This window comes from Lathyrus oleraceus, chromosome 3, assembly GCF_024323335.1.
Source record: "Lathyrus oleraceus cultivar Zhongwan6 chromosome 3, CAAS_Psat_ZW6_1.0, whole genome shotgun sequence".
Classification (NCBI taxonomy): domain Eukaryota; kingdom Viridiplantae; phylum Streptophyta; class Magnoliopsida; order Fabales; family Fabaceae; genus Lathyrus; species Lathyrus oleraceus.
This window is the reverse complement of record NC_066581.1, coordinates 18,277,298-18,349,386: the sequence shown is the minus strand read 5'-3', so window position 1 is coordinate 18,349,386 and position 72,089 is coordinate 18,277,298. Positions and strand designations below refer to the sequence as shown.

The following is a 72,089-nucleotide window of genomic DNA, read 5'->3' as shown; positions in this document are numbered from 1 at the left end:
CTCCATAATTTCAGAACAAATACCACAGCTGCCAACTCTAAATCATGTGTCGGATAGTTCCTTTCATGAATCCTCAGTTGTCTCGAAGCATAAGCTATAACCTGCTTATTCTGCATCAACACACCACCCAAACCCAACAATGAAGCATCACAGTAAACCTCAAATGATTCCGACGAACTCGGTAATATCAGAATAGGAGCAGTAGTCAACCTTCTCTTTAACTCTTGGAAACCTTCTTCACATTTTGAGTCCCAAACAAATGCTTGCCCCTTTCTAGTCAACATCGTCAACGGTAACGCCAACTTAGAAAATCCCTCAATGAATTTCCTATAGTAACCAGCCAATCCAAGGAAATTTCGAATCTCAGCAACAGACTTCGGAGCTTCCCACTTAGACACCGCTTCTATCTTAGAAGGATCAACAGCAACACCACCTCTTGAAATCACATGACCAAGAAAACTAACCTCTTCTAACCAAAATTCACACTTTGACAGTTTAGCAAATAACTTCTTTTCTCGTAGAACTCTTAAAACCATTCTCAAATGCTCAGCATGCTCTTCTTCAGATTTCGAATACACCAAAATGTCATCAATAAACACCACAACAAACTTGTCTAGGTACGGATGGAAAATCCTATTCATATACTCCATAAATACTCCAGGCGCATTAGTCACACCAAAAGGCATTACAGAATACTCATAATGTCCATACCTCATTCTGAAAGCAGTCTTCTGAATATCCTCAGCTTTCACACGTATCTGATGATACCCAGATCTCAAATCTATCTTGCTGAACACACTCGCACCAACCAATTGATCCATCAAATCATCAATCCTCGGCAAAGGATACCGATTCTTGATCGTCACTTTATTCAGTTGCCTGTAGTCCACACACAACCTCATAGTACCTTCTTTCTTCTTAACCAATAACACTGGTGCACCCCACGGTGACACACTCAGACGAATAAACTTCTTATCCAACAGATCTTCCAGCTGACTCTTCAATTCAGCTAACTCAACAGCAGACATACGATACGGAGCCATCGATATCGGTCTAGTACCAGGTACCAAATCAATCGAGAACTCAACTTCACGCTCTGGTGGCAATTCATTCACTTCTTCAGGAAACACATTAGGAAAATCACACACCACGGCTAGATCACAAATTGCCAGTTTATCTTTAGCCTCTAAAGTCGCTAACAGCATAAACAACTCTGCCCCATCCGCTACTGCCTCATTCACCTGCCTCGCTGATAGAACCACACTCTCTCCTACCTCAACCTCAGGAAATATTACAGTCTTATCAAAACAGTTGATGGAAACCCGGTTAAACACCAACCAGTTCATACCCAAGATAACGTCAATCTGCACTAGTGGAAGACACACAAGGTCTATCCCAAAATCTCTACCAAAAATACTCAAAGGACAACTCAAGCAAACTGAAGTAGTAGTCACTGAACCCTTTGCAGGAGTATCAATCACCATACTACCATGCATCTCAGATATTTCTAACTTAAGTTTCACAGCACAATCCAAAGATATAAAGGAATGAGTAGCACCGGTGTCAATAATAGCTACAAGAGGAAAGCCATTAATATAACACGTACCTCGGATCAAACGATCATCTGCAAAAGTCTCAGAACCCGATAAGGCAAAGACCTTGCCTCCTGACTGATTCTCCTTCTTCGGCTTAGGACACTGTGGACTGATATGACCCACCTCTCCACAGTTGAAACAAGTTACAGTCTTCAACCGGCACTCTGCAGCCAAATGACCACCTTTGCCACACTTGAAACACTTCATCTCAGCACTGGTACACTCATGGACACGATGTCCAGCCCGACCACATCTATAACACTTAGCAGGGGCACTAGAGTCTCCCCCACTAGGCCTCTTCATCCCACTCTGTCTCTGAAAACCTTTGCCAGCTGCATACGGTTTTCCACGATCATTCTGATTCTTGCCTTTCCTATCAACCCTTTGCTGATAGCTCTCTGCTCTGGCTTTGGAATCCTGTTCAAAAATCCTGCAACAGTCAACCAAGTCAGAAAACACTCTGATCCGTTGGTATCCAATAGCCTGCTTGATCTCGGGACGTAACCCGTTCTCAAACTTCACACATTTTGAAAATTCTCCAGCAGCCTCACTATAGGGAGTGTAATACTTCGACAGCTCTGTGAACTTAGCAGCATACTCAGTAACCGACCGATTGCCCTGCTTCAATTCCAAGAACTCTATCTCTTTCTTTCCTCTTACATCCTCTGGAAAGTACTTCCTCAGGAATCTCTCTCTGAACACAGCCCAAGTGATCTCAGCATTTCCAGCAGATTCCAACTCAGTGCGGGTAGCAACCCACCAATCATCAGCTTCTTCTGATAGCATATGCGTACCGAACCTGACCTTCTGGTTATCGGCACACTCAGTCACTCGGAAGATTCTCTCGATCTCCTTCAACCACTTCTGAGCGCCATCTGGATCGTATGCTCCTTTGAACATTGGAGGATTGTTCTTCTGGAACTCACTCAGTTGACGAGCAGCTCCCATTCCCACCACATTCGGATTCCCTCCAAGTACTCCAGCTAGCATACCCAGAGCCTCAGCAATCGCAGCATCATCTCTACCTCTTCCAGCCATCTCTATTCTGAAAACCCAACAAGCTAAAACAATAAGTACTGATAGGGTTACACAACACCTATCCCGTACAGGGGAAACAGAATAATTACGACTCGACTCGACCGACTATGCTCTGATACCACTAATGTAACACCCTTCTAAAATACCCCAATATTTAATTAAAACAACATATAAAACTCAGAGTAATTATGCAGTTAAGGGTGTCACAAAAGTAAACACACCGAGTAAAGGGGGATTGACTACTAATCCCTTTTATCCGTCAATTGCCTCTTCATGGAGGTCTTTAGCACTGATGCCTCCTCTTGGAGATCTTTGGGCACAAAAGTAAACACACAAAAACATTGCCTCCTATCGAGGTCTTCCAGCTAAGAAAGCAGTAAAATGCTGGAAAGATGTAAAAGGGATCAAGAGATCTACCACACGGATAAAGATCCGAAGTAACAACAACTAAAGAAGAAAGAAACCCAGAGATCTCTCAAGCTAGCACCATCAAAGAAAGCAAGTCAGCAAAGCAATCAGAATAAATCTCCAAATGGTATCCCACAAATAAAGTGGAATACCAAGCAAGCTATCTTTTCAAGAGTCATGTGAGCCCTCACAAAAACTCAACAAACAAGTTAGAATAACAAGATGGGGTGCAATCAAGAGTTGCACCAAACAGAAGAATCATAGCAACAACAGTGTCAAGTAAACAGTGCACGGATGCAATAGAAAACATGTCACAAAAAAGAATGAATGATGAAAGGAGGATACAATAGCACCAAGTCAGAAGTGACATCAATTTAATAAGTGTCTCAAGAACTCAACCCAACAAGATCAAAGCAAAAGCATTAAACATCCAAAGATGCATCAAAGTCAAACAAGTCAACATACAAGTTCAAAGTGCTTCAACTTCAACAATGAGTCATAAAAGGTAAAGGCATGAGGCAAGGGTCAAGGATTAGACAATAAAGCACACAAACAGAACCAAATGACTCCTAAAATATCAATCAAAAGTCATTTAAATCCAACTTAGCAAAGTGGAAGTCAATCATGTCCAAAGCACCTCAAAATGCAACAAAAGCATTATAGACAAGTTCATGCAATTATGTGTCAAGATGAAATGATCATGGCAGCAAGGTATGCACATCATAAGCATGTCAAATGAGCTATGTAATCAATATGCAAACCTCCAAGTCCATATCATAAGCATAGAATCACTTTTGGATCAAAATCAAACAAAGTGTATCATGAAACTCTAATGCGTCTTTCATGCTCAAATGAATGCAAAAAGGAGCTCATTATGAATAAATGCACAAAGACTTGATAGAAGCATCATAGAACAGGGGAGAACATGTAACACCCTTCTAAAATACCCCAATATTTAATTAAAACAACATATAAAACTCAGAGTAATTATGCAGTTAAGGGTGTCACACACAAACACTGTACACCATTCACCAATATAACGGTCATGCTCTTTATTGATTCAAAACATAAGCATTTGCATAAACGCAGCGGATAGAAATCTCATCAATCATGTAAAACATTACATGTAAAATGGTTCATAACCAACAATAAAACATTTAAAACAAGTTAAAACATCCCATCCCGATGTTACATCTATCATAGCACGACCCACTAAGGAGACTACACTAGACTCCAAGCATTAGCTTCTACTCAACTCATTGCTCGTTACCTGAAAAATAGTTGTAAGGGTGAGTTCCTCAATCGATATAATAAGCATTATAAATTATCATGTCATGTTAAGTAAATAACACATTTCATCACCCACATCAGATTACACATTCAGCAACGGCAATATCAACTCAATCATACTCATACTCAATGTCAACACAACCACACGTATAATATTGGAATACATCCATTCATATTATACGCCATACATACGTTATGCAATGAGACTCCACACATGCGGTACCGACTATTCTTGAACATATAGTTCAAGCTCACCGATCAAATCCAGATGCGGCTACTAAGCTCACTAGTCCCACTCATTTGAGACCTAGTGACTCACTCACTAATTCCTCACCATGGGAATTAGCTACAGTCCCAAAGGCTATGCTATGCACACTAATCATCTAGCATGCAAACATCAACAACAAATCCACAATGATTCACTCACTAATTCCTCACCATGGGAATTAGCTACAGCCCCAAGGCTATGCTATGCACGCTAATCATCTAGCAATGCAACATCAACAACAATCCACAATGGACACATGCTCACACTCTAAGCCATATAACGGCCCATTTACAAATACATGCATAATATATATACATTCACAACATTATGCATATCATCATACATCATCAACACATTTGTCAAAACATCATATCATCTCAAATAATTGAACACAGTATTAGCACACTCTACAAATACCTATACTGCTCGAAATAGCGGGAAATAATCCCTACCATATCACACACTGATATAGGCAACCACCAATTAGGCACACAACATTTAAATTAACAATTTTTTTCCATACTGCAACAGTGTTAACCGGTTAACGCCCTGGGTTAACCGGTTAACGCAGGCAAAACACGCTTACTGCCCAAAACTTATCAGTGTTAACCGGTTAACGCCCTGGGTTAACCGGTTAACGCAGGCAAAACAGCACAAATTCTCAATTCGTAACAGTGTTAACCGGTTAACACCCTGGGTTAACCGGTTAACGCAGACAAAACAGCAGTTCCTGCGCTAACACAAAGCAGAATGCAGAATTCTCCGCATTTTCCGCCGTTGGAGGACTTCCGGACCTCCGATTCCAATTCCGTAAAAAGCTATACGTTAGGGAAATTACAACACACTCAATTACAGGTTCAATTCCAGTTTTTACACAACATATCCATCACAATTTTCAGCATTCAACAATCCCAATTAGGGTCAATTCAACGGTTTATCACTACCCATTACATGCTAACCCATAATACCCATTAACGACGATAAACCCCCCTTACCTGAGATAATCCGGCAATCTCTAAGCTTCAAGCTTTTCCGTTCTTCAACCTTTGCTCTCTAGCACTTCCTCTTTGCCCTTTCTCCACTTTCTCAATCGCTTCTCTGTTTCATGTGAAAACCTTTTCTTTACCAAATGGGCTCTGTTTCTTTATTTCACACTTATATTTTCCAATTTATTTTATTATCCCAATAAAATAATAATTCAATAATTCCAAAATAATAATAATAATAATCCAATTATCTAATTAAATTAATAAATATATTATTAACTTAATTTAAATAATTACCATATTATTATCGGGGTGTTACAGAACACATGTGCAAAGGCACCAAACCAGAATCAAAGTGTAACCACATGAATCATGCTATTAAAGTTCACAAAAGTTCGCAAAAACAACCAAGGATAGGAGGCCTAAACCTGTTGTCAAACAAATGCATCAAAAGGGTATCAAAACTCAAATTCATGGGGCAAGGCTCCATACATCAAGTCATGACATACATACTAAAACATGTGCAAAAGGATTGGTTTCAACACTCAAAGGAAGTGGCACAAGTGCCTCATGTTAAGCAAGCATCAAAATAGGGACTAAAATGCAAACATCAACTTCAAAAATCCAAATCAAACTGAAAATGCATCCTAAAATCATGGGAATTTAACACAAGGTTCCACTAAGCATATATAAACATCATGCAAAAAATCAGGAGCATCCAAATTCATTTGATATGAAAACAAAAATCGAGAAATTGAGAATGCAAAAACACGTCCAAAAATGCAACATTTAAATTCATGTGTCAAACCTTAGCAAAATGACATAGAAAATAATCAAACCAGTTACCACATATTAGTATCATGTATGAGGCTGGTGTGTGCAAAAGCTTGGGTCAGAATGGTTAAAATATGGGATTTCATGAAGGTTTGAATGCAAATGGTCAAAAATGCCCATAAATGGATCAGAAATTCATATTAAATTCCACGTGTCATGAAATAATTGGGCAATGGTACCAAAAAACAAGGACTCATCATAGATCATTCACAAAAAAAATCAGATTTTTTTAAGTAGTTTTGCTATTTTTAAAAAATAAAATAAAACAGGGTGAAATATGTACATGATATATGACACATATGCAACAATGTCAATTGGTCACATAAGTCACTTAAGTGACTAAATAAAATAAATAAAAAAAACGAAAATTAGAAAAAATATGGGTCTTTGGATCAAAAGAAAAGTCAAAGCAATCTAACGGCCATGGGATCGTCTTCTTCCTCAAGACACTCTGGCCGTGAATAGTAACGCCGGTAGGATTCCGACCACCTCCGGCGGCGGCCTCCTCCACGCGCGGCCCAGAACTGCACAAAAATGGGGCTACCCCCCCTAAACCATATGCTAGGAACTCAAAAATCACATTAGTTTTTCATGAATCCTCACCAATCTCTCAAATCACAACCAACAACTTTGAACATTAAAACTTTAAATCAAGATTTCTCACTCAATATTGCATCATTTTAAAAAGTAAACACTTCTACATCATCACCATAGCATGTAGTTTCATTTAGGCATAAGAAATGAGCAAAATAAGAGAGTCAAAATTTGAGTTACCGGAAATGGCGCCTTCCGAAACTTCAATATGGTTATGAGATAAGCTCCAGAATACCTCCCTTGAACTTCTATGAATGTTTTCTACCTTTGATTGTGCTTGAAACGGTCCAGATCTTGAGATTCAAGAAGCAAACTCCATTAAAGCTCTGTTTAGAAACTGCTTGGAATGGCTCAAATGAAGGGTGGTTTGTGATCCTTAGAGTGTGTAGATCAAGAATATGCTATTGGTTTTCATTTTCCATGGATGTATGGAGGGATTTGATGAGAATAAAGTATGATATGATTTTTGGAAAGTGAGTTTTTCAGTGTGTATGGAGGCTGCACGAATTAGGGTTTGCTTAATGATATTTTCAGAGTTTATACTCTGATTTTTGTGGCTTAGTGGGCTCAAATGAAAGAGTTTCAAGTCCATGATCATTTTTGTTATTTTTGTGCATGTATGGCTTTTTCACACATGTGGGAATGCATGGGCTCAAATTCCAAGGTGGATTTGGCCCAAAAAACAATGCTGAATAAATTCCCAATGATTGGCATGCGAGAATATTCCATGATGTCAACTTGTGTCCTTTTGACTTTTCATGCAAGAAAGCTTGAAAAATGACTTGCACCATTGATGAATCATGCAAAATTATAGGTCATTTTGCATGCCATTTTGAAGTACTTCTCAAAACAAAACCATAGCAAAAAGAGCCACACCAATTGGACTTGTCAACCTCAAGTTATGCCTTTTTAAAGCCTTCATGCACACTTCATCATTCAAGAACCATAACTCTTCAACCATTCATCATATGGCCTTGAAATAGGACTTTTTGGAAAGGGGAGACAAAGATCTACAACATTCATGTCTGAGAAAAAGTTCAAAACAGCCCTTGCTTTTGATAATTTGCTTGGTACATCAGCAAGATCGTCAGGCGAGTGAGGTACGAGGGGCTCGCTAGGCGAGCACTTAGCGAGGTTCCAGCGAACACTCCCAGACTTGGATAAAAGCATAGCTAGCAACTACTCGCTAGGCGAGCATCCAGCGAGCAGGTTAGCGAGCAATTGCAGTAGCAACATCATCAAGGTTTGCTGGAGCGAAGGAGGAAGCGTGGGCTTCGCCTAGCGAAGGATTGCTCGCCTAGCGAGCATGACAGTTCTGGAAGTTTCTTCTGGGCGCAGTGACTCTGGTGGCTTATTTTGGGGCTCGCTAGGCGAACCATTATGCTCGCCTAGCGAGCATGACAGCTCAGGAACATCTTTCTAAATTTGGTAACCTGTGCACTGGACCTTTGTTCCTTCAAGATTAATGTTTTGAATGATGAATAGACCCCACTTGAACATGTTGGAAGTATCTCAAGTCATTCCCTAGCCATTTGACCCTCAGTTGACCAACAGTTGACTTTTGACTTCATAGTTGAATTTTGAACTGTACTTAGCCCATTAAGCTTGATCCTTTAAAGAAAACCTCTGAAAATGAAACCCTAGCTCCCAAGAGCTCTACACAACATCCATAAGACCTTCAAACCAAGAATGCATCTCAATCCTTGAGGAACCCTACTTTGAGTGCCTTGATACCCAGATGAATACAAACTTCCTTGAGTGTTGAGAAAAACCCTAGTTGATGCACAATTTACTTGTGTTGACTGATCATTCAGATAGAACCCACAAAGTGACTTGGATGATATCCAAGCTTCTTGGAAGACAAACTCTTGGAGCTAATTCTGATTGACATGATTGTCGCATCCGCGAAAAAACAACCGGCGAGCTAAAAACAAAACACACACAGAGCCGCCACTGCGCGGTATTTATCCCAAGATAGGGAAAGGAAACGCTCAGAGAAACCTGGAAAGGAAATGGTCTCGCGACCAGAGAGAAAGGGTAAGGGAGTCGGTTACGCAAGGGGAAGGTATTAGCACCCCTCACGTCCGTCGTACTCGACGGGATCCACGTCCTAGAATAAAGAATAGGTTGCTAAAACATCACACACACACACGTCGCATCCTATGCCTACATATCTTGTCTGGAACAAGAATCAGAGCCACTGTAGTTCGGCTTACGCACGCCAAACAACACAAAACATACAAACAAGCAAGGGTGGCAAACATGGAGCCCGACAACCACTGGATGGAATTACGTCGGCATCCGAACCAAAACACACTCAAAAGGGCAAACGTGGAGCCCGACAACCAATCACTGGGCTTACGTCGGCATCCGAGCCAAACACAATCAGACAACAAGTAAACACACGCAAAAAAGAAAAAGGTTGCCCGGAGAGGTCTCGCACGACCCCCTGCCTACATACCTCGTCTGGAACGAGGATCAGGGCGATGTAGTTCCCCCGAAAGGGACTGAATTACTAGCCAGAAACCAGGGGAAGACACACTACTAGGGAGCTGGCCTCGAGCCTAGTGTTGTCATGCATCGTTACCCTAAGTTCAGTTTTCTATCCTACTTGCATAAGCAAACTACTCCTATCCAGGAAAGAAGGAAGCATACAAGCATACAAAATAATTCAAGCATACATCAAATGAGAACAAGCATCTCAAACAGATATCCACATAGCACGCGCTATAACCAAACAAGTGGCTCACTCAATAGGTTTGACTGCCTCAGCAAGTCATCTGTACGAGCTGTGTTTGCTCTTAACCTTGCCATTACGAGGCTAAGGTGAAGCAGATGAAAAGGTGAAGTGAGGATCAGACCTCACAGCTCTTATCCCTGACCAGGGAGAGCTTCTGACAAATGAGCATGGGTCCAGAATGGGGGAACCCTTCTATACTCAGAGACTCTGACACAATGTGCACTGCACAAGATCTTGGGCTTGTGATCTCAATGCTACAACCATGTAATGGGAGCAAGGAGAAGACTCAACTGAATAGTGGGGGATAGATTGCATATCCCTAACTTCCACCAATTGCCTTGATTAAGGACTTTACCTGCTTAGGCACAATATTAAACAATCACAAGCATCGCCTCTTAAGGAGGACTTCAGACAGTTTGCCCGGTCAAATAACAGACCGGGTCTCCAGACTACATGAAGTTAGGAAGTTATACCTCAATGCAAGTTGCTTAAGCAAAGCAAAGCAAAAGTTCACAAGGAACTGAGCAACTAAAAGTACCTGGAAACAGTCAAACACAGTTAGTACTCAGACATACCAAAATAAACAGCAAGTATTAATCAGTCAGACTATACAAACTAATGCACAACAAAGGCCAGCTATGAGCTCAAGCCCAAACTTCACAACCTACAAAACAAAGTTGTGTTAGTGTACAAACATCAAACAACATCAATTAAATTGACTTGGATCATTCTCCATACACATTGCACCTTTTCATCCTGAAAAATCAATCAAATGTTAGAAACTAGACCACTAGGCCAAGCCTAGGGTCCAAAGGTGACAAAAATTCCTAAACAGCAAGGTATCTCTAACCAAACTCAAATTAATGTCAAACAAAAGCCAACACAATTAGTCCCATATCCATATCATTCATCATGTTCATTTTATGCACAAAACAATCCAAACTAGTTCAAATGAAACACCAAACATGCAAACAGAACTATTGCATTCAATCCCACATCAAAACAGTTTCAAAAATTCTCAAATAATTTACACCTAAACAGGGGCTATTCAAGGTCTAGCATACCAAATTTTAGCCTAATTGGACCAAGGTAACTATGTCAATGAAAATCAACAAAAACAGACACAATTATATGCTCCAAATCACAACATCAACACATGCTTCCACTTCAAAAATTCATAACTCAATGAAAACAGTAAAGAAATGAGTGAGACCAAAACAGGGATGTCACATCATGTGTCTACAACTATCATACCAAATTTCATGATCATTCAATACCATATGAGCATTTCACATTAAATCTACCAACATGTATCACATGAGCTTGCACAATTGACCAATCAGAGATGAAAAATAGCAATCAAATTGAAAATGCAACATAAAATTCCACAAAAATTCACATAGCATCCTAACATGTTAATGAACATCCATGCAAAATTTCATATCATTCTAACAAGCCTAAGCCATTCAAATAAATCCAGCAAGTTGACACAATGAGGTGTGACACAAATTGTCACACCTAAGTTCCAAAATTCATATCTCAATGACCAGGAATCCAAAATTCATAAAATGCACATGTAAATCTCCATTGATGTGTCTAGAATCACCACAAAAATTTTCAGACATTTATATGTAAGCATGAGAATTTCACATTGGATTTGGCAAAGTGTATCAAAATATGAGTACATGTGAAACAATCCTAAGTCAATCACAATTTCTACCATGCACAACTTTGACCAATAGGTCAAAAAATATCTACAGTCAACAAGGAAGTCAAAGAAAAAATTCCTATATTTTTCTGAATTTTCTATGATTTTTGGTGAATTTTCTAAGGTCATGGTGATTTTTTTAACAATTAAATTAATTAAAATGAATTTACAATGGCAGAGTTGTAATTACATGGCGCGGGGGAGGGAAACACCTAGTTCAAAAATTCAAACCAGATTTTGGATCAAACATCACTTCATCATCGTTTTCATCCCAGTTTCCACAAGAACACGCATGAACATCAAAATCTCAAATCAACACCAAAATGCGCAAATGAATAGCCGTTCGAACCGTCTTAACATGTACAATCCAAATATCGACTTAATCTAACCTAAATGTTGCTATATCACACGAATCGATCAACTTAGGGTTTTGGTTCGAAACTTCAAATCCAGATTTCACACGCTACAGTCATCTATTCACAAAACTACAAGCATCACCAAACTCCACATGAAACGAACTTTAAAACGCACATAAGCATTTAACAAATGATGAGATTCGAAAAATGGCGAAACCTGGAATGGCAGTGTCGTGTTGATGTCCTTTGCGCCAATTTCCTTCAAACAGTTGAAGTAGAGAGATAAGGAAGATGATTAGAGGTGTTAGATTCAATTGATGTTGCTCCTAGTGCTCACAATCTCGATTTGCCATTGATGATGCATCCTTGTACAGTCACGATTTGCACTGCTTTTCACTCCAACTTCCACAAACAGATTGAGATGATGATGAGAGGAGATTGATGCAAAAAGAAATGCGAAGATTGATCAAGATTTGGAGAAGTTTGATGAATTTTTAGGTTTTGTGTTCTTGAAGGATTTTGAGAGAATGAAGAGTTTTCAGATCTGGTTTTGGAGTGTGTGTAATTCTGTTATGATTTGGAAGTGATTAGGAATTTATATGACACCTTAATCCAAGCTTAATCACACTCATTAGCCAAATTGAATTGATTAAGTGAAATGGCTAATTTTCAAGTAAGGGCAAAATGGTACTTTCCAAAGCCAGCTCATTGCCACCTCATGGACAGCTCATACACTCTCTAAATGACTGTCATGAGCTGTTGCAACATGTCTCACTCTCATTGGATGTGTATTCTTCATTTTCACCATGTGATAGCTTATTATCCAATTTTGCAATTTCATTTCACAAGCCAATTTTCAAACCATAAGGCCTAGGCATGGTATGATGATTCCAACAAGTTTCAAATACCATTTATGAGGTGTAGCAAAAATCCCCACTCAAAAATTCCAATTATTTCACAAGTTGGACAATTTTGCCCCTGGTCCATTTTAACTGTCCAGTTGAAATTTGACTTTTTGCATTGACCACTTTTGAGAAAATCCAATTATGCACCATGAAAGTACATGTCAAATGGAGTTTGTGCATATAAAGAACTTGCAATTTGGACAAACCATGTGGAAATTATGGCCTCCTGATTATGGGTCATTTTTGAATTTCACTGAGCCATAATTTTCCAACCATACATGAGATTTTCAAGTTCTTGGACTTTTTGGAAAGGTGAGAACAAGATCTACAACTTTCATGTTGAACAATTTTCCATTTGAAGTTTCCTTGGACACGTGGCTTTGAGGTCAAAAACTTTCCATTTTTGGAAACTTCAATTACAAGTCACTTTCTATTTTTGGCAGTTTTTGTCCTGACTCGATTTCCTTCATTTTTGAGCTTTGAGATGTCAAATAACACTTGTTCCAACATGAATGAAGTGTATCCAACTTATTTCCACCTCCAAATTCATCACATCATGTACAGTTGACCACAGTTGACTTTTCATCTAATAGATGAATCTGGCAATGCATAGATCAATCTGAGCTCCAATCTTCAACTGAAATGTCTCAAGAGTGAAACCCTAGCCTCAATAAGCACAATATAATCATAGAATGAACCCCATAACCATCATAAACCCCATCTCCTGACCATGCCCTGATTGGCCCAATGCAACTGATTAGGGTTGACCAGTGGTCAAAACCCTAATCTCAAGGAATCTGCTTCAACACTTGATTCTTCTGATGATAACCAACCATGATGATGATGATGTACCATTTCAATCAAGATGAAGACCAACATCCATTGAGAATCATGAAACCCTAATTCACAGTCCAATCCTCAGATGGCCCATGATCAGTCAATAAACCCTAGGCTTGCACTTTGACTTCCTCATCTTCTGATCAAGACTTGGAAGGATGACTTGCACAATGTAACCACATGTTATGCAATATGCAATGCCTAATGACCTAAAATGATATGCAATATGTTAAGCTAGTCCCAAGAGAGGAGGGCAAATTTTGAGGTGTTACAATGATGAAATGCAATATGAAATGTTAAATGACCTAAAATGAATGCATGAATGAGGAGGGCAAATTTGAGGTGCTACACAAAGTTGTAGATATTTTCAAGGCAATCAATTTGGACTTAAATTTTGCATCATTTGGATTTTTGATGAAGACGTTATGGACACTTGAAGTTGGACTTTTTCATATTTCAATGCATTTGGTCCAAAGTGACCTATAATGTTTTGCATTATCACATGTATTTCTTTTGAGATTTTGAAATTTTGTTCAACATAACATTTGAAGTAGACATCTTAAGCTTTCCAATGCATTTGATCCCACCTCAAAATCTTGAAAAAAGAAAGAGTTATGTTCTTGGGAAGTTGACCCAAAATTAGGGTTTCAGTCAAAATGACCTATAATGTCTTGGAATGGATGATAATCTTCCAAGCTTCAAATAACTTTTTGATGAACATGAAAGTTGTTCATATGGTCCTTAAGAAGATTTTGTATCTTGGGGTCATCTCCATTTGACCAACACATAAAAAGTTAGGTCTCCATGTAATTCAAAATGATTAGATGAATTGACTGATCAACTTCTCAAGTCCACGCCTCATATATTGATGAAATGATGATTGAGGACACTCAAATAAGTTCAAATATGCATGAAATGATGAATTACAGGACTTCCCTTGATTATGTTTGATCATGGGTTGAGGTTGCTTCATGAGCAAGGCATAGTTAATGAACATATGAATTAGGGTTTCCCTGGGAAACAAGCCTCAAGCCTTTGATTTGGTTTGATCAAAATGATGAATTGAGATACTTGGGAGGCATATTTGATGGATTAGAGCTTTGGGAACCATTGCCATGCTTGCTTTCATCTTCCTTTGATCATATCAATGCACATAGGATCTCCTAGAAGCCTTAGGCCTTGTGACTGCTCAAGCTATAAACAAAAGATGTTAGTGACATATTTTTGTGCTTTTGGTTAGTAAACAAAAATGAGAAAAGCAATAATATACAATTCAAGCATGCTTGGTGATCTCAAACCAACTCACAAGGGTTTCCACCCAAAGGCAAGGAGCCAAGGTGCTTATGATCCTTGAGAAAATGCAAATGCATATGTTATGATGCCATGAGGGATCTTAGGGTCAAAATTGGGGTCTTACACTCTGATAAAATGATGTTTTATTTCTATGTGCTTAGCTCTAGAATGCAAGATAGGATTCTTACTTAAACATATGGCAGCAGTATTATCACAGAAGATAGGAACGTTACTCTCAAAGATTAGAAGGTCTTCTAGTTGATTTTTCATCCAGAGCATCTGAGTAGTGCAGAGTGAAGCTGATATATATTTTGCTTCTGTAGTAGACAAGGCGATGGTTGATTGTCTTTTGCTGACCCACGATATGAGATTATTTCCCAAGAACTGACAGTTCCCATATGTACTTTTGTGTTTCATTATGTCCCCTGCATAATCTGTATCGCAATAACCAGAGAGCCTATACTCTGATGTTTTCTCATACATCAGGCCAAGGTTAGGGGTTCCTTTTAGATACCTTAGGATTCTTTTAACAGCTGTTAAGTGAGATTCCCTGGGATCTTATTTGAATCTGGCGCAAAGACATACACTAAAAAGAATATCAGAGCGTGTAGCAGTCAGATAGAGAAGAGAGCCTATCATACCACTATAGAGCTTATGGCGCAAAGACATACACTAAAAAGAAAATGCAGGTTAGATGCATGGGTGTCTTAGCGGGTTTGCATTCTGCTATTTCGAATTTCTTCAGAATGTCTTTTATGTACTTACTTTGATATACATAAGTAGCTTCTAAAGCTCGATTGATTTGAATTCCCAGAAAGAACTTTAGTGCATGCATTAAGCTTATTTCAAATTCTGCATGCATTAGCTCAGAAAATTCTTGACACACAGAGGGATTAGCTGAACCAAAAATAATGTCATCGACATATATCTGGCATATCATGAGATCATTTCTAATGTTTTTACAAAAAAGTTTAGAGTCAAGGAGAAAGTTACTCAATCTTTCATACCAAGCTCTAGGAGCTTGTTTTAGTCCATACAGTGATTTCTTTAGTTTAAAAATGTGTTCTGGACATTTAGAATTTTCAAAGCCTGGAGGTTGATTGACATACACTTCTTCTTATATATAGCCATTAAGGAAGGTACTCTTGACATCCATTTGATATAGTTTGATGGAATGATTTACAGCAAATGAAACAAGTAAGCGAATAGATTCTAACCTGGCGACTGGGGAAAAGGTTTCATTGTAGTCAATGCCTTCTTGTTGATTGTAACCCTGTGCCACCAGTCATGCTTTGTTTCTGACTACTTCTCCTTTTTCGGTCAGTTTGTTTCTAAATACCCATCTTGTTCGAATAATGTGAGTTCCATTAGGCTTTGGGGCAAGATCCCAGACATCATTCTTTGAGAATTGATCCAGTTCTTCTTTCATTGCCAGAACCCAGTCATTGTCTTGAAATGCCTCATCATAGGAAGTAGACTCGATTAGAGATAATAATCCTAGAGGAGTTTCTTCAGATACTTTAAATGTTGACCTAGTTCTAACAGGTTCATCCTTGTTTTCCAGAATCAAATCTTCAGAGATGTTAGGGCGATTTTTTGATCTTTTCTGGATAGTTGAAACTTCAGTTGCATCTGGACTTTGTTTCTCAAATTCTTCTGATGCTTTAGTCTTTTCCTCAGAGCCTGCAAGAGTTATCTCCAAATCTTCAAGTTTCTCAACTAGCTTTGACTTTTCAGGGTCAAGCTTATCATCAAATCTAACATGTATTGATTCTTCCGCAATTTTGGTTTTTGTGTTATATACTCTGTAGCCTTTAGAGCGTTATGAGTATCCTAACATAATACCTTTTTGTGCTTTTGAATCAAACTTGTTCAGATGTTCTTTAGTATTGAGAATAAAACAAGAGCATCCAAACGGATTGAAATAAGAAATGTTGGGTTTTCTTCCCTTACACAGTTCATAGGGAGTCTTTTCCAGAATAGGTCTTATAGAGATTCTATTCAGAATATAACACGTTGTATTTACTGCTTCAGCCAAAAAGTGCTTAGCCATGTTTGTTTCATTGATCATGGTTCTGGCCATTTCTTGGAGTGTCCTATTCTTCCTTTATACAACTCCATTTTGTTGTGGAGTTCTAGGGCAGGAGAAATCATGGGAGATTCCATTAGAGTCAAACAGTTCTTCAAAGAACTTATTTTCGAATTCGCCACCATGATCACTTCTGACTCTGATAATTTTAGAGTCAAATTCATTTTGCACTTTAGAACAGAAGCTAGTGAATATATAGAGAGACTCACTCTTGTGCTTTAGAAATTTTACCCATGTCCAGCGACTAGAATCATCAACAATGACTAGTCCATACTTCTTTCCATTGACTGACGTTGTCTTAACAGGCCCAAAAAGGTCAATGTCAAGAAGTTTCAGAGGCTTTGAGGTGGAAACAACATTTTTCTTTTTAAAAGATGTTTTAGAAGATTTTCCTTTCTGACATGCTTCACACAGAGCATCTGAAGAAAACTTCAGCTTAGGTAGACCTCGGGCTAACTCGAGTTTATTTAGCTGAGAAAGTTTTCTCATGCTAATATGGCCAAAGCGTTTATGCCATACCCATTGCTCTTCGTGAACAAACATCAAACATTTTACATTTTGATCTTTTAGATCTGAAAGATTTATTTTGTAAATGTTGGTTTTCCTTTTGCCAGTGAATAGAATTGTTCCATTGTTCTTATTAGTTGCTTTACATGTTTTTTGATTGAAGATTACATCATGACCGTTATCACTTAATTGGCTTATTGGTAACAGGTTATACATTAATCCTTCTACATAGATAACATCAGATATAGAGGGAAGAGTTCCATTACCAATAGTTCCGGAGCCTCTGATTCTTCCTTTCTGATTACCTCTGAAACCTACGAAACCAACATCTTTAAGTTTCAGGCTTTGGAACATATACTTTATTCCCGTCATGTGTCGCGAGAATCCAGAGTCCAGGTACCATGATTGGTGTCTTAACTCTGCTGCATAAGATATCTGCAACATAAACAATCTTATCCTTTGGTACCCATAATATTTTGGGTCCTTTGTGATTAGTTTTCCCAAAGTTTCTTAGAACTTTGGGTTTTCTAGCATTATCAAAATGTTGTGCTTGTTCATGTGTGTAGTGATAAGAAAAAGGAGATTTGGGTTTCTCATCTGTGAAAGTTTTATCTTCACTAGGATCATACCCTATTCCTCTTTTATTATTCTGACAGACTCCATAAATCATGGATGCCATTCTGCTTCTTTCTATCCCATTTTTCAGAAACTTTTGAAAAGATTTTTCATATTTATATATCATTGGGTTAGAAGTTTGTGGGGCTTGAGATAAAGTTTCTTCAAGTTTTAAACATTGTTTATTTGCGGGGTCTCTTTCTTTTGTCAAAGTTAGATTTTCATCTTTTAGTTCTGAAACTATCATCTCAAGCTTATCACATTCTTCGATGGTTCCTTCAAGAACCCTTTTTAGTACTTTAAATTTTTGTTTAAGTTTCTGATATGAGTTCAAAGATTCAGAAAGGCATGATTCAAAGTCAGAGCGAGAAAGATTAGAAAATACCTCTTCATGACCAGATTTTCCATCTGATATGTTTCCAGAGGTGGTAGCAATGAATACAACATTTGCCTGTTCTTCAGAGTCTGATTCAGAGGAATCAGATCCACTGTCGTCCCAGGTGGCCATCAGTCCCTTTTTGGTCTTGAAAGAGCTTTTCTTGAAACTTTCTCTTCTGGAGCATTCCTTCTTCAGCTTTGGACATTCGTTTCTGTAATGACCTATTTCCTTACATTCATAGCATGTTATTTCTTTGTTAGATTTACCTCTGGAAGTTGATTCTGAGCGATCTCCCTTGGGTCTTGGTCTTCTGAAGTTGTTGTTCCTTTTTCTCCAGAGTTGTTTTACTCTTCTGGTCAAAAGGGATAACTCTTCTTCATCGTCAGAGTGTTCCTTTTCAGAGTCGTCATTATCTTCCTCTTCAGCTTGAAAGGCTTTGTTCCTTTCTGTTTTGCGTCTTTCAGATCTGGACTTTAGTGCTACAAATTTGATCTTCTTTTGAGGCTCATCTTCCTCAAGTTTTATCTCGTGACTTCTGAGTGAACTAAAGAGTTCTTCAAGGCTGATATTGTTCAGATCCTTTGACATTTTTAATGTTGTGACCATGGGTCTCCACTTCTTTGGCAAGCTTCTGACTATCTTTTTGACATGATCTGCAGTTGTGTAGCCTTTTTCCAGAACCTTGAGTCATGCAATTAAAGTTTGAAATCTAGAGAACATTACCTCTATAGCTTCATCATCCTCCCTCTTGAAGGCTTCGTACTTTTGAATTAGAGCCAGAGCCTTTGTCTCTTTGACTTGAGAATTTCCTTCGTGAGTCATCCTCAGGGAGTCAAGTATTTCTTTAGTTGTTTCCCTGTTGGTGATCTTTTAATATTCATTGTAGGAAATGGCATTCAGCAATATTGTTCTGGCTTTGTGATGGTTTTTGAAGTTGCGCTTCTGATCATCTGTCATCTTGCTTCTGGTAATGGCAACGCCATCGTCAGATACAGAAGGTATGTAGCCAATAGTAAATATGTCCCACAGATCAGCATCGTAGCCCAGAAAGAAACTTTCAATTCTATCTTTCCAGTAATCAAATTTTTCTCCATCAAAGATTGGAGGTTTAGCATTGTAAATATCTCTTTCATTGGTGTTGGCCATAGTGTTTTTCTCATGCTGGATCTCTCTACACTATTAAGTGTTTGATTAGAAAATCAATAACAGAGCCGAAGCTCTGATACTAATTGAAGGTAGAGAAAAACAAGAAAGGGGGGTTTGATTTGTTTTTAGGAAAATAAAAACTTTTTAGAACTTAGACACATGCAGAAACAAATAGAGTTCAACACAATATTTTATACTGGTTCGCTTGAAATTCAAAGATACTCCAGTCCACCCGGCCAAGGTGATTTCGCCTTCAAAAAGGACTTAATCCACTAATCTTGAAAGATTACACAAACAACCGTCTAAGAGAAAAATGATCCCTTAGCCCTCTCAAGTTTTCAGACTTCACAAGTCTCTTGAGGAATTATCTTAGCAATAGTATGATTACAGTAATGAATAATGCTTCTAACAATAAGAAGATATTACACAAGCTAAGAGCAAGAAATATTCCCACGTTAGAGCAGTAACTCGTGAGAGAAGGAACAATGATTGGCGAAAGTATTGTATTCTCGTGTGTTTCAGACGTATTCTTTGGATGTCATTCCGTCCTTTATATAGGAGTAGAGAGTAGACCGTTGAGTGATATTAATGTCAGAATCTTGAGCATTAAAGGATGATTGAAGTCATTAATCTCCGTGTTATTTCCAAAGCAATATTTGGAGTGTCATAACATCCTTCTAAAAATAGTTTCTTTCCATAAGTGAGTTTCTTCGCGGTTAAGCTTTCTGAACCAGAGGATCCTAACGTCAGAGTCTTGATTGCCACTTCAGATGATGCTTGTTGCTGACTGTCTTCAGAGTTTCTTTTTTACTTTGACTATGTCAGAGCGTACGTCTTCAGATCTAGAGTCATTCTTTCACTTCAGAGTGTCTGACTTCTTAAGTTTAGCTTGCACTTGCGTTTGATCAGAGTCAGAGCTTCTGGTTGCGTATCTTCTGAGTAGCATCTTAGCGCTTAATTCTGTATCTGATAATTTTCTATCTGATTATTTTGATCAGAGTCCTGCACACTTAGAAAAAATTTTGTTAGGGTACCATTTTTGTTTCATCCTTTGTTATCATCAAAATCTTAGAGATACATTGTAGAACTAAATTTGTTCTTACATATAAGTGTTAGTGCGTGAGACACTTTTAGTGAGGAGAGAAAGAGAATAAGGAAATAAGGATTATATTATTGAACTCAATGATAATAAAACTGAATTACAAAGTGTCTATTTATTTACATCTAAGTGACTTGATTACTAAGTAAAATAACAAACTAAGTAACAAATCCTAAACTCTAATTAGCTTTGGGCTTTGGCCACACAACTCAACTTGAATTATATATAATATCTCAACATACCCCATTATAATCCAAGTTGTTGAAACATACTAATCATTGTCGATCTGAATTATTCTTAACTTATTTCTCAATGTTAGGAACCTGACGATCTTCAATCCTTTGGTGAAAATATCGGTCAAAAGGAATGCCTTACTTCAAGTTCACCTTGATTCACGTTCTTCCTTAAGAAGTGAAATATAACTTCTATTTCCTTACTTGTTCCATGCACTCACCTCATTGGCATAGTCAAAACGAAAGACTTCCTGAACTGCTTTCCGACTAGATAACCTTCATAGAGTTTGTCGGGCATCTCAAGACTTGGTATACCAGCTACCATATCTTGAGTGATCATTTGATTGAGAAACCTAAAATTCAGATGGTCAAACCTCAGATGCCACAACCAACTATTTTTGTGGTCGACAACTATTTTCAAACATTGCACTTCAGTAGAACTGATCATGGTATTAAATGTTCTATTCTTCGACATAAGAGATTTCAAGACCAGGTTATTCTGTATGTCAAAAAGTTATAAGGCTCCATCTTTCATAACCACTGAGAAACCCTTTTCGACCAGTTGTCCAACACTTAGCAGATTGCACTTCATTACACGGACATAAAGTACATATTTGATCAAGGATTTCTCTCCATTACTCCTTTGAATAACTATGTTGCCAGTACCTTTAGCTTGCAAGGAGCTATTATCAGCATGTTTGACCTTGCTCTTCTTCGACTCGTCAAAATATACTAACCATATTTTTTGCCCAGTAATATGATTCAAGCAACCTGAGTCAAGGAACCAGATATTGGATTCGACATGGTTATCTTTAACTGCAACCATAACCACCATATCATCATAATCATCTGAATCTTAATGTGCAAGATTCACTCCTTCGTTCTTGCCTTTTGTCGATCCCTTGTCTTTCCTGTACCAACAATGTTTGGCCAAGTGACCCCATTTTTCATAGTTGTAGCACTACACACATTTTTCTCTTCTTTGTCTTTATGATAGGAACTTCTTTCTCCTCTTTTTTAGGATTCAGAAGCTCTATCATCGACCTTATTCTTGTGAGGATTCAACCAAGACTTATTGCCATGAGTCTTGTCGATTTTGCCTTTGAACTTGTTGGAACCACCATTTTTCTTCCATTACTGAGCATGTAGTGTTTGTATCGAGTCTTGAACTCCTTTCCTTTCGAAAATTATAATCTCATGCGCCTCCAATGAACCAACCAAATCTTCCAGTTTTAGGGTTTTAATATTGTTGGATTCTTGAATAGTGACGATAACATGATCAAAGTGAGAGGTCAATATACACATTACCTTCTCAATTATCATCTTATCAGTTAGGGTTTCACCACAACCCTTCATGAGATAGATGAGTTTCTGCACCTTCGACATATAGCCTATAATCTTTTCGTCTTATTCCATCGGCAACAATTCATATTGTCGTCGCAAAATTTGCAACTTGACAACCTTGACTTTCTCGCCTCCTTCATAGTACTTGACAAGAATATCTCATGCCTTATTCGTCGATTCAGCATGAATGAATCTGTCCAAATTAGTCACATCAACCGCCGATTGAATGTAGAACACAGCTTTGCAATCCTTCTTCTTGGCATCTTTGTGAGCGGTTCTCTGTGTGTCGGCTGCATCTACATCAACCGTGGGAACACCATTAATAACCATTTCTAGGGTTTCATGAAAGCCAAATAGAGATTGCATTTGTTTTTCTCCATCGAAGTCAATTCTTGTCGTCAAGAGTTAGAAGGGAGTTTGATAAATTTTCATTACCATTCATCTTTGTAGCGATTGATCAATAATAACCCACGATCCCGGAAACACGATCTCTGATGTGTGATTCTTGAAAACACGATCAAGAATCTAACCAGAGCTCTATATACCAATTTGTTAGTGCGTGAGACACTTTTAGTGAAGGGAGAAAGAGAGATAATAAGGAAATATGGATTATATTATTGAATTGAATGATAATAAAACTGAATTACAAAGTATTTATTTATATACACCTAAGTGATTTGACTACTAAATAAAATAAGAAACTAAGTAACAAACCCTAAATCATAATTAACTTTGAGTTTGAAACACTAACTCAACTTAGATTATATCTAATATCCCAAAAATAAAAAGATCCATAATACAATTATTAATTAATAAAATAAAATAAACCGGATATAAGAAGTTATCGAAAGAAAATAAGAAATAAGAGTGATCAACATCTAAGATTAAGCATAGCTTTAAGATTCTCTTTTAGACTTTATACAATTTTAAAACAATTTAACCCTTTAGTAAAAACTATCAGGAAAAAAAATTAAATGAATAAATAGTAAATGAAATTATATAAAAATGAAAATTCTTAAATTGATCCCATGATCAAAATCGTAAGTTATTTTCAACTTCAAAATTATATAAATTAGAGTTTATTGGACGTGTGAACATGATGGTAGTGTAAGAGACTAATATATGGTTGAGCTTAAAGACATGATAATTAGGTTTTACTAAATACTTTTTCAGAAATAATGATAATAAAAAGTTAGTGGAAGAAAAATTACTATTTATTAAATTAAAATAAACAAAAAATAAAAGGGAAAAAAGAAGTTAGTGGGAGAATTAATTAAAAAAAAATTGGACTGTTATTGGGGATTTTTTTTAATTAATTAATAATAATAAATAAGTGAAGTTTCTAAGTTAACCCTCATTTTGACTCCAAAAATTTTCCACTGAGATATATAAAATAGTTATTTTGTATTTTATTGAGTAATTAAATACTAAAAATGGTTAATGAATTATAAGTAAAATGAATGGTTAACACAAGATATTTTTGTGATTAATGCAATGGTGAAATTGGTTAATGATATAACTTTATATTTGTGTTATAAAATAATTTTTTTTTAATTTAAAAATAAAATACTATTCAACATATATACAATGAACAATGCATGGCATCAATTTTTAATGCAAAAGATGGTGTCAACGTAGCATTCCTGTATACTAAATTATTATGTTTTCAAACAAACTTATTTTTTAGAACAAAGCACTCGTGCACTGCTTTGGACGTGTTTAAAATTTTAGAGAGCACGTTCATTGCTATGTAGGGTGTCTTAAAATTTGAGAATCGCTTAAGGTACCATAAAGATTGCTATCACACTCTCGTGAAAAATTAAAAATATCCCTAGTTTAGAATGCATCTTCGGACATATTCCAAACATATTCGTTCCCGACTCACACCTTAAGGCATTGATTTTTTTTAATGAAAATGTATCTCTATGTAACTTACATAGATGCATCTCTGGACGTTGACCATTTCTCGTTCCTCGCTTCTTAAAATACTCTCTCAAACTCTCGAGTCTGGAACTCTTTAAACTCACATTCTCTCATAATCATTCAACTCACTTCAAAGTTTCTTTCATCAACATCAAATCGATCAAAGAGCTGCCTCAACATCAAACTAAATTCACATTTGATAAGGTTTTTTTATTTTTCTAAACTTTTTAAATTTACATATACTTTGTAAAAAATGAGCATTAAGTTATGCAATAGGTAGTTTAGATATGTTATTCAAATAAGCAATGTGTTTGATAGGTAGTTTTGATGATTAATTCATTATTTTGGATGTTGGCATGAACTGCATTTCCGCCCACACATATTTATGAGTTGCAAAACATTAGGGAGACGCATCTCTGAAAATTTCCAATATTTTAATTTGCAGAATCGGAAGACGCATCTCTGAAATTTATCAGTATGCATTTTTTTGCTTGATCTCGTTGTGTTTTATATGTATAATAATTGTGTGATTTACTTATATGCATTATTCTTGATAACCAAGGTAGATTGACGCACAAAAGAGGTACACGACATGTAGGGGTGTTCAAAACCGACCCAATCCAATAGAAAATCGATAATCGAACGGAACAAAGTCGATAACCGCATTTAATTCGGATGTGTTTGGGTCATTTTCTAATAAAACTGCATGGTTTTTGTCGCATTACGCGAAAAACTGGCGGGAAAAACAAGAACAACAGAGCCGCCACCGTGCGTTATTTATCCCAAAAGAGGGAAAGGAAACGCTCAGAGTAAACCTGGAAAAGACATGGTTTCGCGACCAAAGAGAATGGGATCGGGAGTCGGTTATGCGAAGGGAAGGTATTAGCACCCCTACGCATCCGTCGTGCTCGACGGGATCCACGCACAATAGGAAGGAAAAATGGTTGCTAAAACACTGCTCAAACACACACACACACTGGCTGAAAGAGACACAGAAAACAGACAAGACTGACTCGGCAGGATATCGGATCCTGGGCCTACTTAGTCTATCAGGCATAGACATCAGAGTCGAAGTAGTTCGGACTGGGGAAACGACACATGCTCGCTAGGATATCGCATCCTATGCATACGTATCTCCTTGGACGAAGGAGAATCAGAGCATTCGTAGCTCGGCTGACACGCACACAAACAAACAGACAAAGGCAAACGTGGAGCCTGAATGCCAATCACTGGACTTACATTAGCATCCGAACCAACAAACACACACAGGAAACCAACTGCCAATCGCTGGACTTACGTCGGACTCCAACCAGAAAAAGGAGAAACAACTCACACAAACAAAACAAAAAGGGCGAACGTGGAGCCCGAATGCCAATCACTGGACTTACATCAGCATCCGAACCAAAACACACGCAAGGGTGGTTAAGACACAAAGGGTTGAAAAAGATAAAGGGCGGAAAAAGAAAAAAAGGCGCCCGGAGATATCAGCTCATCTCCTGCCTACGTACCTCATCTGGTATGAGGATCAGGGCGACGTAGTTCCCCTACGCAGGGAAAAAGGACTAGCCTAACCAGATAACAGAGGGAGACACAACACTAGGGAGACTACGACTCGAGCCTAGATGTTGTCATGCAAAGTCGTCCCTAAGTTAAGGTTTCTAGCTAACTGGCACAGGGAGCCAGCCTATCCTACTCATGACTTGCACAGGAAGCAAGCCACACCTAACCTAGCTTGCACAGGAAGCAAGGGTCTCGATTGCAACTAGGGCAAGAGAAAGGGGAGGTCTCAATCGCAATGAGGGCGAGAGAAAAGAATTAGTGTTAGTTGTTAGTCAAACTCGACAAGACATCGCATCTCGTGCCTACGTATCTCATCTGGACATGAGAATCAGAGTTGCCGTAGTTCGGCTAAACTATTCCCGTTGGTTTGTGTTTTTTAAGTGGACAACGTCACTGCGCAATCTACCTGATGCTCGGCCTTTGGAGACTTACTCACCTGTAGTAGAAGGAGTTAACGTATCCTTAAGAGGGGATAATGTTTGTTTGTGTTTTAGGAAAGCTCAAGCAAGAAAGGAAGTCATATACGAAGGAACCGTGCTACCTTAATTGACATGCAAACGAGACTACGCGGAGTCTAGCAAACCTAGGGGATACAATCACACCACACAAGCACATACAGCATGAAATAAACACACTAACAAGGGGCTCAAACATCAAGGCTAGGTTTTAGTCGAGGGGTCATATCAACCTCAACAAACAAACCACTGGAACTGGGTAATGTTAGCTCTTAACCTTGCCATTGAGAGGCTAAGGTGAAGCAGATGAAAGGTGAGTGAAGATAGGACTTCACAGCTCTTATCCCTGGCCTGGGAGAGCTTAAGACAAGAATGTGTGGGTTCAGAAAGTGGGAACCCTTCTACACATTTAATACTGACTCAACTGTACAATTGTACAAGATCTTGGGTTTGTATCTGCAATGCATCAACACAGTGGTGTGAGCAAAGCAGATGACACACAGAATAGCAGGGGATAGGTTGCATATCCCTTGGGTTCTGCCAATTGCCTCTTCACTTAGGAGGTCTTTGACTCTATACAAGGACAAATGTAAACAGTCACAAACATTGCCTCTTAAGGAGGACTTCAGACAGGTGCCTGGCCAAGTAGCAGGCCAGGTCTTCCAGACTACATGAAGATAGAAAGGTATACCTCAATGCAAATTGCTTATCAAGCAAAGCAAAGAAAAAGTTCACAAGGAACTGAGCAACTAAAAAGTACCTGAAACCAGTCAGACAACATTAGTACACAAGTCAAAGTTAAATCAAAATGAACAAAAGTCAACAGTCAACACGAGCAGGCTAAGTGTGCAATGCACAAGGCTCAAGGCATGTGATCCAAGCAACCTACAAAACAAAATAGATTAGTAATGATAAACAAGCACACTCAATCAATTTGTATTGGTCTCATTGGATAATTGTTGGTCAACCTGAAAACATGAACTCAAATGTGAGTAACAGGACCACTAGGACAAGCCTAGGGTCAAAAGGGGATGAGAAAGTCAAAACAGCAAATGAACTCCAATCAAAATCATATTCAAACAATCAAGGAACAGACTCAATTGGGTTCACATTCATATCCATCATTATCATCATTTCATAAGCAAAAGAAGTCAAAGCATGGCATATGGAAGCTCATAGAAGTCAACAGCAAGACTTAGCTCAAAACCAAACTCAAACATTTCTAAAAATCATCAAATAAATCATGATCAAACACAACCCATAGCATGGTAAGCATGTCAAATTTCAACTCATTTGGACAAGTAGAAGGTGGTCAATGAAAATCAGAAAGGCAAGGCAAGTTTAAGCATGCTCAAAGAAGTCAACCAAACATGCATCAACTTGAAAAAATCATAAATCAGTGATAGCATATGAGAAATGAATGGGATCAAAACCATGGCAAAGCTTAAGATGTCTACTAATCACATATCAAATTTCATGTCCATCCAATAAAGTATGAGAATTTCACAAATGAAATGGGAACATGTGTCACAAAAAGTCAACATAAGACCAAACAGGGGAGAAAAATCTCAAACAATTAGGAAATGCCACAAATAATTCCAAGAAAAATCACATGTAAACTAGACATACTCAAGCTCAGTCATGCAAAAATTAAATCCATTTTAAGGTCAAGAGGCATGGCTATGAAAATCATCAAGTTGCACATCAATGGTGTGACACAAATTGTCACACCCTACTTCAAAAAATCATAACTCAATGACCAGAGATGATAAATTCATGAACTCTATACCAAAATCACCATGGATGTGTCTAGTTTATGCACAAACAATTTCAAGGTCATGGGATAAAGCATCACTATTTCACAAATGATTTGGTAAAAGGTACAACAATTGAGCACATGAGCAAAACCCTAATACCAAATAAAATCCATCCATCCAAAAATTCTGGAAAAAATATGACAAATAAGTAGAGTTCATGATGAATCAAATGCAAAAAATCCCATTCAAATTGGATTAAAAATGATGATGTTATGAATTTTGCAAAATGATGTATCAAATTGAAATAAACATTGAAAAATAACATGAACTAATAGGTCACATGACACGGATGGTGGCATTTTTGTAATAACCAGGACAACTAAATCAAACGCCGCGTTTTGGGCCAGGGAACGAAATAAGCTGATTGGCTAGCATGAGCGTACAGTAGCATGCAACGTGAACAGGGGACAAATCTGGGCAAGGCAACGATGAACTAGGGTTTCATATGAACAGTGAGCTTCATCTTCATCACTTCAAATCGTGAAAAATTAAAATGCCCAGAAATACAAATTGACTACATCAATCGATTCAGCAAGCATCAAACAACATGAATCCATCACTCATTTTCATTAAAACAGGCCAAGCATCATGAATCGAGTAAAAATAAATATGAACAGCAAACTTTAAAACAGCATAACTCAATCATCATCCAACCATTTTCAAAACTAAGACTACCAATGAAATCAGCATGCAAAGGCCTTTCCAAAACATGTTAAGATTTAGCAAATGGTGAGGTTTGAAATCTTACTTGATTTTGAAGAAATTAGTGAAACAGTGTTGTTTTGGATGTGTCTTGCTGAAACAGTTGCTCCAACAGCTTCCAAAAGATGACTGGTGATGTATGCTTGGCTCAAGAAAGCTTGGTTTGGTCCAGCTCGAGATCTGCCATTAGTGAAGCTTGAAGAAAAAAAGCTTGCTCCTTGGTTCCAGTTGGTTTATGATGGTTGGAATCAGCTCAAAATGGATGTTGAATGATGAAGCAACAATAGCCAGGTCGTGCGGTTTGCAAGTTTTCAAGGAAAAGCTCAAAATGCAAAAATGTCAAATTGAGAGAGAGTGAGAAAATTCTGTGTAGAGTGTGGCTGCTAGGGTTTCTGTTTGGCAGAAAATGAACCTTATATCTGCTGTTTAAGGTTTGCTAAGTGAATGTTAATCACAATTTGGTTGAATGACAAGTTTTGCTAATTTGCATTTTACTTAAGTGGTGAGGTGTATGATGGCTGCAACTCGAATTGGGCCTTCCAACATGTTTCAAATGCAATTTCTGAGCTATTCCAAATGGCCAAAATGATTAAAAATGGTTATTTCAAAAAGTCAAATTTCAACCTCACTTGAAATTAATTCATGTAAGTTCAAAAATGCCATTTTGATTGGTGATGTTTTGATGAATGATGATGACATTTTTGGAAATAGGGTATCAAATGTGACTTGTTGCAAAAAACCCCACCCAATTTGGCCAAATGGTTTGAGAGATATGGCCTTTTGAAGTTCAAAAAATTCTGAAAATGACTTGATCATAACTTGCCAACCATACATGGGAATTGAGTGTTCTTGGACTTTTTGGAAATGGGAGAACAAGATCTTCAACTTTCATGTTGGGCAAAAATTCATTTGAAGCTTGTATCATGATGTAAGTTTAGGATCAAGAAGTTTCCATTTTTGGCAAATTCCAATTACAGGTCAACTTTCTATTTTTGGAAATTTCTTGTCTGGCTTCAAATTCTTCCATGATGATGTTTGACATGTTATATGAGGCCTATATGGACATGAAGGAACCCTCTCAAACCAATTCCCACCATCAAAACCATAAAATCAAGCCCAGTTGACCAAAGTTGACTTTTTAGGGTTTCTGGTAAACTGCGCATTGACTGATGACTTCTGAACATCCAATCCTTGACCAAAACACTTCCAAAGGATCCCTAGGTCATGTGAACATGTTGGACCAACCCTAGGGCCTTGGCTCAATGGAGATTGTACTTGCTTGATTGATTGACTGATCTCCTGATCAGTTTGACCTAATTCTTCTGATGATCTTGCACTTGAGGCAAAAGGGACAATGCAATGCTATGCAGTGGACCATGTTAATGCTATGACCTAATATGAGAATGTATGTACAATGATAGGTGCAAATTTGAGGTGCTACAGCTGCCCCTATTCAATCAGCTGGGAACCCGAACGGATGATAGCAACGGCTGTCAGACTTTCAGGGTAAACAGGGATTGAATACTAAGAACCGTAGAATTTGCACAATACAAGGATCCAATAATGGAAACGTCCACTGGGATTTGATATTTATTACTGGGTACATTATTATTTTTTGGTTTTTGTTTTCAAAGGGTACGGCCACATCCAGACATCACAACGATGATGAATGGGAATAAAAATCACAACTAGATGCCGACGGACAACTAGGAAAAACTCAACGTTTACCAAGACCAACGGAGAGGTAACCAGACATTAATGAATGACTGGAAGAGATACAACCATACGTCAACGGACGAAATGGGAAAAACTCAACGTTTACCAAGACCAACGGAGAGGTAACCAACTGGGGACGACCAGGAAAAACTCAACGTTTATCGACACCAACGGAGAGGAGGACTACTGCTGGGGAGACAGAACACAACCAAATCATCAACGGATGATTGGGAAAAACTCGACGTTTATCGACACCAACGGAAAGGAGGATTAACTGGGGACGACCCTGCGGGGAAAGATATCAACTATACGCCAACGGACGCATAGGAAAAACTCGACGTTTATCGACACCAACGGAGAGGAGGAATACTTCACTAGGGAAGAAGGACACAACCAAATCATCAACGGATGATCGGGAAAAACTCGACGTTTATCGAAACCAACGGAGAGGTAACTCTGCATGGAGAGGGGTACAACTAGACATCATCGGATGACTAGGAAAAACTCGACGTTTATCGACACCAACGGAGAGGAGGAAACTCTACTGGGAGAGTGAACACAACCAAATCATCAACGGATGATCGGGAAAAACTCGACGTTTATCGACACCAACGGAGAGGAGTAATCTTCATTAGGGAAGGGATAGCGACGTTATGAACATCGAAAGAGGATGTTTACCGACATCAAAAGAAGACCAGACACTTACGCATGACTGGAAATCACCGAAGGATGGTGTTTACCGACACCAAAGAAGACCAGACACTTACGCATGACTGGAAATCACCGAAAGATGGTGTTTACCGACACCAAAGAAGACCAGACACTTAGGCATGACTGGAAATCACCGAAGGATGGTGTTTACCGACACCAAAGAAGACCAGACACTTACGCATGACTGGAAATCACCGAAGGATGGTGTTTACCGACACCAAAGAAGACCAGACACTTACGCATGACTGGAAATCACCGAAGGATGGTGTTTACCGACACCAAAGAAGACCAGACACTTACGCATGACTGGAAATCACCGAAGGATGGTGTTTACCGACACCAAAGAAGACCAGACACTTAGGCATGACTGGAAATCACCGAAGGATGGTGTTTACCGACACCAAAGAAGACCAGACACTTACGCATGACTGGAAATCACCGAAGGATGGTGTTTACCGACACCAAAGAAGACCAGACACTTACGCATGACTGGAAATCACCGAAGGATGGTGTTTACCGACACCAAAGAAGACCAGACACTTACGCATGACTGGAAATCACCGAAGGATGGTGTTTACCGACACCAAAGAAGACCAGACACTTACGCATGACTGGAAATCACCGAAAGATGGTGTTTACCGACACCAAAGAAACAACACACGCGGGTGCTGACGGGATACTGACATCCACAAGATGACAGGGCAAGGCTGAACACTTGCAGGGGGTCTCACTGGGGAGAAGCAGGCTTTCCTTTCACCAACGGATGAGGAAATAAACCTCTGTGGGGATTATCAACACCAAATGTTGACTGGAGCAACTGTAGCAAATGTGTTGTACAGGTTGAACAAAAATCCGTCGCTGCAGGGGATACGGTTTGATGGGGTTTCGAACACATGAATGCATATGTTTGAATTTTTCTATGGCGTAATGCTCCATATGGAATGGACATGCTACGCGATTTGAGGATGCGATGATCACTACATGCAAAAATGCAAAATGATGAGAACTCCGCCGGGGAATACACAGGACGACTGTGCTGAGAAACCTTCAATACAACTCCGCTGGGGGAAGAACAAGGCAACTGTCGGGGAACCAATCAATACAACTCCGCTAGGGGAGGACAAGGCAACTCGCTGGGGAGTAATAAAGCAGCTTGCTACTGACAAAAGTGAAATTGCTGGGGATATCCCAATCAATTCACAAGTAGGATAAACTCCGCTTGGGGAAATAAGTGCTCCGCTGGGGAAGATAAACCAGGTAACTCTTTGGGGGATAAGGCTCATACAAACCTCAGATATGATAAACTCTGCTTTGGAAAATATCTGTTACTCCGCCGGGGACGACCCACGCAATCCACAGGTAGGATAGACTCAAGCTGGGGATGCAGATATCAGTCTGCTACGGGAATTCGTCCAATCCATTGGTAGGATGAACTCTACTGGAGAAAACAATCGAAAGATTGACCAAAGAGTGCATGAGATATATTATCTATAGCCGTCAAAACGTAGATAATACACTCGCATGGAAGATTATCCATAACCGGGTTGCAGGTTGTTAAATGGATAAACGACCGAAAAGAAAGGCATCGGTACCAGGACTAGGTATGCAAAATGACCAATCAAAAGAGGATGAAGTTGCTAACTCGGAGCAAATATCCAAAAAGAAGGGGAAGACCCAATGGGGACGATACTGCTTGATCAAGGCAAGTATCCAGAGGGAAAAAGAATATCAACACCGCAAACCGGATACTGATAACTGCAAGGAGGGGATTACATCTACCGGTTTGTAGGTAGAAAACCACGGAAAAGTAACCAGTCATCGATAGGATGAGCACACAGGGTTAACTCTGCTAGGGAAGGAAAGTGGGATTTTACAACTACCCATTTGTAGGTAGAAAACCACAAAGATAGGACTTACAACTACCGGTTTGTAGGTAGAAGCCACAAAGATAGGACTTACAGCTACCGGTTTGTAGGTAGAAGCCAACAAATTCCGCTGAGGATAAGATGAATGAGTGCCGGTTAGTGATCGACTATTCATTTATGCTCCAGGGAGGCACAGGAGACAGCCAACAGGAAGCCAATTTAGGATCGATCCAAAAAGGCAAACTGAATCAAGACTCATCCTAATGAGGAAAGAACTCAATAGGGAACACCCATCCCGTTATGTGTGGGGAGGGAACGGAAACAACCGTCATCCACGAGGATGTATCTCAGTGGGGAAATGGCAGGAAAGGATAGACACTTTCTGCTTAAGGGGTTGGCTCTACGTGGAGAGATCAGACACACCCATATCTGCTAGGGAGGATCTACTGGAGAGACCTGTATCAACAAATAGCAGGAGACAACCATCAACAGATACACGGCAGCAGCTGCATCATGAGTATCTGAATGCTGTGATTATGCATGTATGCATTATGCATGATGAATGTATGATGAATGCTGACAAATGGACATGTAAACACACAGGTCCAGGAATCAACCACCCGGTACTACTCTTTTTCCATAGGGAAGGCCCAAACACCAGAGATCCAAGAAAATCCACTGGAGACTGGGATATCAGGGAACAACACCATCCTGCGGGAAGATGAGAAGACTGCTCTGCTGGAGAGACGAACGCTAACGTCTTCAGTAAACACTCTGCTTGGGGAACTGCCCCACAAAAGTATTTCCACAGCAACCTTGCTGGGAATGCCCCACGGTAGGGCTCAAACAACCCTATACTGGAGATGCCCCACAATAGGGCTAACAGGGACTTGGAGGAAGAATGTTGTACTGCCGGGAACATGAAGATGAACAACTCCAACCGACACTGCACTGAGCAACCTTACTGAGGAGATACCAAAAGAGGTTCGACAGGAGAAAGATAAAGTTATGCTCGAGATACGAACAAATGTCTTACCTGTTGGTAATCATACCACCCTCGGGAGAGCACTGCGGATCTCCTAAGTATCTTTCCATCATCGTGAATGTTCACTTTGTTTAAGAACAATTTTTTTTTTGAAAAATTTTGTTTATTTTGAAACACAATGATACTTTATCAATTAAAAACATGCAAAAAATTTGTTGAGTTGAAACAAATAAGAGTGCAAATAATTGGATAAAAAGCTCAAATTGATGTGATGGAATGGTAGTCTGCAAAGGGCGAGACTCCATGGATCTGTACAAGTTTGAAATCGGTGATATATATTGGAGAGGGCTACATTGAACATAATGACCTTTCCTCTACCATTCCGAATTTTCGATGTGTTCGGAGCTTCAGTTGACGACGAATCGAGAATCCCTGACGGATGACAGATATAGAGCACAGTCTTGTCAAGATGCAGTTACTTGCCAAATCCCTAATTTTTGCCTAGATTGCCCCAGTGTGAGGTGATCAATCTAGCGGGATGCAAATTCTTTTTTTTTTTCAATGTCTCTAACTTTTGCCTGGATCGCCCTTTCGGGTTTTCAATCCACCGAGACGCTCCTTTTTTGCCTAAGTCGCCCTTTGGGGTGTTCGACTTAGCGAGCTATTCTGTTTTTTCTTTTAGGCGAAGTATTTCTTGACTGCATCGGAATTCACAGGACGAGTGAACTTCTCCATCCATTGTTGTAAGTGTCAGAGCACCGCCTGAAAAGGCTTTCTTGACCACATATGGACATTCATAGCTTGGGGGTTCACTTGCCCCTGGAATTGGGCACGAAAGACAAGACTTTCTTGAGCACAAGGTCCCTCGGAACACACGAGACTTGACCTTCTTGTCGAATGCTTTCATCACTCTCTGCTGATATAACTGACCATGACACATGGCAGTTGATCTCTTCTTTTTTGATTGAATTCAGCATCAGTCAACTTGGGACTTTGAGGGTGCTATGTCTCTTTTGTTTTCTTTTGATTTTGCTTTCTTTTGATTTGGATTTCTTTTGATTTTGCACCCTCCTCTTTCTCTTTTTTTCTCTTTTTTTCTTCTTTTTTTTTTTTTTTTTTTTTTTTGATAATGCCCCAGTTGGCCGTTCTGCTGATTCTCGAAATGCAGCTGAGTGTGATCTTCTTTTCTTGCTCAAGAAGTCGGGAAATACCGTCAGGAGTCCCTTCAAGCATCATCTTCTTCCGCTTCGAATACAGGGAATTCAAAATTGGGAGATGACGTCCGATCATTATGTTCAATGGGTTTGAGAAACAACCTGCATAAAGATTTTGATATGAAAAGCTCTTTGAAAATCAAACAAGACAATCGTTATGCAGATGAAAAGATTGCTTTTATTCTTTTTTTTAGGGTTTTTTGTGATCACCAATTTCATGCAAAAAGCGAAAAGGGAAAACAAATGGAAAAACAAATGTTTTAACATGAATTATTTGAATGAAAATATCATTGCACAAAATGTTGCCAACAATGTCATCACTTCTCCTTTTGGCATGGGAGAAGGGTTTTTAAACAAAGTGATTATTACTCTGACTTATGAACAACTGTAGGAAAGCCCATAGTGACCCAATTGTGATAGATCCCTCCAGGGATGACAACTGTCAGTATCCTTTGCATCAGCAGCAAACAACCCTCTTTGTTGAAGATCTCAGAAGACAAGTCGACGCCAGCCCGGGACTTGTTATCTTCAAGCTTGATTAACATGGGGACCCAAGTCCTCAAAGCTCAGAATACCTGATCTGACAAGGTCTTAAACTTTCATCTTCAACTGAAAACAACTGTCCACATCATGACCAGGAGCACCCGAGTGATACGCACAATGTTGCTCAGGCCTATACCACCACCGAGGGTTGTCGGGTATAGCCGGCGGGTCTCTGGGAGTAATCAAATTCCGCTCTATCAACGAGGGATACAGCTCTGTGTATGACATAGGGATCGGATCAAAAATGATCTTCTTCCTCTCATTACTCGTACTGGCTTGCTGGGAAGCCTGCTGCTGAGGACGATGTTGCTGATGTTGATACTGCTGAGTTGGTCTTCTCTGTTGTTGTTGAGTTTGAGTTGCTGGGATAGTCACAGCGGAAGCCTGACGGTTCTGTCCTCTGTTTGCACTCCTTCGATGGTGCACAGCATTTGTTTCACTTTCTCCCCTTTTGGGTGCCTCAGAGGATGGCTTCTTAGAACCGGAAGAACTTGAAGAGCCAGGATGGCGAACCGGAGCGCGGGTTGCTCTGATATTAACAGTCTCTGCAGCAAGAGGCTGTTCACTGATTCTGATCCTCCTCAATTCATCACTCACGGCATAATCATTGACGAGAATAGTGACAGCAGCATTCTCATGAACGGGTACACCCACTGGTGAAGCACGGTGGACTGGTGGAATCACGGCTTCCAGTCTCTGGGCTAAGGCACGCAGCTCCTCTTGCCCCTGAACAACTCCTTGCATAATTGTCGTGAACTGGGCCATGTTTGCCCTCATCTCAGCCAACTCTGTCTGAACCTGATCCATACTCCTCTGTTGATTCAATCTGGTTGAGTAACGATGCGGTCGGCAGTCAGCAATCCTGTCTCAGTCAGGAACCAAAGTGAGAAGTCTCTCCAAACATGTCTGCAATGCAAGGATCACATGTGCATGATATGCGTATGATGCGGATGCTATTTTATCATGAATGATCCTGAAAAGGATATGCATATGCGAGTTAACTTTTTTTTTCATGCACTATTATTATTTTTTTGGAAAATAAACATGCTATGATGCAAATGATGCAAACATGACTGGTCAGGCTGTGCATCTCAAGGCACAGGGTCGGAGCTTCGGCTTGAACCCGGGGTCACAATCATCTGAAATCCAAAGTCAATCTGATCAACTGGCATCTGAACCCATATCTGGAGAACTGAGTCACCATCTAGTCACCAACCGGTCACCATCACTACCTGTTAAAATGATCAATCCCCCCCCCACTCACGGGTGTCATCTAGGCCAGGGTAAGGTCGAGAGAAACGCAGCATAAATAACCTTTCGCAGAATATCATCCTGTGCACACCCGATGTATGCACCGATAATATCCCACCAGGGTCTGAACTGCTCGTGATATCAATGTTCCGCTAAGTGGCGTACACCACCCGCTTCCCATGAATCACTCTATTCCTAGGTTTCCTAGATTTCACTCGTAGCCTGGGTATTGGGCCTTTTACCTCGAGTAACTCCCACCCCAAACAGAGAAACACAGCACAACCAGCAGATGAATATGAATGAATGCAAACATTAATGCAAACAATAAATGCAAACAGTAAATGCAAATATATACAAATGAATGCAATAAATAACAGCAGAAAACAACCAAAACCCTAACCTAGAGAGCGCTAGGAGAGACTCGCTTAGGGAAGATGGACCAGCAAGAGGTCAACTTCTCTATTCCCCAGCAGAGTCGCCAGCTGTCGCATTACGCGAAAAACCGGCGGGAAAAACAAGAACAACAGAGCCGCCACCGTGCGTTATTTATCCCAAAAGAGGGAAAGGAAACGCTCAGAGTAAACCTAGAAAAGACATGGTCTCGCGACCAAAGAGAATGGGATCGGGAGTCGGTTATGCGAAGGGAAGGTATTAGCACCCCTACGCATCCGTCGTACTCGACGGGATCCACGCACAATAGGAAGGAAAAATCGTTGCTAAAACACTGCTCAAACACACACACACACTGGCTGAAAGAGACACAGAAAACAGACAAGACTGACTCGGCAGGATATCGGATCCTGGGCCTACTTAGTCTATCAGGCATAGACATCAGAGTCGAAGTAGTTCAGACTGGGGAAACGACACATGCTCGCTAGGATATCGCATCCTATGCATACGTATCTCCTTGGACGAAGGAGAATCAGAGCATTCGTAGCTCGGCTGACACGCACACAAACAAACAGACAAAGGCAAACGTGGAGCCTGAATGCCAATCACTAGACTTACATCAGCATCCGAACCAACAAACACACACGGGAAACCAACTGCCAATCGCTGGACTTACGTCGGACTCCAACCAGAAAAAGGAGAAACAACTCACACAAACAAAACAAAAAGGGCGAACATGGAGCCCGAATGCCAATCACTGGACTTACATCAGCATCCGAACCAAAACACACGCAAGGGTGGTTAAGACACAAAGGGTTGAAAAAGAAAAAGGGCGGAAAAAGAAAAAAAGGCGCCCGGAGAGATCAGCTCATCTCCTGCCTACGTACCTCATCTGGTATGAGGATCAGGGCGACGTAGTTCCCCTACGCAGGGAAAAAGGACTAGCCTAACCAGATAACAGAGGGAGACACAACACTAGGGAGACTACGACTCGAGCCTAGATGTTGTCATGCAAAGTCGTCCCTAAGTTAAGGTTTCTAGCTAACTGGCACAGGGAGCCAGCCTATCCTACTCATGACTTGCACAGGAAGCAAGCCACACCTAACCTAGCTTGCACAGGAAGCAAGGGTCTCGATTGCAACTAGGGCAAGAGAAAGGGGAGGTCTCAATCGCAATGAGGGCGAGAGAAAAGAATTAGTGTTAGTTGTTAGTCAAACTCGACAAGACATCGCATCTCGTGCCTACGTATCTCATCTGGACATGAGAATCAGAGTTGTCGTAGTTCGGCTAAACTATTCCCGTTGGTTTGTGTTTTTTAAGTGGACAACGTCACTGCGCAATCTACCTGATGCTCGACCTTTGGAGACTTACTCACCTGTAGTAGAAGGAGTTAACGTATCCTTAAGAGGGGATAATGTTTGTTTGTGTTTTAGGAAAGCTCAAGCAAGAAAGGAAGTCCTATACGAAGGAACCGTGCTACCTTAATTGACATGCAAACGAGACTACGCGGAGTCTAGCAAACCTAGGGGATACAATCACACCACACAAGCACATACAGCATGAAATAAACACACCAACAAGGGGCTCAAACATCAAGGCTAGGTTTTAGTCGAGGGGTCATATCAACCTCAACAAACAAACCACTGGAACTGGGTAATGTTAGCTCTTAACCTTGCCATTGAGAGGCTAAGGTGAAGCAGATGAAAGGTGAGTGAAGATAGGACTTCACAGCTCTTATCCCTGGCCTGGGAGAGCTTAAGACAAGAATGTGTGGGTTCAGAAAGTGGGAACCCTTCTACACATTTAATACTGACTCAACTGTACAATTGTACAAGATCTTGGGTTTGTATCTGCAATGCATCAACACAGTGGTGTGAGCAAAGCAGATGACACACAGAATAGCAGGGGATAGGTTGCATATCCCTTGGGTTCTGCCAATTGCCTCTTCACTTAGGAGGTCTTTGACTCTATACAAGGACAAATGTAAACAGTCACAAACATTGCCTCTTAAGGAGGACTTCAGACAGGTGCCTGGCCAAGTAGCAGGCCAGGTCTTCCAGACTACATGAAGATAGAAAGGTATACCTCAATGCAAATTGCTTATCAAGCAAAGCAAAGCAAAAGTTCATAAGGAACTGAGCAACTAAAAAGTACCTGAAACCAGTCAGACAACATTAGTACACAAGTCAAAGTTAAATCAAAATGAACAAAAGTCAACAGTCAACACGAGCAGGCTAAGTGTGCAATGCACAAGGCTCAAGGCATGTGAGCCAAGCAACCTACAAAACAAAATAGATTAGTAATGATAAACAAGCACACTCAATCAATTTGTATTGGTCTCATTGGATAATTGTTGGTCAACCTGAAAACATGAACTCAAATGTGAGTAACAGGACCACTAGGACAAGCCTAGGGTCAAAAGGGGATGAGAAAGTCAAAACAGCAAATGAACTCCAATCAAAATCATATTCAAACAATCAAGGAACAGACTCAATTGGGTTCACATTCATATCCATCATTATCATCATTTCATAAGCAAAAGAAGTCAAAGCATGGCATATGGAAGCTCATAGAAGTCAACAGCAAGACTTAGCTCAAAACCAAACTCAAACATTTCTAAAAATCATCAAATAAATCATGATCAAACACAACCCATAGCATGGTAAGCATGTCAAATTTCAACTCATTTGGACAAGTAGAAGGTGGTCAATGAAAATCAGAAAGGCAAGGCAAGTTTAAGCATGCTCAAAGAAGTCAACCAAACATGCATCAACTTGAAAAAATCATAAATCAGTGATAGCATATGAGAAATGAATGGGATCAAAACCATGGTAAAGCTTAAGATGTCTACTAATCACATATCAAATTTCATGTCCATCCAATAAAGTATGAGAATTTCACAAATGAAATGGGAACATGTGTCACAAAAAGTCAACATAAGACCAAACAGGGGAGAAAAATCTCAAACAATTAGGAAATGCCACAAATAATTCCAAGAAAAATCACATGTAAACTAGACATACTCAAGCTCAGTCATGCAAAAATTAAATCCATTTTGAGGTCAAGAAGCATGGCTATGAAAATCATCAAGTTGCACATCAATGGTGTGACACAAATTGTCACACCCTACTTCAAAAAATCATAACTCAATGACCAGAGATGATAAATTCATGAACTCTATACCAAAATCACCATGGATGTGTCTAGTTTATGCACAAAAAATTTCAAGGTCATGGGATAAAGCATCACTATTTCACAAATGATTTGGTAAAAGGTACAACAATTGAGCACATGAGCAAAACCCTAATACCAAATAAAATCCATCCATCCAAAAATTCTGGAAAAAATATGACAAATAAGTAGAGTTCATGATGAATCAAATGCAAAAAATCCCATTCAAATTGGATTAAAAATGATGATGTTATGAATTTTGCAAAATGATGTATCAAATTGAAATAAACATTGAAAAATAACATGAACTAATAGGTCACATGACACGGATGGTGGCATTTTTGTAATAACCAGGACAACTAAATCAAACGCCGCGTTTTGGGCCAGGGAACGAAATAAGCTGATTGGCTAGCATGAGCGTACAGTAGCATGCAACGTGAACAGGGGACAAATCTGGGCAAGGCAACGATGAACTAGGGTTTCATATGAACAGTGAGCTTCATCTTCATCACTTCAAATCGTGAAAAATTAAAATGCCCAGAAATACAAATTGACTACATCAATCGATTCAGCAAGCATCAAACAACATGAATCCATCACTCATTTTCATTAAAACAGGCCAAGCATCATGAATCGAGTAAAAATAAATATGAACAGCAAACTTTAAAACAGCATAACTCAATCATCATCCAACCATTTTCAAAACTAAGACTACCAATGAAATCAGCATGCAAAGGCCTTTCCAAAACATGTTAAGATTTAGCAAATGGTGAGGTTTGAAATCTTACTTGATTTTGAAGAAATTAGTGAAACAGTGTTGTTTTGGATGTGTCTTGCTGAAACAGTTGCTCCAACAGCTTCCAAAAGATGACTGGTGATGTATGCTTGGCTCAAGAAAGCTTGGTTTGGTCCAGCTCGAGATCTGCCATTAGTGAAGCTTGAAGAAAAAAAGCTTGCTCCTTGGTTCCAGTTGGTTTATGATGGTTGGAATCAGCTCAAAATGGATGTTGAATGATGAAGCAACAATAGCCAGGTCGTGCGGTTTGCAAGTTTTCAAGGAAAAGCTCAAAATGCAAAAATGTCAAATTGAGAGAGAGTGAGAAAATTCTGTGTAGAGTGTGGCTGCTAGGGTTTCTGTTTGGCAGAAAATGAACCTTATATCTGCTGTTTAAGGTTTGCTAAGTGAATGTTAATCACAATTTGGTTGAATGACAAGTTTTGCTAATTTGCATTTTACTTAAGTGGTGAGGTGTATGATGGCTGCAACTCGAATTGGGCCTTCCAACATGTTTCAAATGCAATTTCTGAGCTATTCCAAATGGCCAAAATGATTAAAAATGGTTATTTCAAAAAGTCAAATTTCAACCTCACTTGAAATTAATTCATGTAAGTTCAAAAATGCCATTTTGATTGGTGATGTTTTGATGAATGATGATGACATTTTTGGAAATAGGGTATCAAATGTGACTTGTTGCAAAAAACCCCACCCAATTTGGCCAAATGGTTTGAGAGATATGGCCTTTTGAAGTTCAAAAAATTCTGAAAATGACTTGATCATAACTTGCCAACCATACATGGGAATTGAGTGTTCTTGGACTTTTTGGAAATGGGAGAACAAGATCTTCAACTTTCATGTTGGGCAAAAATTCATTTGAAGCTTGTATCATGATGTAAGTTTAGGATCAAGAAGTTTCCATTTTTGGCAAATTCCAATTACAGGTCAACTTTCTATTTTTGGAAATTTCTTGTCTGGCTTCAAATTCTTCCATGATGATGTTTGACATGTTATATGAGGCCTATATGGACATGAAGGAACCCTCTCAAACCAATTCCCACCATCAAAACCATAAAATCAAGCCCAGTTGACCAAAGTTGACTTTTTAGGGTTTCTGGTAAACTGTGCATTGACTGATGACTTCTGAACATCCAATCCTTGACCAAAACACTTCCAAAGGATCCCTAGGTCATGTGAACATGTTGGACCAACCCTAGGGCCTTGGATCAATGGAGATTGTACTTGCTTGATTGATTGACTGATCTCCTGATCAGTTTGACCTAATTCTTCTGATGATCTTGCACTTGAGGCAAAAGGGACAATGCAATGCTATGCAGTGGACCATGTTAATGCTATGACCTAATATGAGAATGTATGTACAATGATAGGTGCAAATTTGAGGTGCTACAATTTTGTTCAATTTGCGATTTGTATTTTGCAAACCGAACAAAATCACATTATGTTACAAAACCTTACAAACTATTAGATTTTTTTATTCGTTACTGAACTCAACAAGTACTATGTGTATATTTTATCGTATTTTTTGTATGACATTTATTTTAATTTACATATCAATAAAAAATAAAATATTATTTATTTATAAAAATTATTATTTTAAATAAAATTGTTATATATTTATTTTTGTTTTCAATTTTAATTTGTTGACACTGATAAAAATAAGATTAAAAGAAAAAGTTTAATTTACCTTACTTTTGTATTCCTTTATATATAAAATATTAATAATATTTCAAATTTATTTAAGAATTCAATTTCATATATTTCCTTTAGACATAAGATAAAATTATAACACACAATTGATATTTATGCATCAAATTATAAATATATTTTGACAACTATAAACTTATTTTATGGTAAAGTATTTTATGTTGTCAATAAAAATATTTTAAAAAACAGAACCAACCAAACCAATCCAAACTACATTAGTTTGGTTTGATATGGTTCAATTTTATTTCTAAAAGCCAACTGAACCGCAAGTTTTTTTATCTTGCAGTTCAGATGACTCTTAGCATCAAAACTGTCGAAACCGTACCACGAACACCCCTAGCAGTAGACATCGGTTCAGAGGGAAATATCCCGACCATCTCAAGCACCTGTCGTTTCTAGCTTAGTTAATACGGAGACATCAACTTCTGGGGCTTATGCATCTCCTCCTTCGTCTTCCCGTAGGAGACAGGTGTCACCTACTCAGGCACCTGAAGCTTTGCATACACCAAGAGGTTTGGAGAGGCTCGTCGGACTTATCGTTGCTGCCTCTATCTCCAAACCATATAGCTAGACATGTCTGGGACAGAGAGTTAAAATTCAGTTGTATCCATTTTTTGAAAATCATGTTTGTTATAATAATGCATCAACCATGGTGGGAAGATTATGGGTCTGCCACAGCCTAATGAGAAGTGATTTCAGAATGTGATGAAACTACCTGGGTTTAGAGACTTGTGCATGATCAGTTATTTTATGATTAACCATGGTATGCTGTCCGTGTTTGTAGAGAGATGACACTCAAAGACGTCATTATATCATCTCCCACTCGATGAGATATCCATCACACTGGAAGATAACTCATGCCTTCTACATCTTTTGATCAGGGGGAGACTGTTAGACCACGTCAAGATTAACAGAGATCACACACTAGAGATGATGGTAGACTATTTAGGAGCTGACCTAGGGGATGCCTTGAAGGAGTTAGAAGTCACTCAAGGGGATCATGCTAGGTTTTGATTCCCAGAGAGGTTGTATACACAACAGCTACATGCAGTAGAGAAGGTCACCGATGATGACGAGCAGGTTACGCACCATAAAGCATACGCTCTGAGCGCATACATGTTGTATTTGGTTGGCACGTCCATTTTTGTGGACAAGAGTGTCACTTATGTGGATGTGGTCTACCTGCGATACTTTGATAACTTAGGGCGGGTCCATGAGTATAACTGGGGGGAGGGAACTTGTTTGGTTTACATATACTCTGAGTTAGCTTAAGGTTGTATGTGGAAGACCAAACAAATGACAGACAACATCACACTGTTGACGGTAATATTTTTGGATCTTTTTAGGTTTTTGTACCATTTTCATAACACTTTTTCTATGCCATTAATAATGATTTATATGTACCATTTTTTAGTTTTGATCTTCCAACACTTCCCACACAGATAGTTATGTGCTCTGACATACACTGAGGAAATGCCACGTGCTTCTGCATTCATCCTACTCATAGGGAATTGGAGACGAAGCCATACATAGTGTATCTTGATCGCTTGATAGCTGAGGATATATATTTCCCTACTTACGTAACTCACCGTGAGACGTGTTCTTATGACGACATAGCCTTCTAATCATAATGGTTGGCTTGCGGTTCACGTCTGACGTGTCCTCATTTTTCTAAGCACGTCATTTCGAAGTTCGACTACATGCAATTTATTCCCATAAACCCTTTTGATTATGCTCATCCCTCTATGACACGTAGAGATATAGATACCATGTTTGATGGTTGCCTTAATCATTTGGTACCGGAGGGGTCACATCATAGCTCTTAGCGACTGGTGTGTTGCACACGACTACATCCACTAGTATTTTAGGGTATTTTAGGGTGCAACATTCTTATATGACATCGGATGCTCTAGGAGATCCAACTAGGTCAGCTCATCAGGAGATACTAGAGGAGGAGTAAGTTATGCCATATCATGTTGTTGATGTATTACCTAGATGTCATTGTATCATGAAGATTGGGCAAACGGGTATAGACAGAGGACTCTTTCTGGATGGTTCTGAGGTTAGGGACGTTCTAGATGTCATTATGCACATGGCACGAGAGGCACTATAGTACATGAGGCATTGTAGGAACATGGGGCTCGAGTATTTCATACAGTAGTATTTAGTATTTGTATTCAAAACACTATTTTCGATTCTATTTTACTTTGACTTCATGGTGTACTTTGAATTTATTAATCTACATATGTGATTTTCATCATATCATTTTTATGTTTTTAATTTATATAAAATTGAATATGATAGTATATCTATAATATATCGTCAATTTCATCAAAGTGTCTCTAAAACAATGTCAAAGATTAATGTATGATGTGGTTCAAAAGATTCATCTCTAGATTATGTCCGATGTGAATATGGAGATGTATCTCTGAATCAATATATGTAATAAAAGGATGTTTCAGTGAGGAATGCATTGGATGTACATGGAACGGTTTCGGATATGCATCCTGGGAATAGATTTTGGAAAAAATATGGGGTTAGACTCAGTTGGTGCGTGTTTCAGTGAGACTCAGGGTGCGCTCGAAGATGCATTTTCAGAATTGGATGGGCATTTTTTGAATTTTCATAGGATGTTTTTCCAATATTTAGGATGAGATTAATAATTCCCTAAAATTTTATAAAGTACGCCCAATATAATGGAGGGTTTTTTAAAACGTATTTCCTTATATTTTTTAATCATAATATTTTTAGTAAATATTAATTTAATATTATTTTTTATTAAAAATTACAAAAGTATTTTTATAATTTATTAATAATTAAAGGAATATATATTAATAATAAAGCAATAATATATTAAATAATACAATCATTAAAGTAATATTTATATTACGTTAAAAAAATATCTAGTGTTGATTATGATCGGGTCATGAAAAGTAGTCGACGGTTTCACAAGGAGTAGATGCTTGTTGTCGTCAGGATCAACCCAATCAATCAAGATACCTCATTTTAATTTTAAAAATGGACCTAATTTAAAAAAAAATACAATTATAATAATTAAAAATTGGCTAATAGATTCACAAGACTAATGTCACATATCCACTCCATATTACCCTATCAATTTCCATTAGTTGAAATATAGGAGCAAGGAAAAGCTTCTTTAGGAATACCATTTCATGATCAATTCGTTACCGGCTAAAAATGTACAGAATAATCTAAGCCCTAAAAACAAAAGTTGTTACTGTCAACTTTAACCACTTAAGCCAAACCAGATGAAAATCGCTGCAGAATGTTATCCATATGAAAATAAAAAATTTATGCATATATGATACTTCTCCGAAATCCACAACATCCAAACTAGTTATGATAGATACTTGGATCAGCAAGTCACTCCAATACGAAATAGAATCAAAACAACAACAATAAAAATACAGATACATGCATGCAGAGATACTGCATAATTCTGACAAAACACTTCTCACAATCATTCCATCAAACACACGGCATGCATCATCCATTCTTCTAACTTTCCCATACATACCGACCAATTCATTCACCAGAATGATATCTCATTTCAACATTAGATAATTTCAATATTTTGATAAGGTAATGCATTCATCTACAGGGTTCTTCCATAAACGATTCAAATGGAGCAAAACTAGTAAGAAGCGAAAGAAGTCCGAAGAGTTCCAACCTAGATGAAGATTGCTTCATGGAAAGAATCTTCATCCAACAAAAAATAACACACGAATAACCAACAATTGTCACTCTCTACAATGTCCCAAACATAGTTTATCATGGAGGTTATTAAGGTTATGTATGAGTGAATTCCATAGAGGAAGAAGAAGGAAAGAGGTGTGCGGAATGTTACGATTGTGGGTGGAAATTCGTCACTCACAAAATATAACGGAAAAAAAAATTATAAAAAAAATATAATAAAATCCACGTGAATTTAAAAAAAAATAAAAAAAATTAAATAACACATAGACAAGTTACATCATCAAATAGTGCACCTAGGGGTCATAGACAGAGAATCTTCACATTACAAGAGGGCATAAAAAACTTTACAGGGGTGTAAATCTAATATCGCTTACATTGCAGGGGATGTCGTATATTTAACCCATTTTTTATGTATTGGCTTTTTATCATGTAATTTTTTTAATTTATTGGGTTTTTATTATAACACTTTTTTATTTCAATTAATATTGATGAAAAAAATTGGACCTTCTAAAGTTTGGGGCCTCCCAAAATTTGGGGCCCTATGTGGTAGAGATTGTTGCTCCTGAATAGGGTCATGTCTGGTTGTCGCATGGCCTTTCTAAGACCTCCTTGGTTCCCACCATAATTAGTTGGCCGAGTAGAAGTCTTTGTATCACCTCTATGATCCACGAAGGTTGAGACGTGGTCATCGGTAAATAAGACACATCGCTCAGAAATTCATGCGAGAGATTAACGACAAAAGTCTCCATAAAAAAGTAGTTAACATGGATAAGTAAATAGAAGTTTTTACACAACTTGCTATAAACTAGCCTACTTTTCAACACTACTAAAAATAAATTGGGATAGCAGCCTCGACAAGTCGATGGGGGAGCTATTATGAAGCAAATGGTAGTCATGAGGAAAATCCAAGTATTCGTTTATCCCTCCGCCGTTCCCTTGATCCAAAGTGATCAGAGTGCGAGAGCACATGAACTTAAGGTTACTTAATACTTGAACCACCTCTTTCTCGACATGAGAGAAGTTGTTGAAGTCGAATCCCGTAATGATTTTTCTGATCATTTGTCTATGATGTGACCATGGAAGTATGATCTCGCTCCCTATCCCGAGCGAGAGTGTGTGGGGTGCCCGTCGTCTAACATACCCCCGTGGAAGTATGACTCTTGAATCAAAGTGTGTGGGGCGCCCCTCACCTCAGATGTGACCATGGAAATATGATCTCGCCCCCTAACCCGGGGGAATCTGTCAAATTTTTGAATTTAATTTTAAAGAGAGTAGATTGGAGTTGAGTTGTCCTATTGTGGTGGTTGTATTTGTGCGAGGCTATGAACATGAACAAATGTGAAGTTAGGATTTTTTTAATTTTTTTTATTTTTTTAAATTGTCAAATTTTGTTGTTTTTTAATTTTAATTTAATTGTTTAATTGTAGGTTATTTTCCAATTTAAATAGAATAAAAAGGCCTATCTATTAATGTCATATCATCTATTTTGTTCGCTAGTTTAAGTGAAGCATAAAAAATGAGAGAATATGATTTTAGAAGAATGAAATTCTCATTTTGTAGATGAGTAAAAAATGAGAGAATATGATTTTAGGATGATTTTTTTTTTTATTAAATCCATTTTCAAACTAAGACCAAATGAGAGACGGGACAATAAATATCAGCTCTTTAAAATAAGTAGCGTTGAAAATTACAGTGCAGATAACTAAAAAGAATCAATATTTTATTCTTGAAAATATAAAGATGTCTAAAGGGCCTATAAAATATACAAATTAAAGATGTATGTTATACGTCTTTGATTGATTAACCGTATAAACTATTTTACATAGTCGGTGCATATTTTTTTTCTTTAAAATATATTTAAATTTTTAAAAGTTCATTCAAAGAAAAGGATTATAAATAAGTGCCACCGTGACATGACACAAAAGTAAGAATTAATTAGCAAAATTAAAAGATATTTGATTGTATATTGATTGAAATACAATTTAATTGAAATATACTGAAAGAGTAATACATAATTGGTTAATTAGAGACGTTAGATATTGATAGAATTTTATTTTTTATTTTAATCACCTATAAAATAATTCAAATCAACGAGCACGTTGAATTAACGGTTTCATTGAAATGTAAGATACATGTTAGAATGAACTATCATTTCCCCTTTATTTTTATGAAAAACTCACAAACCATTACTACCTAATTAGTTTATAAAGAATATTTTGTCCAATTGTGCCATCTTATAATACAAACGAATTACTTTTATTTTCTAGTTGTAAATGAAAATATGTTTTAAAATGTCTATTTTTATATACAATAATCTTAACTTTTGATATAAGATTTTTGGAATATGAATGTAGTATTAAGAATAATAAGATTTTTTAATGGCGATTATATATATATATATATATATATATATATATATATATATATATATATATATATATATATATATATATATTTAAAATGCCTATTTATATATAATATTCTTAACTTTTATATACTACATTCATATTCCAAAAATATTTTTATATTTATCTCTTAAGCACAAGTTTGCATTACTCTAATAATAATAATAATAATAATAATAATAATAATAATAATAATAATAATAATAATAATAATAATATTAATAATAATACTAATACCAATAATAATAATTGTTGGATGTTATATAAGTCAAATGCAATGTAACTATGATCAGAAGCATGTTTGGAGAATAGCTTATTTGAGAAGCTATTTGGAAAAGCTGCTAGAATGCTGCAGGAAAACCAAGGCTGTTTTTGTTTAACTTTTGTTTGTTACTTTGTTTAGTGTTAGTAGGCACTATATATACATTTTGTAACATGTTGAATGAATTAATGCCATATGATTTTTACCCTCTCAATTAATCTCTATTCTCTCTAAACTTCATCTTCCCTAATCCTCCAATTTCACCAAAATTATCCATCACCTCCATTGATTCACATACAAGTTTTTGTGCTTGTTCCAACATTTGGCATCAGGAGCTTTGGTTCTGATCCTATTCCGCTGCAATCATGCCCGTTTCAAACGATAAAATACCCACCAACCTTCCAATTCTTGATTCGAAGAACTACGACAAATGGTGCAAGAAAATGAAAGTCTTGTTCGGTTATCAAGATGTGCTTGATGTGATTACCACCAGTGTTACTCCTCTTGTTGAAGAGGCTACTGCAGCCCAGCAAGCTACTCACAAAGAAGAGAAGAAGAAAGACTACAAAGCTCTCTTCTTGATACATTCTTGCGTTGATAGTGACAATCTTGAGAAAGTTGGCGATTGTGACTCGGCAAAGCAAGCTTGGGGGGATTCTTGAGAAGGCTTATGCAGGGGAAGACAAAGCAAAGGTTGTGAGGTTACAAACTCACCAACGTCAATTTGAGTTATGTCGCATCACGCGAAAAACCGGCGGGAAAAGAAAGAACAACAGAGCCGCCACCGTGCGTTATTTATCCCAAAAGAGGGAAAGGAAACGCTCAGAGTAAACCTAGGAAAGAACATGGTCTCGCGACCAAAAAGAATGGGTTCGGGAGTCGGTTATGCGAAGGGAAGGTATTAGCACCCCTACGCATCCGTAGTACTCTACGGGATCCACGCACAAAAGGAAAGAATATGGTTGCTAAAACGCTGCTCAAACACACACACACTGGCTGAAAGAGACAAAAGAAAACTGACTGAAACTGACTCGGCAGGATGTCGCATCCTGGGCCTACTTAGTCTATCAGGCATAGACATTAGAGACCAAGTAGTTCGGACTGGGGAAACGACACATGCTCGCTAGGATATCGCATCCTATGCATACGTATCTTCTCGGACGAGAGAAGAATCAGAGCATTCGTAGCTCGGCTTACACGCACACAAACAAACACAGGCAAAGGCAAACATGGAGCCTGAATGCCAATCACTGGGCTTACATCAGCATCCGAACCAAAACACACACAAAAAGGCAAACGTGGAGCCTGAATGCCAATCACTGGGCTTACATCAGCATCCGAACCAACAGACCCACACTGGAACCCGAACGCCACTCGATGGACTTACATCAGCTTCCAAACACACAACAACACAACAAGTTAATAGGGAGTCGGGGACTCGAGCCTATAACTGTCAAGCACACACTCAAACAAACAGACAACAAATTGCTAAGGAGTCAGGCACTCGAGCCTAGCAACTGTCAAACAACACACACAAAAAGAAAAAAGGGGCGCCCGGAGAGATCAGCTCAATCTCCTGCCTACATACTTCATCTGGTATGAAGATCAGAGCGATGTAGTTCCCCTACGGAGGGATAAAGGACTAGCCTAACCAGATAACAGAGGGAGACACAACACTAGGGAGACTACGACTCGAGCCTAGATGTTATCATGCAAATCATCCCTAAGTTAATGTTTCTAGCTAACTGGCACAGGGAGCCAGCCTATCCTAGGCATGACTTGCATAGGAAGCAAGCCACACACACATTTAACTTGCACAGGAAGCAAGCCAAGCAAAACCTAACTTGCACAGGAAGCAAGTCTAAACTAACCCTAACTTGCACAGGAAGCAAGTCAAACATACAAGCACAGATAGCACACACTATATACACACAAGAGGCTCACACAAGGGTTAGGTTTTAGTCGAGGGGTCATATCAACCTCAACAAACAAACCTCTGGAACTGGGTGAATGTGCTCTTAACCTTGCCATTGAGAGACTAAGGTGAAGCAGATGAAAGGTGAGTGAAGATAAGACTTCACAGCTCTTATCCCTGGCCGGGGAGAGCTTAAGACAAGAATGTGTGGGTTCAGAAAGTGGGAACCCTTCTACACATTTAAAACTGACTCAACTGTACAATTGTATAAGATCTTGGGTTTGTATCCGCAATGCATCAACACAGTGGTGTGAGCAAAGCAGATGACACACTGAATAGTGGGGGATAGATTGCATATCCCTACCTTCCACCAATTGCCTCTTCACTTAGGAGGACTTTGACTCTATGCAAGGACAAAATTAAACATCCACAAACATTGCCTCTTAAGGAGGACTTCAGACAGTTGCCTGGCCAAGTAACAGGCCAGGTCTTCCAGACTACATGAAGTAAAAGAGACATACCTCAATGCAAATTGCTTATACAAGCAAAGCAAAGCAAAAAGTTCACAAGGAACTAAGCAACTAAAAGCACCTGAAACAGTCAAGCAGATGTTAGTATGCAACTTCAAACAAAGTAAAAGAAACAGACATCAACCAGTCAACACAAGCAAGTGAATGTGCAAGGCACAAGGCTTAAGGCATGTGAGCCAAGCTCCCTACAAAACACACATGTTAGTCAATGATATTCAAGCAAGCTCAATCAAAATAATTGGTCTCAATGGCCATTTGGTGTTCCACCTGAAAACACAAGCTCAAAGGTGAGTAACGGGACCACTAGGGCAAGCCTAGGGTCAAAAGAGCATGAAAAAGTCAAAACAGCAAAGGATATCCAATCAAAGTCAAGTTTAAACATTCAAGAAACAAACTCAATTGGGTTCACATGCATATTAATCATCATCATCATTTCATGAACAATTTAGGTCAAGACATGGCAAACAGAAGCTCATAGAAGTCAACAGCAAGACTTAACTCAAAAGCAATCTCAAACATTTCCAAAAATCACCAAATAAATCATGATCAATCACAACCCACAGCATGGTAAGCATGTCAAATTTCATCTCATTTGGACAAGTGGAAGGCAGTCAATAAAAATCATAAAGTCAAAGCAATTTTGAACATGCTCAAAGAAGTCAACCAAACATGTATCAACTTAGAAAATTCATAAATCAGAGATGGAATATGATAAATGAATGGGATCAAAACCATGGCAAAGATGGGGATGTGTAGTTATCTCATGTAAAATTTCATGTCCATCCAATAAAGTATGAGAATTTCACAAATGAAATGGGAACAAGTGTCACACAAGGTCAACATATGACTAACCAGGGGAGAAAATCTCAAACAATTAGGAAATGCCACAAATAAATCCACAAAAAATCACATGTAAACTAGACATACAAGAGTAGGTTCATGCAAAAAATCAGATCAATTGGAGGTCAAGAAGCATGGTAATGAAATTCATGAAGTTGGGCATCAATGGTGTGACACAAATTGTCACACCCTAATTCAAAAATTCATAACTCACAAACCAGCAATGATAAATTCACAAACTCTACACCAAAATCACCATGAGTGTGTCTAGTTTAAGCACAAAAAATTTGGGAGCCATTGGATACATTCTCATCATTTCACAAATGTTTTGGCAAAGTGTATAATATTTGGTCACATGTCACAAACCCTAGCACCATTTAAAAACCATTGATCAAAAAAATCTGGAAAAAATATGATAAAATACTAGAGGTCATGAGGAAGACAATGCAAAAATTCCCATGATTTTTGGACTAAAATTGGAGGCGCAATGATTTTTGTAAGTTGGTGTCACAAAGTGAAATAAACGTTGAGATGAATTGATTTTAATTGGAATAAATATGTAATGAAATGCCAAAAGACCAAAACGCCCCTTGCTGAGTGTTGAAACTCAGCGTTTCATTTAAATGGGGAGGTCAGCGCTCCTTTTTAATATATATTTCATAGAAGACGTTAAATAAATGAATTGGCATTGCGCCCCAGTGGTAAAACACTTGGTATCTGAGGCTTTGAGGCAAAGGTCTGGGGTTCGAATCCCCCTCGCCCCAGGCCTTTTGGCATTTATTTGGAAACAAGGCAAGGCACATACAAACGCTACAGTAAACATATTGAAACTTTGAGATAACATAACTCCACAAATACTCAACCGTTTTCAGTGACTCAAAGCTCATAATGATCAGGATAAAGAGATCTACGCATTACACACCATGATTTTGGAAAAAAGAGGATTCGAAATCTTACTTATTTTTGAAGCAGAAGGAAAAACAGTGTTGTTTTGGTCTTCTTGGCCCGAAACAGATGATGCAAAAGCCTTCCAATGATGATTGGTGAAGGTGGTTTGGTTCAGAAACCCTTGCGGTGGCTTAAAACTTGGACTGTCATGGGTGATGTGTGAGGAAAAACAGCCATGGGAAATGGCTTTCCAGCTGGAGAATGTTGATGGAAACCAGTTCAAAATGTTGTGTAGATGTAGTATTAAGCAAGGCCAGGCTCAGTTCTTTGAGAGTTTTTGACTGCTCTTTGAGAAATGGCCAAAATGAGATTTTTTAGAGAATGAGTTTTCTGTGGTTTTTGGCTGCTACTGCTGATTTCATTTGACAGAAAATGAGGCTTTTATTTGCTGTTTGATGTTGCTTGGATGAAGAAAACCAACAAAGCTTGCTTAGGTTACTTGAGGTTTTTTGGAAGATTTTTAGAAAATGGCCAAGAATGAGTTTTAGCATGAATGAGTTCTGTTTGATGGCTGCAGCTAGTAGTGCTAAGTGACAGAAAATCATCTCCTAAAATTCTGTTTGATAGTACAAGGCATGGTATGGTGGATAGTATGGATAGATATGGTTGAATTTGTACTTTCCTTCCAATTTCAAGCAAGCAAGGAATGGCTTTTTTTTTTTGCTGTTAGTTTTAGGCTGCAATTTGTGTTCATCATGACAGAAAAATGATGTTAAAAAATCTGCTATGAGAGGTACCAAGCATGGCCCATGGAATGGTGGGATAGATTTGGTGAAAAAAAGTGTACTTGTGGCCAATTTTCAAGCAAGTTAGGCATGGCTATGTGTACTGCATGAAATGAGCTTGCAAACATGTCCAAAACCATATTTCTGAACTATTTTAATTGGCCAAATGGTTTAAAGATGATTAAATCAAAAAGTCAACTCTTGGTCAAACTTGAATTTTACATATGCTAGGTTCAAAAATGCCATTTTGATTGGCAATGTTTTGGCTCATGAAATTTATATTTTTGGAAAGAGGGGATCAAATGTGACTTGTAGGAAAAAACCCCACCAAAATTGGCCAAATGGTTTGAGAGATATGGCCTTTTGAAGTTCAAGATTTTCTGAAATCGATTCGATCATAACTTGCCAACCATACATGGGAATTAAGAGTACTTGGACTTTTTGGAAATGGGAGAACAAGATCTTCAACTTTCATGTTGGGCAAAAATTCATTTGAAGCTTGTATCATGATGTAATTTTGAGGATCAAGACTTTCCATTTTTGGTAAGTTTCAGTTACAGGTCCAGTTTCCATTTTTGGAAATTTCTGATTTGGCTTCAAATTCTTCCATGATGGTGTTTGACATGATATATGAGGACTATTTGGCCATGAATGAGCTCTCACAAACCAATTTCCATCATCAAATCACTGATTAAATGGACAGTTGACCAACAGTTGACTTTTAGGGTTTCTGACTGACTGTGCATTGACTGATGACTTCCAAACCCTAATTCCTTAAGACCTTGACTTCAAATGATGTCCCAAGTTGTATGGACTCTTGATTATTGATCATGGTGCCCAAATTCCACAAGAATGGCCACCATCCACTGCTTTGACTGACTGTTGACTGTCTTTGACTTTCTAGGGTTTTTGACTGTCTGTGTATGAACTGATGACTTCTGAACATCCAATCCTTGACCAAAACACTTCAAATGGACCCCCAAGTCATGTGAACTTGATGGACAAACCCTAGGGCCTTGGCTCCTTGAGAAACACCCTTGCTTGCTTGGTTGACTGATCTCCTGATCAGTTTGACCTAATTCCTTGATTGGCTTGCACTTGAGGCAAAAAAGGCAATGCAATGCTATGCAATGGACCATGATATGCTATGACCTAATATGAAAATGTTTGTACAATGATAGGTGCAAATTTGAGGTGCTACAGCTGCCCCTATTCAATCAGCTGGGAACCCGAATGGATGAGAGCAACGGCTGTCAGACTTTCAGGGTAAACAGGGATTGAATACCAAGAACCGTAGAATTTGCACAATACAGGGATCCACCAATGGAAACGTCCACTGGGATTTGATATTTATTGCTGGGTATATATCTTTTGGTTTTATTTTCAAAGGGTGCGGCCACATCCAGACATCACAACGATGGTGAATGGGAACAACAATCACAACTAGATGCCAACGGACAACTAGGAAAAACTCAACGTTTATCGGGACCAATGGAGAGGTAACCAGACGTTATTGAATGACTGGAAGGGATACAACCATACGTCAACGGACGAAATGGGAAAAACTCAACGTTTACCAAGACCAACGGAGAGGTAACCAAACATTAATGAATGAATGGAAGGGATACAACCATACGTCAACGGACGAAATGGGAAAAACTCAACGTTTACCAAGACCAACGGAGAGGTAAATCCACGCGGGGACAGGTATAACTAGACGTCACAGGACGAATAGGAAAAACTCGACGTTTATCGACACCAACGGAGAGGAGGAAGCTCTACTGGAGAGAGTGAACACAACCAAATCATCAACGGATGATCGGGAAAAACTCGACGTTTACCAAGACCAACGGAGAGGTAAATCCACGTGGGGACAGGTACAACTAGACGTCATCGGATGACTAGGAGAAACTCGACGTTTATCGACACCAACGGAGAGGAGGAATACTTCTTTGATTTGAAAATCGGAAATTGGCCTGAACGCCACTTCGGTCTGAATACCGGAAAATTGGCCTGAATGCCATGAGTACATCGACCTGATCGTCGGAAACTCCTTCGGTCTGAATACCGGAAAATACATAAGTACATCGACCTGATCGTCGGAAACTTCTTCGGTCTGAATACCGGGAAAACATAAGTACATCGACCTGATCGTCGGAAACTTCTTCGGTCTGAATACCGGGAAAACATAAGTACATCGACCTGATCGTCGGAAACTTCTTCGGTCTGAATACCGGGAAAACATAAGTACATCGACCTGATCGTCGGAAACTTCTTCGGTCTGAATACCGGGAAAACATAAGTACATCGACCTGATCGTCGGAAACTTCTTCGGTCTGAATACCGGGAAATTGGCCTGAGTGCCATGAGTACATCGACCTGATCGTCGGAAACTCCTTCGGTCTGAATACCGGGAAATTGGCCTGAGTGCCATGAGTACATCGACCTGATCGTCGGAAACTCCTTCGGTCTGAATACCGGAAAAATATAAGTACATCGACCTGATCGTCGGAAACTTCTTCGGTCTGAATACCGGAAAATTATGAGACATATTGTCTATAGCCGTCAAAACGTAGATAATACACTCGCATGGAAGATTATCCATAACCGGGTTGTAGGTTGTTAAATGGATAAACGACCGAAAAGAAAGGCACCAGGGTACCAGGACTAGGTATGCAGAGATGACCAATCAAAAGAGGATAAAGTTGCTGACTCGGAGCAAATATCCAAAAGGAAGGGGAAGACCCCACTGGGGACAATACTGCTTGATCAAGGCAAGTATCCAGAGGGGAAAAGAGTATCAATACCACAAAGAGGATACTGATAACTGCAAAGAAGGGATTACATCTACCGGTTTGTAGGCAGAAAACCACGGAAAAGTAACCAGTCATCATCGGGATGAGCACAAAGGGTTAACTCCAACAAGGGGAGGAAAGTGGGATTTTACAACTACCAACTAGTAGGTAGAAAACCACAAAGATAGGACTTACAGCTACCGGTTCGTAGGTAGAGGCCAACAAATTCCGCCGAGGATGAAATGAATGAGTGCCGGTTAGTGAGCGACTATTCATTTATGCCCCAGGGCAGCACGAGAGATAGTCAACAAGAAGCCAATTTAGGATCGATCCAAAAAGGTAGACTGAATCAAGACTCATCCTAATGAGGAAAGAACTCAATAGGGAAAACCCCTCCCATTAGGGAGGGAACGGAAGCAACCGTCATCCACGAGGATGTATCTCAGTGGGGAAATGGCAGGAAAAGATTGACACCTTCTGCTTAAGGGGTAGACTCTACATGGAGAGATCAGACACACCCATACCTGCTTAAGGAAAAAGACCCAAGCTGGCAAGACGCTAACAATTGGGAGTAACACTGATGGGGATACCCACTCGACCGAGGAATCACATGTTCGGAAAACACCAACCTCTCGACCATGCTGATGAACCCAATTCTGAAGCCGATCCAATGGCGCGATGCTAAGCTCTTTCCAACAACCCAATCTCGGCTGGTCACCACGGCCTAGGGCTAATGGATATGCTTGCTATGTTGATGCATGAGTTTTTTCTTGTTTTACACAATGCCCCATGATCATGGAAATGCTATGCACTAATGATGCAATATGCTATGCTTATCTAAATGATGAATGCATAAACACACGTCTCCTTCAGAGACAACACCGGGGAACTCCAGGAACTGTGCTAGGGATCCTATAACCAGGTCAACTTCCATTCTGCTGGGGAAAGACAAACCTTGCTGGGAAAAAACCATCAACACCGCCTCTGCTGGGAAGACAGCTTCAGACTTGGAAAACAGTCACAACTCCGCTGGGGATACGGCCACCTTTAGGTTTGCTGAGGAGACACTGATCTCGAATCTGTTATGGAGGTAACGCTCTCACACCTACTGGGGAAATACAGCTTATTAGACACGGAACACCTGTCGAGTCGCCGAACAGCGGCATCCATCGTCCACCCATAGTGTCAGCTTTCCTCTTTTATGAACTCCCAGATGCTTCTGGACTTTTCTGCTCCATCATCTTGTATTCCCAATCTCGTCCGTACTCCACGGGGATCGAACTCCTGGTATTCAGACAAACTTTCCAATCATCAGACTTTGAAGAGTCTTCTTGATTAACTTTCCAGGACCGTCGTCGTAATCCTTCACTGTCTTTTCACCGTTCAACTATCCCTTGCCCCTGATTTGGCTCTGCAGGGATCTCTTGTCATAAAGGCTTCACATCACCACCGACAAGTGAATGAATATCCAACAGTACTTGCACAAGAGGTCGTTAGATAAAAACGTGCCCCAGGTATGCCTCAGGTGTTCTGATGTTTCAACACTTAGGTCACTCAGACTTCCAAGTAAGATTTCCAGATTTCAATCACACAAGCATGCATTGGAAGAGACCTCTATGTTTCAAAATGCAAATATTCTTATCAGAATAAACAGATGTTTTTGTAATCAAAACGGTAATGACAACAAAACAAAATTATTTGACCGAACACAAGCTTTATTTTACTGGAATAAAAGATGGCTCACAATCGAGCAACACACAGGAAGCAAACCCTGGAAAGAGGTGATTGCACATAAAAGGAAAAAATCTATCCTAATGGCAACGTGAAACTGCGATCTCATCGGGTTCCAACTCAGTTACACCTCATATGTCCTTAGGACTTTCCGCACCTTCTGTCTTCTGAACAAGACGCTTCCGATTGGTCTCTGTCGGGGATTATCCAAGTCATCATGAGCACAAATGATCATGCTAGACGCAGTTGTTCGTTTCATTCCCTCTTTTTCCTGGACCGCCCTTTCGGGTTTCAGTCCACCGGGATACCCTTTTTTGCCCAAGTCGCCCTTGCGGGTTTTCAACTTGCCGGGTGTACATTTCTTTTCTTTTATTATCCCTAACTTTTGCCCGAACCTTTCTCTTTTTCTTGGTTCGCCGGGATGCCCATTTTTTGCCTGGACTCTTTATTCTTTTTTTTTGTCCAGCGGGTTTCTTTTACGAAGTATTTTCTAACTGCGTCCGCATTCACAGGGAATGGAAAATCGTCGTCATCCGTGGTCGTCAACTACAAGGTTCTGTCAGGGGGAACTTTCTTGACCACGAATGGACATTCATAACTGTTTGTCCATTTGCCCCACAATCGTCTTGAGGAGGAAGGATCTCCTTCAACCAACTCTTCCACGTGGTACACGCGAGGTCACACTTCTTGGTTAACAACATGCTTCGTTCACTGGGTACAATTGCCCCATGCCAAGTAACTGTCAGCCCTTTCCCTCAGTTGGGCTCAACGTGTCATTCCGAGTCCTTATCCATTCAGTCTTCTCTGATTTCTCATATTTCTGTGAGGAAAACACTGCCCCAGGTAGATACACATCCCTAGGTTCAACATCCAGGATACAGATTTTATGTTCAGCCACCATTGTTGGTGCAACCAACTGTGATCCGGGAAGCACTAACTTATTCACCTCATCTCCTTCCCCCTCAGACATCGGAATCCGTTCGGATTCGGGGTCAGACCCCTCCTCCGGGATCAGTCACTCTCAATCTTTCGATTTGAGTACCTCGAGATGTCCTCATCAGGGACCTCAAACTTCCTTGGTTGATAACCTTTCCATGGGTTGCTACTAGCTTCTCAAACACCTATCTGATCAAATCCATTTTGGACATCCACAAAGTGGTATGGATCAGTATACACTGTCTCAGTCGGCGAGCAGCCTATGCCAAAGTACATCAAGTTTTTCGAACAGCGAGTGTATTGTTTCACAGTCGATAAACTTTTTGCTTAGGTAAATTGCATACTCTTTTCGACAAGACTAGTCATGCTGACTCAATACGCGCCTCGTAGACCCCTCGAGGGTTATCAAGTACCGGATTAACAGTTGTTTCTTTCACTGAGGTATCGGAATCGGAGGTTCCTGCAACTTATCTCTCTCTATTTTTTTTTTTTTTTAGCAGGATCGACCTCGATTCCTCTGATTCGCTCACAACAGGCCTCGGTAGCTTGATGGACAACACTCCATAAGTGCACTGATTTAGACTCAAAAGTATGAGTTATCTCAACCGGTCAAACAACTTGCCCCAAGTCTACCGGATGCCCCTGTTCTGCTTGGGACTTTGCCATCATGTCATCAACATGGCATTTGCTTTCACGATGAATCATATCATGAAACAAAGTCACCGTAGACCTCTGATACGTGGCACCGGCCTCATGTGACGGAACGACATCAACTTAGAACACGAAGGTGCCCCTTGTGTGGTGGACCTGGTTTACTCCATATCATCTGGCAACAATTCAATCTGGTCTTGGCCAAGAAGCCATCCCTAAAGATAAACACTGAGACCTGAGCCATATAATCAACCAATACCTCATTGTGATGTACCGGGAATGCATCTTTCTGATTAGCTCTGCTCGCATCTTGATAGTCTATTCACACCTTCTCTCTTTCTCATCCTTTGTCGGCCTCAGCTTTTGCTTTCTAACCTCGGCGGAGCTTGGAGTAACAATCTTGAATCGCTCCTCGTGCGGTTGAATCACCTTCTCCTCTTGTTTCAATGACCTGGCTAATTCCAGCAAATCACAATCTTCTTCGCCTTTTTCCTCCGGCATGATAGGTCGAATTGTCGAAGTCATATAGAGGTGCAACCAAATTGTTATTGATGAGATCAGGAGAGTCACTTTTAAGGTCGGAACCAAATGAATCAAAAGGAAAGAGAATAAAACATTGCCATTTTTATTTGTATTTTTATTTTTAAAACTGCAAAATAAGTGAAAGACAGGGAACACTGCTTTTAATTACAAAAACATCCATTTATTACTGATGCAAAATGTTGCAAAATGAAACACATGAGGTGGCCCTTACAATGGACCAGTACGCTTCGGGCAAAACGTATGGCTTTCATGCAAACAAGATTAAAACACAGAAATACTACACTCCTGGATGAGTGGCAATGATGCTTTTGGAGGCCTTCCAATTGCCTGGTACGCACGACTTTATCCACGCCTCAAGCTCGCGGTTGCTGTCAACATCTTCAACCACTGAACGGGCATGACCAGGATCCAACATCCCTGCACTGACGAAGGTGTACGGCGGACGACATCCTCTGTTTGGTCTAGACGACTCTAAATCCGGCTGATATCCGACCCCAAACATGTCTGCTTTTATCACGATGTCAATGATCCTTCCCCAGCCTTGCGCCTCTTTGTTTCTCACCACTTCCAGAGCTTGTTTATAAGAAGAAATGGACAACTTCTTCTCTTTCTCAGCAACAAGGGCCTTCTCTACCTGGACGGTTTCAACTGCCAGACGGGGTGCTCCACACCTTACATCGTCCATTTCTACTTCCTTCATCTTTTGGGTCGTGTCTTTCATCAGTGCACTTCCCTCTATGGTGACGATCGCACAAGAATTATCACTAACAGGGAAAACTCCATCCTGCTCCAGAGGTTTTGGGACCATAGCCATTGGAACCTTTAGCTGATCCTCCTCAGTCATCTCCAATCCTTTCTTGGCCTTCTTCACCATCTTGGCTTTTACAGGACCCTTTCTGGGCGCAGGGTTGACATCCCCCTTCATAATCTGGGCCAAGTTAATGGTCTCGGAGTCCACCATGTCCTGGACGACATGCTTAAAAGCTCTACAGCCCTCAATGTTGTGTCCGGGCGCCCCAGAGTGAAACTCGCACTTGGCATTCTCATCATAGTTTGGTGGCCTCTTCTGCCGTTCTATGGGAATCAATATCCTTGGCCGTACTAAAGCAAGATCCATCAACCTTTGGAACAGAAGGGCGTAAGTCACGGGTGGTTCCTCAAACTGACGATCCTCTTTCTTCTTCTTCACCTGGCTTTCAGCTCTCGGTGTCTTCTGTTGAGGTGGCAGTTGTTGCTGTTGAGCAGGTGGATTACTGACAGGAGTGGTTACAGTGGCAGCATAAGGATGATAACGATCTTTGCTACGTTCTTTCTTTGCGGGCACACCAACTGGCTCAAACTTCTTCTTGAATGGACCACTGTCGGAGGATTTCCTTGCTACAGTACCGGAAGGTTTGTTCACTTCGGAGGACGGAGCCTTCTCCTGAACTTTCTCCACTATCAGCCATTTCTCAATCCTTTCCAATCTTTCAGACATGGCTTTCTGTCCCAAGGCAAGCCCTTGCACAACACTAAACAACTCCCTCATCATCTCTTTCAGTTCAAGGGTATCGGCGTTGAGAAGATCCATCAGCTTGGATTTGTTGACCCCCGGCAGGTTATCTGAACAGACGAGCTATGCGTACCGGTTGAATACTGAAACCTACAAAACAGCAAATGGGTTAGTATGACTCACACATGCAATGTTTGTCCGTACCAGGAATATTCAGTCCTCTTTTTTTTCTGGTTTCATCGAGACAGATAAAATTTCATCAACAACATTTTGACATCTGGATGTCTCTCAACCGGGGTTTTTAATTTAAAAATAATGGACCCTGAGTACGGACAGACATGAGTTGAATGCAGATGAATGCGAGATGATATGATGCAAATGCATGAATGCAGGCCTTTGTGCCACCAAGTTAACTGTAGACCCTCTGCTTTTCTGAATCAGTCAATCTGTGGGATCAAGTCACCATAAATCCAACTTGGGGGGTTCCGAAATAAACGGAACCGGAGATTATATCACTTATCTTTACAGGAACAACCACTAAACGGGTGACAAACGGATCCTCTGAACAAGTACTCTCAACTCAGCCCGGGGATCCGAAATAAACGGAACCCGCTGATAAACCATGGACAGAACTCTGGCGTCCCAGAAATAAATGCCCCATAATTCACAGTCACCATCAGTACCAAGAGTCACCAACAAATCACCAATCAATCAGCAACTGTACCTGTAATGATCAAACCCTCCCCACTCACGGGTGTTATCTAGGCCAGGGTAAAGTCGAGAGAAACGCAGCATAAATAACCTTTCGCAGAATATCATCCTGTACACACTCGATGTATGCACCAATAATATCCCACCAGGGTCTGAACTGCTCGTGATATCAATGTTCCGCTAAGTAGCGCCATACCACCCGCTTCCCATGAATCACTCTATTCCTAGGTTTCCTAGATTTCACTCATAGCCTGGGTATTGGGCCTTTTACCTCGAGTAACTCCCACCCCAAACAGAGAAACACAGCCAGATGAACAGATGAATATGAATGAATGCAAACATTAATGCAAATAATAAATGCAAATAGTAAATGCAAATATATACAAAGAATGCAATAAAATAGTGCAAAGCAACCAAAGCCCTAACCTAGAGAGCGCTAGGAGAGACTCGCTCAGGGAAGATGGACCAGCAGAGGTCAACTTCTCTATGATCCCCAGCAGAGTCGCCAGCTGTCGCATCACGCGAAAAACCGGCGGGAAAAGAAAGAACAACAGAGCCGCCACCGTGCGTTATTTATCCCAAAAGAGGGAAAGGAAACGCTCAGAGTAAACCTAGGAAAGAACATGGTCTCGCGACCAAAAAGAATGGGTTCGGGAGTCGGTTATGCGAAGGGAAGGTATTAGCACCCCTACGCATCCGTAGTACTCTACGGGATCCACGCACAAAAGGAAAGAATATGGTTGCTAAAACGCTGCTCAAACACACACACACTGGCTGAAAGAGACAAAAGAAAACTGACTGAAACTGACTCGGCAGGATGTCGCATCCTGGGCCTACTTAGTCTATCAGGCATAGACATCAGAGTCCAAGTAGTTCGGACTGGGGAAACGACACATGCTCGCTAGGATATCGCATCCTATGCATACGTATCTTCTCGGACGAGAGAAGAATCAGAGCATTCGTAGCTCGGCTTACACGCACACAAACAAACACAGGCAAAGGCAAACATGGAGCCTGAATGCCAATCACTGGGCTTACATCAGCATCCGAACCAAAACACACACAAAAAGGCAAACGTGGAGCCTGAATGCCAATCACTGGGCTTACATCAGCATCCGAACCAACAGACCCACACTGGAACCCGAACGCCACTCGATGGACTTACATCAGCTTCCAAACACACAACAACACAACAAGTTAATAGGGAGTCGGGGACTCGAGCCTATAACTGTCAAGCACACACTCAAACAAACAGACAACAAATTGCTAAGGAGTCAGGCACTCGAGCCTAGCAACTGTCAAACAACACACACAAAAAGAAAAAAGGGGCGCCCGGAGAGATCAGCTCAATCTCCTGCCTACATACTTCATCTGGTATGAAGATCAGGGCGATGTAGTTCCCCTACGGAGGGATAAAGGACTAGCCTAACCAGATAACAGAGGGAGACACAACACTAGGGAGACTACGACTCGAGCCTAGATGTTATCATGCAAATCATCCCTAAGTTAATGTTTCTAGCTAACTGGCACAGGGAGCCAGCCTATCCTAGGCATGACTTGCACAGGAAGCAAGCCACACACACATTTAACTTGCACAGGAAGCAAGCCAAGCAAAACCTAACTTGCACAGGAAGCAAGTCTAAACTAACCCTAACTTGCACAGGAAGCAAGTCAAACATACAAGCACAGATAGCACACACTATATACACACAAGAGGCTCACACAAGGGTTAGGTTTTAGTCGAGGGGTCATATCAACCTCAACAAACAAACCTCTGGAACTGGGTGAATGTGCTCTTAACCTTGCCATTGAGAGACTAAGGTGAAGCAGATGAAAGGTGAGTGAAGATAAGACTTCACAGCTCTTATCCCTGGCCGGGGAGAGCTTAAGACAAGAATGTGTGGGTTCAGAAAGTGGGAACCCTTCTACACATTTAAAACTGACTCAACTGTACAATTGTATAAGATCTTGGGTTTGTATCCGCAATGCATCAACACAGTGGTGTGAGCAAAGCAGATGACACACTGAATAGTGGGGGATAGATTGCATATCCCTACCTTCCACCAATTGCCTCTTCACTTAGGAGGACTTTGACTCTATGCAAGGACAAAATTAAACATCCACAAACATTGCCTCTTAAGGAGGACTTCAGACAGTTGCCTGGCCAAGTAACAGGCCAGGTCTTCCAGACTACATGAAGTAAAAGAGACATACCTCAATGCAAATTGCTTATACAAGCAAAGCAAAGCAAAAAGTTCACAAGGAACTAAGCAACTAAAAGCACCTGAAACAGTCAAGTAGATGTTAGTATGCAACTTCAAACAAAGTAAAAAGAAACAGACATCAACCAGTCAACACAAGCAAGTGAATGTGCAAGGCACAAGGCTTAAGGCATGTGAGCCAAGCTCCCTACAAAACACACATGTTAGTCAATGATATTCAAGCAAGCTCAATCAAAATAATTGGTCTCAATGGCCATTTGGTGTTCCACCTGAAAACACAAGCTCAAAGGTGAGTAACGGGACCACTAGGGCAAGCCTAGGGTCAAAAGAGCATGAAAAAGTCAAAACAGCAAAGGATATCCAATCAAAGTCAAGTTTAAACATTCAAGAAACAAACTCAATTGGGTTCACATGCATATTAATCATCATCATCATTTCATGAACAATTTAGGTCAAGACATGGCAAACAGAAGCTCATAGAAGTCAACAGCAAGACTTAACTCAAAAGCAATCTCAAACATTTCCAAAAATCACCAAATAAATCATGATCAATCACAACCCACAGCATGGTAAGCATGTCAAATTTCATCTCATTTGGACAAGTGGAAGGCAGTCAATAAAAATCATAAAGTCAAAGCAATTTTGAACATGCTCAAAGAAGTCAACCAAACATGTATCAACTTAGAAAATTCATAAATCAGAGATGGAATATGATAAATGAATGGGATCAAAACCATGGCAAAGATGGGGATGTCTAGTTATCTCATGTAAAATTTCATGTCCATCCAATAAAGTATGAGAATTTCACAAATGAAATGGGAACAAGTGTCACACAAGGTCAACATATGACTAACCAGGGGAGAAAATCTCAAACAATTAGGAAATGCCACAAATAAATCCACAAAAAATCACATGTAAACTAGACATACAAGAGTAGGTTCATGCAAAAAATCAGATCAATTGGAGGTCAAGAAGCATGGTAATGAAATTCATGAAGTTGGGCATCAATGGTGTGACACAAATTGTCACACCCTAATTCAAAAATTCATAACTCACAAACCAGCAATGATAAATTCACAAACTCTACACCAAAATCACCATGAGTGTGTCTAGTTTAAGCACAAAAAATTTGGGAGCCATTGGATACATTCTCATCATTTCACAAATGTTTTGGCAAAGTGTATAATATTTGGTCACATGTCACAAACCCTAGCACCATTTAAAAACCATTGATCAAACAAATCTGGAAAAAATATGATAAAATACTAGAGGTCATGAGGAAGACAATGCAAAAATTCCCATGATTTTTGGACTAAAATTGGAGGCGCAATGATTTTTGTAAGTTGGTGTCACAAAGTGAAATAAACGTTGAGATGAATTGATTTTAATTGGAATAAATATGTAATGAAATGCCAAAAGACCAAAACGCCCCTTGCTGAGTGTTGAAACTCAGCGTTTCATTTAAATGGGGAGGTCAGCGCTCCTTTTTAATATATATTTCATAGAAGACGTTAAATAAATGAATTGGCATTGCGCCCCAGTGGTAAAACACTTGGTATCTGAGGCTTTGAGGCAAAGGTCTGGGGTTCGAATCCCCCTCGCCCCAGGCCTTTTGGCATTTATTTGGAAACAAGGCAAGGCACATACAAACGCTACAGTAAACATATTGCAGAACATATTCACATTGCTAAACATTGCTAAAACCAATACGTGCATCTTCCATCACATGTTCACAATCCAACAATAGTTTTCAATGATTTATGCTAACATGAGAGAAACAAACCAAAACATATTCACATATGAAACTTTGAGACAACATAACTCCACAAATACTCAACCGTTTTCAGTGACTCAAAGCTCATAATGATCAGGATAAAGAGATCTACGCATTACACACCATGATTTTGGAAAAAAGAGGATTCGAAATCTTACTTATTTTTGAAGCAGAAGGAAAAACAGTGTTGTTTTGGTCTTCTTGGCCCGAAACAGATGATGCAAAAGCCTTCCAATGATGATTGGTGAAGGTGGTTTGGTTCAGAAACCCTTGCGGTGGCTTAAAACTTGGACTGTCATGGGTGATGTGTGAGGAAAAACAGCCATGGGAAATGGCTTTCCAGCTGGAGAATGTTGATGGAAACCAGTTCAAAATGTTGTGTAGATGTAGTATTAAGCAAGGCCAGGCTCAGTTCTTTGAGAGTTTTTGACTGCTCTTTGAGAAATGGCCAAAATGAGATTTTTTAGAGAATGAGTTTTCTGTGGTTTTTGGCTGCTACTGCTGATTTCATTTGACAGAAAATGAGGCTTTTATTTGCTGTTTGATGTTGCTTGGATGAAGAAAACCAACAAAGCTTGCTTAGGTTACTTGAGGTTTTTTGGAAGATTTTTAGAAAATGGCCAAGAATGAGTTTTAGCATGAATGAGTTCTGTTTGATGGCTGCAGCTAGTAGTGCTAAGTGACAGAAAATCATCTCCTAAAATTCTGTTTGATAGTACAAGGCATGGTATGGTGGATAGTATGGATAGATATGGTTGAATTTGTACTTTCCTTCCAATTTCAAGCAAGCAAGGAATGGCTTTTTTTTTTTGCTGTTAGTTTTAGGCTGCAATTTGTGTTCATCATGACAGAAAATGATGTTAAAAAATCTGCTATGAGAGGTACCAAGCATGGCCCATGGAATGGTGGGATAGATTTGGTGAAAAAAAGTGTACTTGTGGCCAATTTTCAAGCAAGTTAGGCATGGCTATGTGTACTGCATGAAATGAGCTTGCAAACATGTCCAAAACCATATTTCTGAACTATTTTAATTGGCCAAATGGTTTAAAGATGATTAAATCAAAAAGTCAACTCTTGGTCAAACTTGAATTTTACATATGCTAGGTTCAAAAATGCCATTTTGATTGGCAATGTTTTGGCTCATGAAATTTATATTTTTGGAAAGAGGGGATCAAATGTGACTTGTAGGAAAAAACCCCACCAAAATTGGCCAAATGGTTTGAGAGATATGGCCTTTTGAAGTTCAAGATTTTCTGAAATCGATTCGATCATAACTTGCCAACCATACATGGGAATTAAGAGTACTTGGACTTTTTGGAAATGGGAGAACAAGATCTTCAACTTTCATGTTGGGCAAAAATTCATTTGAAGCTTGTATCATGATGTAATTTTGAGGATCAAGACTTTCCATTTTTGGTAAGTTTCAGTTACAGGTCCAGTTTCCATTTTTGGAAATTTCTGATTTGGCTTCAAATTCTTCCATGATGGTGTTTGACATGATATATGAGGACTATTTGGCCATGAATGAGCTCTCACAAACCAATTTCCATCATCAAATCACTGATTAAATGGACAGTTGACCAACAGTTGACTTTTAGGGTTTCTGACTGACTGTGCATTGACTGATGACTTCCAAACCCTAATTCCTTAAGACCTTGACTTCAAATGATGTCCCAAGTTGTATGGACTCTTGATTATTGATCATGGTGCCCAAATTCCACAAGAATGGCCACCATCCACTGCTTTGACTGACTGTTGACTGTCTTTGACTTTCTAGGGTTTTTGACTGTCTGTGTATGAACTGATGACTTCTGAACATCCAATCCTTGACCAAAACACTTCAAATGGACCCCCAAGTCATGTGAACTTGATGGACAAACCCTAGGGCCTTGGCTCCTTGAGAAACACCCTTGCTTGCTTGGTTGACTGATCTCTTGATCAGTTTGACCTAATTCCTTGATTGGCTTGCACTTGAGGCAAAAAAGGCAATGGAATGCTATGCAATGGACCATGATATGCTATGACCTAATATGAAAATGTTTGTACAATGATAGGTGAAAATTTGAGGTGCTACAAGTTACTTCAAATGGAAGAAAAGGAAACGGTCAACGATTATGTGACGCGTGTTACACGTTTGGTGAATCAAATGAAGTCTTGCGGTGAAGCTGTTTCGGAGCAGAATATTGTATCAAAAGTGTTGCGTTCTTTAACACCTAGATTCGATAACATTGTGGTTGCGATTGAAGAATCGAAGGACCTCAACACTATGACCAAAGATGAGCTTCAAAGCTCATTGGAAGCTCATGAACAAATGATGGATGAAAGAGGAAACGATAAGGCGAAAGCGGAAGTGGCTTTGCAAGCTCGTTTAAATGAAAAGAACAAGAGATCGAAAGGGAAATGGTCTTCTAGAAGTAAGAAGAATTTCCAGAATTTTGGTGGAAAAGATCCACAAAATTCAAAGGGGCTAAAGGGTGAAGGAAGCTCCAAAGAGGATAATCAAAGCGACTACAAACCACTCGACAAAAGTTCCATGAAGTGTTATAACTGTCAAAGGTTTGGGGATTTTTTGAGAGAATGTCGCTCAAAACGCAAGGAAAATGATGCGGATGAGGCTAAGGTAGCTAGGCAAGAAACGGATGATGAAAATACGCTTCTTGTGGTGATTACGGAGGAGAATAATGGCATGGACAGCAGTAGAAAGTTGCTGGATAGTGTCGCAACCTGAAAAATACAGTGTGCGAAAAAAACAACCGGCGAAAGAAAATGACAGAAGAGTCGCCACCGTGCGTTATTTATCCCAAAGGAGGGAAAGGAAACGCTCGAAGTAAACCTGAAAAGAGGAAAGGAAAAGACAAGGTCTCGCAACCAAATCTTGGGTTCGGGAATCGGTTATGCGAAGGGAAGGTATTAGCACCCCGACGCATCCCTAGTACTCTACGGGATCCACTTTTGTAGTTCTTGTCTAAAGGGTGTGAGTTTATCTTGTGTTGTTTACTAAAAAAGGGGTTAAATGAAAATGACTCGCGCGGATGTCGCATCCACTGCATACGTATCTCATCTGAATATGAGAATCAGAGTCTTCGTAGCTCGGTTGACCTATGGGTTGGGGGGATGTGTGCTCGCTAAGACATCACGTCTTATGCCTATGTATCTCATCTGGAATGAGAATCAGAGCAAGCCGTAGTTCGGCTAACTACGGGGTTATGGATTATGTTTTGGGGGTGGACGACGTTACTACGCAATCTACCGGATGCTCGACCTTTGGAGACTTACTCACCTGTAGTAGAAGGAGTAAATGTGTGTTTAGGAGAAGAAAAATCAATGAGTTGGTAGGGTTAGGGATGCTCATGCAAAAGGAGTCCTGGACGAAGGAACCTGTAAAAAAAAATAAACACACAAAAATATTGCCTCCTATCGAGGTCTTCCAGTTAGGAAAGCAGTAAAATGCGGGAAAAATGTAAAAGTATCACGCGGATAAAGATCCGAAGTAATAGCAATTAGAGGAATGGGAAACCAAGGGATCCCTCCAAGCTAACATCATCAAAGAAAGTGGGTCAGTACAGGTAACCGGAATGAACCTCCAGGGGGTATCCCAAAAATAAAGTGGAAAACCAGGCAAACCATCTCTGAAAGAGTCATATGAGCCCTCACAAAACAAAACTCAACAAACAGGTTAGAGAAACAAAATAGGGTAACCAAGAGTTGCCCCCAAATCAAAATGTAACCACATGAATCATGCCATTAAAATTCACAAAAAAGACATGCATCAAAAGGGTATCAAATTCACCCATAATACCTCAAACATTCAGAGTATTCAAATTCAAAGCTCAAAGGTAATGGGAATAAGGGCAAACCTGATTGGAGAGCTTGATTGAAATTGAGTTGCACCCGTGAGGTTTACAAAACAATCTTTAGGGTTTATGTGAGGCAGAGGTGATTCTGTGCAGTTGAGTTTACTTCAAGGTTTGGAGGCTGCTCTGAACTCTGTTAGCTCTTCTCTCACTATCTTTTTCCAGCCAAGGTAATAGGAATAGAATTGTCTTTTGTTTCACTGAAACTCTGAATTTATAACCTGATTTTTGTGGACCTGTGGGCTCAAATGAGAGAGGTCCAAGTCCAAGATTTTTTCTTTTATTTATTTATTTATTTTTGTTTTTTTATTTTTGTTTTTTTTTTCGAAACACGTGGGCTTCGCCTAGCGAGCATGACAGCTCATGAACAAACCTTTGCTCCTTCAAGATTAACGTTTTGATTGACGAATAGACCCCTGTTGGAAGTAACTCAAGTCTTTCCCTTGTGTTGACTGATAATCTAAATAGAGCCCACAAAGTGTCCTGGATGATGTTCAAGCTTCTTGGATCCGATTCTGATTGCCATGATGAAATGCAAATGCTAAATGACCTAAAAATGAATGCATACATGAGGTGTAAAGCGTATGCTTCCAGGAAAAATGAAGGGTAAATTTTGGGGTATTACAGCTTCCCCTATTCAATCAACTGGAGACCTGGAAAGAAGATAGCAGCGACTTTCGTGCTTTCGAGGTATCAAGGGATTGAATACAATAAAAGCCCGAAAATTTGCACTGAAGTGAAGTGAAGTAACAATGCCTGTCAGAATCGGCAAAGAGGTGGTCTTGAAAGAAGAATCCGTCTGGTACGGTGAGAGTCAGTCTGAATACCGAAAAAGAATGTTAACCTGGATACCAAAATAAATGGTAACACATAAATAACCATGGCCTGAATGCCGCTCATCAGTCTGAATACTGAAAATGACTTCGATCTGAACATCGGGAGATATGAGATTATTAATATCGGTCTGAACA

The 72,089-nt window shown here is 39.5% G+C and overlaps 1 protein-coding gene across 1 annotated transcript; it reads left to right on the top strand.

The window, feature by feature from the left end:
* The first annotated feature begins 49,816 nt into the window (after positions 1–49,816).
* On the top strand, positions 49,817–69,992 carry LOC127129430 (uncharacterized). The gene is made up of 2 exons (XM_051058615.1): positions 49,817–50,078; positions 69,319–69,992. Exons 1-2 carry the CDS (start codon positions 49,817–49,819, stop codon positions 69,990–69,992), a joined length of 936 nt encoding a protein of 311 aa, XP_050914572.1.
* The last annotated feature ends 2,097 nt before the right edge of the window (positions 69,993–72,089 follow it).

Excerpts from the sequence above, each read along its gene's own strand:
- LOC127129430 (XM_051058615.1), top strand. The coding sequence starts at position 49,817 with ATGCCCGTTTCAAACGATAAAATACCCACCAACCTTCCAATTCTTGAT. Across the intron at positions 50,079-69,318 it reads TCTTGAGAAAGTTGGCGATT|GTGAAAATTTGAGGTGCTAC; the intron begins GTGACTCGGCAA and ends GTACAATGATAG.